The 66,168-nt window shown below is 34.9% G+C and overlaps 3 protein-coding genes and 1 long non-coding RNA gene across 4 annotated transcripts; 3 read left to right on the top strand and 1 right to left on the bottom strand.

Annotated features, from left to right (window-relative positions):
• The first annotated feature begins 9,144 nt into the window (after positions 1-9,144).
• Positions 9,145-17,156, top strand: LOC107612566 (ultraviolet-B receptor UVR8). The gene is made up of 12 exons (XM_016314248.3): positions 9,145-9,873; positions 10,402-10,588; positions 11,395-11,541; positions 12,899-12,980; positions 13,584-13,739; positions 14,200-14,379; positions 14,893-14,964; positions 15,192-15,263; positions 15,394-15,512; positions 15,656-15,741; positions 15,916-15,968; positions 16,743-17,156. Exons 1-12 carry the CDS (start codon positions 9,777-9,779, stop codon positions 16,827-16,829), a joined length of 1,338 nt encoding a protein of 445 aa, XP_016169734.1. The 5' UTR covers positions 9,145-9,776; the 3' UTR covers positions 16,830-17,156.
• A 10,485-nt stretch (positions 17,157-27,641) lies between these two features.
• On the top strand, positions 27,642-34,755 carry LOC107612950 (auxilin-related protein 2). The gene is made up of 8 exons (XM_016314747.3): positions 27,642-28,644; positions 29,541-31,218; positions 31,648-31,771; positions 31,875-31,972; positions 32,157-32,222; positions 32,522-32,611; positions 33,063-33,239; positions 34,155-34,755. Exons 1-8 carry the CDS (start codon positions 28,022-28,024, stop codon positions 34,191-34,193), a joined length of 2,895 nt encoding a protein of 964 aa, XP_016170233.1. The 5' UTR covers positions 27,642-28,021; the 3' UTR covers positions 34,194-34,755.
• Positions 34,756-35,030: 275 nt separating this feature from the next.
• Positions 35,031-38,195, top strand: LOC148550044 (uncharacterized). Its single transcript, XR_015896598.1, has 3 exons — positions 35,031-35,087; positions 37,922-37,996; positions 38,103-38,195. It is a non-coding gene; the product is annotated as an uncharacterized LOC148550044 (long non-coding RNA).
• A 1,995-nt stretch (positions 38,196-40,190) lies between these two features.
• On the bottom strand, positions 40,191-52,596 carry LOC107614176 (amino acid permease 4). Its single transcript, XM_016316408.3, has 6 exons — positions 52,370-52,596; positions 51,649-51,882; positions 49,312-49,405; positions 41,962-42,176; positions 41,731-41,864; positions 40,191-41,164 (listed from the first exon to the last, which is right to left on the bottom strand). The coding sequence occupies exons 1-6, from the start codon at positions 52,464-52,466 to the stop codon at positions 40,529-40,531; spliced, it is 1,410 nt and encodes a 469-aa protein (XP_016171894.1). The 5' UTR covers positions 52,467-52,596; the 3' UTR covers positions 40,191-40,528.
• Positions 52,597-66,168: the final 13,572 nt, after the last annotated feature.

The raw sequence follows: 66,168 nt of genomic DNA, 5'->3' as shown, positions 1-66,168 counted from the left end.
TTCTTTCGATTTGATCATAATTACCAGGGAGTTTCTACTACAAATTCGTCAAACTCCTCCCCATCAATCAATCAACCACCTCCTCCACCAGCTTCATTTCATCAACCACAATCATTTCTTGCATCTTCTTCTCCAAATTCATATATGTCATGGTATCCTGATTCTGGTGCCTCTCACCACCTCACTAATGACGCATCCAGTTTGATTTCACCCTCAGATTACATAGGACCCGATCAATTATACATAGCCAATGGTTCAGGTTTGCCTATCTCTAAATCTGGTTATTCATATATTCAGAATTCATTCAACAATCATGTTTTCATTTTAAAGAATCTATTGCATATTCTTCAAATAGCTAAAAATTTAATTAGTGTTTCAAGATTCTGTCTGAACAATAATGTCTTCTTTGAATTTCATCCATTTCATTGTGTGGTTAAATCACAGGATACCAAGCAGGTGCTCCTTCAGGGACAACTTAAACATGGGCTATATGTGTTTGATCAATTTTGTATTCCAAAACCATGTTATGACAATTCAAACTTTCATGCTTTTTTAGCCATTTGTAGGACAAATTTGGAGTTGTGACATAAACGCCTAGGCCATCCATCTCCAATTATTGTTGAATCTGTTCTTAAAAAGTGTAATCTTCCATTTTCTAATTCAGTTGATTCATCATCTTTTGTTTGTGAAGCATGTTGTAAAGGAAAAATGCATACTTTACCTTTTTCCTATTCTGAAACCACTTATACTGCACCCTTACAATTGGTTTTCTTGGATGTTTGGGGCCCTGCTCCTTCTATATCTCGTTCTGGTTTTCGTTATTACTTGAGTATTGTAAATGTCTTCACTAGATACACATGTATTTACTTATTAACTACCAAGTCTCAATTGCTTACTATTTTACAACAATACAAATCTATGATGGAAACTCAGACAGGTCAAATTCTTAAATCTATTCAAACGGATAATGCTAAAGAATTTTTATCAAATAAATTCAAAACCTTTCTCAATATTAATGGCATCATTCATAGATTGTCATGTCCTCATACTCACCAGCAACAAGGTGTTGTAGAGAAGAAGCATAGACATATTTGTGAAATGGGACTTATCCTACTTGCTGCTGCACATTTGTCAATGGAATACTGGGAGGATGCCTTCTTGACTGCTACTTTTCTTATCAATCGATTGCCCACCAGGATACTTAATATGAAATTACCCTTTGAGGTTCTTCATTTCAAGCCCCCTGATTATTCTATTTTAAAGGTTTTTGGGTGTGCTTGTTATCCAAACTTAAGACCCTTTAATAAACATAAATTAGACTATAGATCTGAACAATGCATTTTTCTTGGTTATGCTCCTTTCTCAAAAGGTTTTAAATGTTTAAAACAAGATGGTACAGTTGTTATTGCACGTAATGTTATTTTTGATGAGGATATTTTTTCTTTTCCCTCATTTTTTCATAAGAATGTTGTCTCTAATTCATCACTAACCTCTTTTTATGAGCATCAGATGTTACCTCAGATTCCTGTTTCAAATTCTCCTACATCGCAGTTACCTTGTACCCAAAGTTCAGCTCCGCCTACTTCAACTATACTTCGTACCTCTAATACAAATTTCCCTCCTTTAACAAACAATGCTTCATCAACTATTAATCAATCACCTTCTGAGATGGTTACTACAGATTCTGCACCAGTATCAATTTCTGGTTCTGAAATTGAGCCTCCAAGGTTACCTATCATAGAATCTTCATCTTCTCACAATACTCATACTATGGTAACTCGTTCCAAGTCTAGTATCTCTAAGCCTAAGGCTCTTATTGCACATTCTAATCATCTTGACTTGATTAATAATGTTCCCAGGACAGTTTCTCAAGCTATGCACTCCTCTCATTGGCTTCAAGCCATGAAGGAGGAATATACTGCTCTCATGAAAAATAAAACTTGGCATGTAGTCCATCCACCTCCCAATTCCACCATTATTGTGTCTAAATGGGTGTTTGCCATTAAGCGTGGACCTGATAAATCCATTAAAAAATATAAGACTCGCCTTGTGGCCAAAGGATGCCATCAAATTGTGGGCATCGATTATTCTCAAATCTTTAGCCCGGTTATTAGGCCAACAACGATTAGAGTCATTTTATCTTTAGCTTTATCTAAAGGTTGGTCTCTTAGGCAATTTAATTTCAACAACGCATTTCTCAATGGAGATCTAACTGAGAACGTGTACATGGCACCACCTCCTGGCCTCTTTAACTCTGATTCTGACTTAGTATATAAACTTGATAAGGCCATTTATGGTCTCAAGCAGGCTCCCAGGGCTTGGTTTTCTAAACTGTGCAATACTTTATCCATGTTTGGTTTTCGAAATACTTCATCTGATCCTTCCTTATTTGTTCATTTTACAACTTCTTCTACTCTTTTTCTTCTTGCTTATGTTGATGGCATAGTCATCACAGGTAATAATAAATCTGAAATAGAGTCTATTATCTCTCAATTGAATCAAATATTCTCTTTAAAGGACTTAGGGACACTGCATTATTTTTTAGGCATGCAATTTAATTTTTTGCCTTCAGGAGACTTACATATCTCACAAACTACCTATATTTGTGATCTTCTTAAAAAGGCATCCATGGATAAGTCAAGTTCAATGCCCACACCTATGCTTTCTTCTGAAAAACTAACATTGCAGGGTTCAAATTCTTTTCATGATCTTAGTCTTTATCGATCAATAGTAGGAGGCCTTCAATATGCAACTCTCACTCATCCTGAAATTGCATATTCAGTCAACAAAGTTAGCCAATTTATGCATTCACCCATGATTCATCATTGGAAGGCAGTCAAACGCATTTTGCGTTATATCTCAGGTAAGATTAATTATGGTATTCAATTTTCTAAATCCTCTAATCTTCGTCTTCTTGCCTTTTCAGATGCCAATTGGGCCACGGACCTTGATGATCGACGTTCAACAAGTGGCTACTGTATTTACCTTGGGTGCAATCCAATCTTTTGGAGCAGCCGAAAGAAAAAAGCTGTAAGTTGTTCATCTACTGAGGCAGAGTACCGTTGCCTGGCAGACACAGCAGCTGAGTTAGTTTGGGTTCAAAAGCTTCTACGAGAAATTTGTGTTACTTCTCCAGTTGCTCCCACTTTGTTTTGTGACAATTTAGGTGCTGTTCTTCTTGCTGCAAACCCAGTTATGCATAGCAGAAGCAAGCACTTCGAAGTTGATCTCCATTTCGTTCGTGATCATGTTCAAAGAGGATTGCTAAACATTGTTCACATACCTTCTCATGCTCAAGTCGCTGATATTTTGACGAAACCATTACCAGCTCCCTCATTTACTGTGTTCATGGACAAACTAAGGGTGCAACCAAATCCCACCCTTAGTTTGAGGGGGGGGGGGTGTAGAGAATATAGACACTAGTGAAGTTACATAGGGCATGTTATCACTATAAATATAGAACCTTTAGTGTAAACAAAAGGATCACTCTGCAACAATTTTAAATCAATATTACTCATCTCAGAAATTAATCTTTGCTCTCTCTCTCTCTCTCTCTCTCTCTCTCTTTCAATTGCTTTCAACTCTTTCACTTTTTCATAATTTTCACAAGTTGTTTGTTATTTGGAGAGAATTTTTCTAGTCTGAGACTTGGGGTAAAGAGATATAATTTGTAAGAACAGAATGTCTAAAGACCTTTACTCTTGTCAATAATTCTCAGGTTAGTTCTAGATTTGTTGGTCCTTTAGTGCTGAAAATTCGAGACATCATGACTTGAAAATGGTGTGTAAATCTCCGATTAATCTTAAGAGATGCAAATACAGTAGTAAACATCATAACAAAAACGACCATAAAAACTTATACTCATCAAATAGAATTTTTATTGTCTTAAAAAGAATTTGAGAATAATATTTAACAAGACTGTCTTACTAATTGAACTGTTCTTTGTGTTTTATTTTTTTGTTAGTTATTTTCAGTTACTAAAAAAAATCTAACTTTACATTTATTAAAGAAATTTAGTAACTTATCCTCTTTTCTAAAAAAAAAAAACAAAAAACAAAAACCTAATCGAGTATATAATGTCGGTTTTTTAAAATATAAATTCAAAATTCATATTATAATTGATTTTTTATTGTTTATTCAAATTTAACCTCTTCCGAAATTGTGCTTTGTTATGCATTAATTGAGTAGTAATACTATGTTAAATCATGCACAGCTATCTAATTCAATGTTCTCTTATCTTAATATGGGTTTATTAATTAATATAATATGACTGTAGTAGTGCAGATGTGTGCAGTGTGCCTTAATATTATTACTTATTAGTGGCATCATACTCAAGGATGCTATTACAAATTCTGTAGTTGTCCTTTCCCTTTCTCAATTAATTTGACTTCTTTATTTTATGTGTTCTTGTCCTTCCTTATAAGTAATTTTGGAATAGATTAATTAAGCTAAGCATATATAAATATATGTTGACTGGTTCAATTATTCCTGTGTTACGAAAAATCACAATCCCCGGTGGATACCAACATTTTGACATGTAACAATATCAAGATCATGTCATGAATTGTGATAAATAATATATATTTAAGTCATGTATTATCAAACATTTATATTGCTGTCTTATTGGAATCTCAACATCAGATCTCGCTCTAGAACTTTCGACGAGGTATGAATACGGATCCAAATTTTGGAGTTCATGCAGGATGGGACACTGAAAAAGATGTTACTTGTTACGTATATTAACTAAATTCTTCTGTCAATAATGGAGAAGTTCTTCAATCCATAATTAAGTAAAGAAAACGAAAACTCGTTGTTTTTTCCTTTTAATACTTAATACTATTGTTCTGATAAAGAGGAATATGAAAAAATGTAAGAAAAAAATGAGGTTAACAATGACACAAAAGGAGGAATGTTTAAGATTCAACTAATATTTTTTGAAAGAGTTAGAAAAAAACGTTTATGGTACATTTGATTTGTGTTTTTATATTATATTTTTATTTTTATATTTTTTGTTTTTAAATTTTTGTAAAAAAAGATAAAATAAGAGAACAATAAAAGATATAATTTTATTATTTTTATTACTTTTATTTCATAAAATCCTAAAAGTATAAAATGTTGAAAATAAAAATAAAAAATAAAATCATAAACTAAATGCACCGTTAATTTTTTTTTTGGTTTGAGACAAAAGTACGTGTACATGAGCTGCATATAGAGTTTTAGGGCAAAAAACATAAATAAGCCAAGAGAAGCCATAATTTACGTGAATCAGTCAAGTTAAAAAATGCTTCATCAATCAACCAAAGGACATCTCTATGTAATTCGAACCAACCTAGTTCGAATTACATTTCTACATAATTCGAACCTACTCATGTCGAATTGTACAAGAACGAAATTTACACTAATTCGAACTAGGTGAGTTCGAACTACAAGGATACATAATTCGAACTAGGTGAGTTCGAATTACATAGGTGCAAGCTTTTCCAAGTAATTCGAACCAAGTAGAGTCGAATTACCTTCATGCACGCAATGCAATGTATTTCGAACTGAGTTTGTTCGAATTAGACAAATAGTATTTCGCACTAGGCTGGTTCGAATTAGTGAGGAACAGACCTGTATATATATGGTGTAAACGTGAGTTGCTCTCATTAGAGAGGGTAAGATGGCTAGTGAGGAGAATTTTGTAGTGTTGGTTCACCACAGAGGATCGATTAAGAAGAAAATCCGTTCCGGTGTGAAGTTCACTGATAAGGATCCTCTCTGTATTATCGTGAGGCCTACGACGAGCTATGATGACCTTGTTAGCTCCGTACTGCTGAAACTTTGTCTGGAAGGTGTGAAACGGGTTAAGAAGTTTTTCTATTGCATTCCAATCACGGTGCTCCAGGAAACCGTGAAGTATGATTGTTTCACGATTGGGAGTGATGAGGACTTGCAGGTCATGTTTCATTGTCGCCGGCAGTTTCCAGAAGTGAGGACACCAGAACTGTTGGCAAAGTTGGTTGATGTGGTATCCAGTTCGGGGGGTTCGAACCGGAATACCACCACTTTAGCCACGGTAGCCGGTTCTAGCTCCAGACCTGCCGTTGCTTCTTCCTCCGTCCCTGCGTACCAGCCACCCGTCCAGCCTGTCGCCTCCCCTTCATTCGCTGTTGATCTCAACGGCAGTGTGGGCGACGAGGTCGGAACAGGAGAATTTCTGCCGACCTCTTTATAGTGTGCTGCACCGCCTGGGGTTGGAGATGGAGTGTTGGATGATCCAGAAGACGATGATGTCGAGCCGGATATGATTGCTGATGACAGTGGCAATGATATCGGAGCGAGCGAGCCTGCTCGGGTGGGAGGTGCTTCTAGCTCTGGCACACAGCAGTACCCTCCACATTTTTTCTCTTTGGACTTGGATGCCATGAGGCAGGAGGGGGTTCCTGGGCAGCCTGCTGGATTTGGCGCTAGAGATGCGGAAAGGTCTGCAGGTCTGACAGAGTTCCAGGTTGGTCAACAATTTCAGGATAAAGATGAGACCATGTTAAGTGTGAAGACTTACAGCATCCGCCGAGGGGTACAGTACAAGGTAGTGGAGTCTGACTATCGCCGGTATGTGGGCAAGTGTTCTGAGTTCGGTAATGGGTGCACATGGTTGATTCGGCTGAGTCTCCGACAGCGCAAGGGCCATTGGGAGGTCAAACGGTACAATGGTCCGCATACGTGTATCGCCACCTCCATCTCCAGCGACCACAGGAGTTTGGATTATCATGTGATATCGGCATTCATTATGCCAATGGTTAGGGCTGATGCATCCGTCAGCATCAAGGTGCTCATAAATGCCACGGCCGCACACTTTGGGTTTAGGCCGACGTATAGGAAGGTCTGGTTGGCGAAGCAGAAGGCTGTTGCCATCATCTATGGTGACTGGGATGAGTCGTACAACGAGCTCCCTAGGTGGGTGTTAGGAGTCCAGTTGACGATGCCTGAACTGAAGTAGCTGAAGTGGGCCCGCTAACTTTACCACATGTATGTTCACCACTCGGCACATGCACCGGTACAACCATGTCAGTGCTGCAGACCCCTAGCTGTAGGTACCCATCTCCTCAAGCCTAGCTACGTAGGGAAGCCATCTGATGTGAATGCGGTTGCCGGACTTGTCGGCAAACAGCTGAGTGTCCAACAACATCATGATATAGGCACGAGCAAAGCGCCGCACAGTCTCCTCATCGGCTCCCTCGGGGAACTCTCCAAAAGTCTTCTCGAACCAGGTGCAGTTTACTGCGAACTTCTGAACCTGGCTCGGAGGAGGAATCACTCCAAGCAACTCTTAGAACCACACCCAAGCTGGACGGCCACCCTAAATGTATACCTGGAAATCTGTAAGGCAACCGCTGACATAACGCCCGTCCACTGGCAACCCCAACTGGTACGCCACGTCCTGAAGTGTGATCGTGCACTCTCCGAACGACATATGGAAGGTGTGCGTCTCCGGACGTCACCGCTCAACGAAGGCACTGACAAGGGGCTCATCTAGCCGGAACCATCTATCGTTCAGCCTCGCAAGATGGTATAATCCGGCCATCTACAAGTACAGAACATACCGCTCATCGAGTCGCATGCCCTGCTGCCGCCGCATGCTCCTGATGCATCGCTGTGGTTGCGCATTATATGGACGGCATTATTAGAACCACTTAGAAAGCCAGTGACAAAAATAACTAACACCGGAAACCACTTATGAAAACCACTAACAGAATCTACATGCAAAACCAATATAACAAACCAGTAGCAAAATCACATGCTCAAATCGCTAACATAAACCACATACAAATCCACTTATGAAAAACACATACAAAAGCACTATCATAAATCGCTTACGAAACCACATAGTAAACCACTTCCAATACCACCAAAATAAACCGCCAAAATAAATCAACAACAAACCGCATACAAAAGTACTAACATAAACCACTACTAAAAACTCCTAACCTAAACCGCCAACAAAACCACATGCTTAAACCGCTAACATAAACTGCATACAAATCCACTTACAAAAACCACATGCAAAACCACTATCATAAACCGCACACAAAATCACATAATAAACCACTTTCAATACCACCAAAATAAACCGCCAACATAAACCATCAACAAAATAGCATACAAAACCACTAACAAAAACCACTAATAAAAACTACTAACATAAACCACCAACTAAACCGCATGCAGAACCTCTAAAATAAACCACTTGAAATTTCACTAGGATAAATCGCTAACTTAAACCGCCACTAAAACTGCATGCAAAACCACTAACTCAGATAAACCGCTAGCACAAATTTTTCTATCTATTAACCTCGTCGTTGATGACCTCGACTATATGAGCAACTCCATCCAACCGATATAGCCTTTCCGGATCGTCCCCCATCGGTTGAGTATTCTGTTCGAGTCTTTGTCGGCTCGAATCTGGGTCGTTTTCTCTGGGATTTGGTGGGGTATGAGAATGAAAAAGTGATTCGAATAAGGCTGATTCGAACTCCTTATATAGCCGAAATCTATGTAATTCGAACCAACCCCGTTCGAATTACTATTTGAGGGAAATTTTGAGTAATTCGAACCAACTAGGTTCGAATTATGCTCCTTGATTGTTCGAACCATGTAGATTCGAATTATATAAATCACGTGTTCCTTCATAATTCGAGTTAGACTGGTTCGGATTATGTGTTAATGTAGTTCGAATCCAACTAGTTCGAATTACATAGTAATGTGCTTTGGTTGATTCGTGAAGCGATTTTCATTTTGGCTGATTCATGTAATTTGCTTCCTCCATTGGCTTATTTGTGTTTTTTGCCCAAAGTTTTATTAGTGTTTTTGTATAAATATAAGCTCTGTGTAAACATTAATCAAATGCTAGTTCAAATTGATCCAAAATTATTGGACTTATTGCTTAAAAAGAGTTTTCCAATATTTTTAATATATTTATTAAAAAAATTAAAAACTTTTAAGTTAAAATAATTTTAAGAATGGTATTCATCAAAATCTTACAATAAAGATGCAACTTGATTTTTGTCAATTATCACAATATACAATGCAATTGCTTAGCAATAAAAAAAATATTTTGATTCCAACTTTGTTTGTGTGAGACAACACAGATCTTTCATCGTCTTTTTCATTAATTAGTAACAGAAAATGTCTAGCTAGCACGTCTCTAACTAATTTAGTTGTCGCTCGTGAAAATGGGTACGGATGTGGTATTTACTCATAATCTTAATTTAATTACGGATAGACTGCTTTGGTTTGTTTGTTCCATAATTTGCATGGTTCGGTAAATTAGCTTGGATGTAATGAAAAAAAAAAAAAAAGCAATTTGGATTGGAAGAAAAACAAGCGAGTGTAGGTGAAGAGTGACAGAGAGTGGTGACCACATGGTACATTAGAAAGAAAGGGTTCATATAGCAATTACAATTAGCATGGTGATGATGTTGATGATGAATTGATGATGAAGGAGCGAGAGAAGAGGAAAAAATGGTTGGTAGCCTTTAGTCTCACAGCTTTGATTGGGTCCCTCACACATTCAATGCTCTTCTTTTCTTTCTGAACCCATTTTCCCAATTTCACCCTAATTCTCCCAATTTTTTTTTCTCTCTCTCGTTCATTCATTCGTTGTCCTTCAAACCTCTGATTCATTCATTCACTTCTCTTGTCCCATCTTAATCAACATAGCTCCTGATATCTCACTCACTCTCTCTCACTCGCACTCTTTTTAATTCTCTTCCATTCGTTTTGTGATTTCTCAAACAATGGATATAGAAGGCTCAGGTGAACCTGCACCTGCACCTTCACCGCACCGTGTTCTTCTCATTTCCGCTGGTGCCAGCCACACCGTTGCTCTTCTCTGTAAGATCACTTCATTCCCTTCTGTTTCTTAACAATCTTTCTTTTGGGTACTGAGAAATGTATCTTTGGTGAAAAAACTTGACACCCCTTAACGTAGTAGCAACTAGCAAGGGTAATGATATGTACAAAGGAAGAGGTTGATATAATTAATGTTTTGAAATTAGTAATATTTCCTATTTAAGTAAGAGACTTATGGAGTGATTAATTAATTAAGAGGGAAAATCATTTCTTGTAAAGCACATGATTTTAGAATCATTCTTAAACATCCTTCAAAGACTGAAAGAAGTTAAAAAATAATAAAAAAGTAATCAGTTCTTTCCTAATTTAATCTCATAAAATATTGAAAAAAGTACTTGAGACCCCATTAATATGGCAAATGTTTTTTAACGCCACTCTTCTCTGCCCTTTTGTTAAATTGTCTTTTTTTTTTTTTTTTTTGGTGTGTTGGGGTTGGTTGATTGATTCTGATCTGATGTTGCTGTTGACCATTTTTTTTTTAAATATAATTTACTTTTTTTTCCCCCATAGCTGAGAATGTTGTTTGCTCTTGGGGAAGAGGAGAGGATGGGCAATTAGGACATGGTGACTCTGAGGATAGGCTTTTGCCTACACAGCTCAGTGCATTGGATGGCCAAGAAATAACCTCTATTATATGTGGAGCTGATCATACTATTGCATATTCAAAGTCTCAAGGGGAAGTGTATAGTTGGGGATGGTTTGTTCTAAATCTCTAAGCTTTTATTTATTTATTTATTTTTGTTGAAAGTTAACTCCCCCCCCCAAAAAAAATGTTTTTTTGGTATATTTGACACTCTTGTACTTGCCAATTTGAAATGGGACCGAACAAGTTTATCTGTATACTGATGTAGTGTTAAATTTGGGTTCAATTAGGTGATTTGATGGTACTTATCATTAGCCATTATAGGAGCTTCAGTTCATTACAAAAGGTGTTTCAGGAAAAAAGATATAGAGACACTGAATAGAGTCAGTAAAGATAATTTGCGTTTTTATTCATTTCTCCACTGTCTAATTCTTGAGTGGGTGGAAATGGGTAAGATTTTGTCAAAAGACTAACATTTATATGTCCTCTTCTCCAAACAAGTTTCTATCTTTCAATGTCTTATTTTTGTTCTAAGACAATTACCACGCACGAGTTTTGTTGCTTGAAAACTTTCTATATTACATCTAGACACTTAGTTCTAACTAATATGTCGGGGTTTTTGGAGAGGGGGATATCAGGATTAACTATCAGTGTTCTTTCTTGGCTATATCTCAGCTCTCATCCTTATCTATCTAGATGTTTAGGACTAGCATTTGTCATTTTCTTGGTCTTCTTATTAATGAACACTTTTTCTATTGTACGTATGAATGGCAAGTCCAGGTTTGATTTATGTGGCAGTAGATACTGGACGTCTTATGTTGGATTGTGTGTAACTAATCATGTGGATTTTCGATCGCCATGCCTTTCCTGAAACATCTTCATTCACATATAAAAAAGTGATTTAAGTTCTGTTTTTTCAGGGGTGACTTTGGAAGGTTAGGTCATGGTAATTCCAGTGACTTGTTTATTCCTCATCCGATTACAGCATTACGAGGTCACAAGATAAAGCAAATTGCTTGTGGCGATAGCCATTGTTTGGCAGTTACTATGGAAGGGGAGGTGCAGAGGTTTGTAGTTCCTAAGCATTCACTATTCTGACTTTTCTAAACTTCCTCTTACTAATTACTGTTCTTGCATCGTTAAAGATTGAGATGCTAAATTGACTTAATATTATAGAAAGTAGAAACTGATAATGTAATCTTGGAGATTTGTAAACTAAACTAATTCTTGGACCTGATATTTTAATGTCAATATTTCATCTCTTCTCTGTTTGTCAAAAGAAGAGTTGAAGTGGATCTTTGACACTGGAAGGGAAGGAGATTGTTTTGATTTAGCTCACTTGTCTTCGCTGGACATTATCTTATAATGATTTTGTTAAAAAGACTCAATACTCCATTTTTTTAATTAGTTTTACTACCTTGGCCATTGTTCTTGTGTCTAGTTTTCTTTCAACACTCTTACAACCTAAACTTCAATTTGCAATGGACACTCAATTTTAAAGGTATCAATGGATATAGAAATTGTTATTGCTTTATTATTATTAAAAAAATAAAGAGTAAATGGTCAAATTTGTCCCTGAAAGATCACTACTTCTCTAAATTGGTCCCCGAAAGATTTTTTTAATCAAATTCGTCCTTCAAAGATTTTAAGATTGTCACATTAGTTCTTCCGTTGCTAACAGCGTCAAAATTTGCGGATATGGCATGTTAAGTGGCACCACACTGACCACAGCACACACTTGGTAGTCCTAATTGGCGGCTAACATGATAAGTTTATGCAATTAGATCAAATCAACCCCAAATTGAGGGGGACTTTAAGGCATTGAAATCTCTCAATTTGGATTGATTTGATTTAGTTTCATAAATTTAGCAGCCAATTAGAACTGTCAGGTGTGTATTATGGTGTCATTTAACGTATTATATCAGTAAACTTTGTTGCCATGAGCAGCAGAAGTGATGGAAGGACTAATGTGACCAACTTAAAATCTTTCAAGGACAAATTTGCTTAAATTTTTTTTATGATCAATTTGAAGAATGGGTGATCTTTCAAGGACAAAATTGACGCTTTACTCAAAAATAAATAATGGAAGAGAAGGGGAGCCTTGGAGAAACGGTTGAATTGTTCTGTGTGACTTCAAGGTTATAGATTCAAGTCGTAGAATCAGCCACTGATGCATGTATCAGGTTAGGCTATTTGCATCATATTCTTTGAGCACGGCCCTTCTCCGGACCCTGCATAATGCTGGATGCATTGCATCGGGCTGCCTCCTTTTTTTTATTACCGTAAGGGTCAAGGGGCCCTTCATTTATTGTTTGTAAACATACTCCTTGATGGAAGTGTTACTCCTGTATGTTAGTTGTTTCATTTGAAATTCATCTGAATTTGTCCTTTGTACATTTTCTCCTCTATTTCTTCTCATTGAAGTTGGGGACGGAATCAAAATGGTCAACTTGGACTTGGCACCACAGAAGACTCTCTTGTGCCACAAAAGATTCAAACATTTCAGGTATTCTTTTAGCATTCATCAAAGTTTTCTATGATAAATAATACTCGATTGAATCTGAATACAGGATGAAAGTTACTTTTACCATTTACATTATCAATCTCAACAATTTTTAGGACAAAAATCCATTCCCCTCTCCTCTGTCCTTATTTAGTAGTGAAAGAAAGTGAGTATATTACATACCTTATTTGATCTACATTAAATGTTATATTTGAAATTCTCTCTCACCTGTGTAATATTCTCTCTTATTTTAACACTGATAAAAAAATTACAAAATTACCTAGTATGGTGTGTCCATGTAGATTTAGAAGAAAAAAGAGGTGGGTTTTGTCTAAAATAAAATGCAGAGTTTGGCAATAGCATATGATGGATTCAATAATTTAGCTTGGTAGTTGAGCTCTTTCAATTTCATTTACTTTCAATTTGCTATGAAAGAAAAGAAGATAGATTTCATTGATCAATCCTCATTGGTATTGACCTTCACATAACTGGTAAATATATTATTCCATTATTCCATTAATTGGACACTGAACATAAAATCATAGTATGTATCAAAATAATTATTACATTAATTATTCATGCACTCGTAATATTTTATTGTTGTAGGGAGTACCTATCAAAATGGTTGCTGCTGGGGCAGAACATAGTGTAGCCATTACTGAAGATGGAGAACTATATGGTTGGGGTTGGGGCCGATACGGAAATTTGGGATTGGGGGACAGAAATGATCGCCTGATCCCTGAAAAAGTTTCTGATGCTGATGTAAGTCTCAAACTGTTTTCTTCTTACCTTTACAGATTAGACAGTGATTATATCAGTTGAATTTGAAAGACATGCAACCTCTTTGTTGCCTGATTTACTAGAAAGTTTGATTTTCTTGTTACATTAAGTCTTTAACTAGCCAGTGCCCCTTGGGCATTAGTTAAGGATTTAAAAGAAGGGTTATCTTGGAGATTTAAAATATTTGAACTTTTAATGCATTGAATAAAGTATAAGCTTGAAAGTTTACTCCTTTTGGTATCTTTAACTTGCCCCCTAAGCAAAACACTTACTTTAATGGAAGCCATTTCAAGGTATTATTAACTTCTGATTTCTGTGTGTCATAACTGTCAACATCCATACACTTCATTAATATATTTTAAGTCATTGTTGTGCATGCATACTAATGATGAGATATTTTCTCTATCATGGCCTCTGTTGCCGGATGCTTGCTTGTTTAAAGTTGCAATCCGAAAAGATGATCATGGTTGCTTGCGGCTGGCGGCATACTATATGTGTTGCATCCTCTGGTGGATTATACACATACGGGTGGAGCAAATATGGCCAGCTTGGACATGGAGACAATGAGGATCATCTTGTGCCTCACAAGCTTCAATCCATGAGTGACATGACAATTTATCAGGTGGTCCTTCAATTTTATGCTGAGTTTATATCTCTATGATAAGGTCTATGCATCAGATTTTCAGCTTTTTCACCTATCCACATGCAAATTGAAGTTAAAGTTTGGATCTTTCTGATCTGGGGACCATTTAAGTTTGCATCTTTGTGAAGATTCTCATCTGTCTGCTTCTGTTGACTTTTAATTTTAACATGATGCATGCCAACAACATTAAGCAAACCAACACCGATTCGCAGGGGCGGAGCTAGATAAAATATTAGAGGGGGGTCAAAAATATTTATACAATAAACTAAGACTAAAATAAAATTTTAGAGGGGGCTAAACTGAAATTTACATATAATTTACATGTAAAAAATTAAAATTAGGGGGGGCCATCGCCCCCCTTTCCTACCACCTGGCTCCGCCCCTGCCGATTCGGGTGCTGCATCTATGACTCAATGCCAATTTAGGTCACCAAAGAGTGGCATTTTGACTATTGTTGAATTTCTCCCTGAACTTTGCTTTGACTTCTTTCAGGTTTCAGGTGGTTGGAGGCATAGCATGGCACTCACCTGTAGTGGAATACTTTACGGATGGGGATGGAATAAGGTTTGTATAATATCAACATGAAATACATGTTGACTTGTGAGCACAACAGATGATAACAATCTGATTGATAAAGAATGCACATGAACTTGTGCCGAGAACTAAATATGCATTAGTTTTCAAAGAAATGATTTAATGCAAGACTTCTATTCATTATCGATACCATTACAAGTTGTTCATTCTATGCCGCTTGTTTGGAAAACTTTTACCTATTTCTCTATCAATGGCAGTTTGGACAAGTTGGAGTTGGGGATAATGCTGATCGCTGCTCTCCTGTGCAAGTGAAGTTCCCCGAAGATCAGGTAATTTGAAAGTGCAACACAATGACTTTTTGTGTGCGTGTGGAACTTTTTGACTATATCCAACTATTCTTCAAAGGATGATCAATGTTAATTTACTCTTCGTTCTGCATGTGTTTATTTGATTTGACAGAAAGTAATTCAGATCTCATGTGGGTGGAGACACACAATTGCTGTTACTGAAAGACAAAACGTATATTCTTGGGGACGAGGCACAAATGGCCAACTTGGTCACGGGGAAACCGTAGACCGGTAATTGCATGTTTCATCCTGAATAAATTTCGTTCAGACTGTTAAGGAGACATTCACTTTTATGTTATTGATTTATCTCTTTAAGTAATGGCTGAATCTAGTTATTAGTCTTTGGTTCATCATTCAATTTTTGGTACATGCAGGAATTCTCCGAAGATTATTGAAGCATTGAGTGTTGAGGGATCTTCTGGGCAGAATATTGCATCCTCGAATACTGATCCACTATCAGGTGCTTTATTCTGTGTATCAGTGATATTCTCCTTTGTTTTCATGCTGGTGTTGATATTATGCAATTCAATAGAGTAACTTAGAATAGTCTATTTAAGTTTTGTTCTTTTTCTATTTTGTTTATACTTTCGGCATCATGGCTGATGGTTTACGTTTTCGTGTTTCCCACAAACAGGGAAACATTTTGCCTCGCTATCCGAGAGATATGCGGTTGTTCCCGATGAAAATGTAAGTATATTTGCTATGGCAATAACCACATGATTTGTTAATACTTCATTGAAGGACCAAAGGTTGACTCAAAATATGTTTGGAAATACTTTAAATTTTTCTTTATAGACTAAAGAATCTAGAAATTATTAAATGAAAATATAAAAAAAATGTTTCGTCATGTGAGAACTGTCTGTGTTCTAAGAAGTTTAGGGTCTGTTTGGTTTATGCTTTTATTTTCTGTTTGGTATAGTGTTTACTGTGTCACTTTTCTTCATGAAAATTTGAAAATAGAAAAGGTTGAAAATGAAAACAAAGCTTTTTTAAAACGAAATAGACCCTTAGGCTGCGTTTGTTTCTGAGAACAAGACAAGACAAGATACGGAGAACAAGACATAATGAACAGAGATACAAAATTTTGTGTTCTTGTATTCTGTTTGGTGATAAATTAGAACAAATTATGAAAATTTAATTTATTCTTATTTTTTTCATTCAAAAATTTGAGAAGAAAAATATAATTATAAAAAATTAAGAAGAATAATGAAAGAAAAAATGAAAAACAAGTTGTCCCTTGTTAGTGTTTTTATGTCCTTCCTGTCAGGATGGTCACAAAATACACTAATTCAGTGTCGTCCATGTCTCATCTGTCAAATACTATTTTGTATCTCTGTGTCTCTGTTTCAGTGTCCTGTCCTGTAAACAAACGCAACCTTAGGGTTGAGAATATAAGAGGTATGCATTTCATGCAAAGATTGCAAATGCTGATTAGTTTTGTTGGCTTATATGATTTGGCAGGTCTCAGGACAAACCTCTGGCTTAGTCAGGGGGGATAGGCTCGACATGAGTGTTCCGGAAAGCGATGTCAAACGGATCCGAGTTTGACATAACAAATTTGCATTATGCAACAATGATGCTTCCTCTTGGTGTCGTTTTGCCTCATCAAACCATAAGAGTCAATTAGCTTCTGCCGCCATCACAACCGAGACCACCACCGCTACGACCACTACTACTGGTAGTATAGTAACTTAGCTTTCAGCATCATGATTGTAAGATGTAAATTATTTTTTTCTGTTATGAAGAATGTTACATGTTCTTCCCCTCTTCTCTCTATATATTATCATTGTTATTATTATTTTTGACAGGGTTTTCTCTATATATTATTATCAATTAGCTAGGATGCACTTTAATGATCCTAGTTTGGAAATCTTATTTCATGGTGTTTTGTGGTGCTGAGCCTTTGCTTATTATTTTATTAACAAAAATACTCTCATTATTTTATTATATTCAATTTAATTTCAGTTAAATTTTGAATGAATTTTTAACTTTTAAACTTATAAGGAGAAGGAAGAAAACAATACTTTAGCAGAGAAACTAGCAAGTTGAGAAGATGAAGACATCCAAGTAGTTGTTGACTGAGTTTGTGACTTCTTCAAAGTTAGGTATTCTATTAAGGGAAAAAAAAATTAATGAATTTGGTTTGTGACCTGACCTAGTAAAATGGTTACAAAAATATATTATGCTTCAAGATTAATTTTTCAATAAAATTTTAAAATTAATTTGAATAAGGTTTGGTCCAAGAGACAAGACCAATATGCTCTGAGGAAATATTTAATCCATTCATCAATGTTGTTCGCCTCTTCCTTTTTGTATTGTTTATTATTTTTAATAAATTTGATTCTTAATATAAATTTAAATTACGTGCAATTACTATAATTTTAATTTTTATGTGACTTTCGCTTATTTATTTGGATATTGAATTGCTAATGATTATCTTACCTAATTATTATGCGAGAATATTCAATGCTAAACTTAGGCAACATATATACCCTTTATATTCTTTTTCTTCTTATCAACTAAAATTTTCGGTATTTTTTTTTTTTTTTTGAAAATTTCTTCTAAGAACAAAAAATATATTTAGCTTTAAGACAAGGAATTTAATTTTTTTAACCAAGAAGGGATTTACCTACTGTAATTGATCAGAGGATAAATCAAAATTATTAATTCTTAGAATTCTAAACAATAAGTATTGAGGTTTCGTTGAATATTATTTATAGAGGATTTATGAATGCCCTTTCAATAAGGGAATATAGAATGCATTTAAAGCAAGAATGTATGGAGCAAAGATTTCATTTTTACCATTCAGTTTCTTTTGATCCAATTTAATTTTTTAAATTTAATATTGTGTATAAATAGGTTGTCTCATATGTCATTTTTAGCATTATTCACTACCAAAACGAAAACGAAAACAATATCATTTTTATGAATCTAGTATAACACTCGTCAATCTAAATTAAAAGTTCGTTAATAATAGAAAAATTAAATAAAAAGTAAATTAGGTCAGATAAAATTTCAACATACCAAATTAAGTTACAAGTCAATTTTTAAAGATTAAATTGACTATTTTATTTCATATATGAGTTGAAATTTAGGTTGATTTAGAATTGATAGAAAACTAGAATTAACCCCAATTACTTTGGCAACCTATTTAAAATGAAATTATTTCCAACTTGAGGTCCATTATGAAATGGAAATAATTGGCAAATGGCAATGATGGCTCACCAAAGATTTCATGATCCACTAAATCTATTAGCCCCGATTTTCCGTGTCCTCTGCTCTGACATAACATAAAGTCAGATTGACAAAAGCAGGGTACTTCCGACCTCATATAATGAGACATTTAAGGGAAAGGAAAACTATAAACTTAAAACATGTTTAAAATATATCATTAATTTATTTTTAAAATAATGGTTGTCTACACAAATAATAATAATATTTTCTAAAAGTATGCAAAATTTTCCATAGTAATAGTCATACTTATCAAAATGGAAGTGGTAGTTGATCCGGTTAAAATATTGTGTTACTAAATTATTAGTTTAACTGTTAAATTATTAATTAAATGGATTAATCTGATTATTATTAAATAATTATATACAATTTTAATATTTTTTATAATAAAAACTTTTAATTTAATAATTAATTAATTAATTTATATTTATTATATTATTATATACCATATGTATTTATTAAAAAAATATTAGTAAATATTCTAAAAAGAAGTATGTTATAATTAATAAAAATATTAGATTTTTTTATTTGTATATATTTAATAAAATTTATATTTATATTAAAAATTATACATAATTAAAAATATAATTAATTTAAAAATAAATGTTAAGTTAAAATAAATATTAAAAATTATACATAGTCCTTTACACGGAGTTGAAACCCATTTTGGCCCCTAAAATTTTCGACCGGCTTCAATTTCGACTCCCAAATTTATAGTTACCCAATTAACACCCTCAAATATTGGATTGTGCCCCACGCTTACTCCCGTAGCTATCTCCGTTAACGGAGATCTGATGTGGCACGTTAAGTTGACAGTCCACGTGGCATCCAACTTACTATAATGGATGTGTGATGAGTGAATGATGCGCAAAAGTTGAATGAACTCAATTTGCAACCCTTTTTTCCCAATATGTTCAAGACTTTGCTGGAGAAATTGAGTTCATTCAACTTTTGCCACGTCATTCACTCATTACACATCCATTTTGGTAAGTTGGGTGCCACGTGGATACACACTTTGTCAACTTAACGTGCTACATCAGATCTCCGTTAACGGAGATAGTTACAGGGGTAAACCTGTGACACAATCTAATATTTGAGGGTATTAATTGGGTAACTATAAATTTAGGGGTCAAAATTGAAGCCGATCAAAAATTTCAGTAGCCACACTTTCTCTTCTTCTCATTCTTTACGAAAAAAATAAAATCAATATTATTAATTATTTTATATATATTATATATATTAAATATTAAAATTATATATTTATATATATTTTATATATATCCAAGTGGACATTATTCATCCCACTAAAAATCCAACTTGCACTAAAGAGAATAACGAATAAGTCCCTGCAAATTTAGGTAGTATTGCCATTCTTCTAAAAATACGTAGTGCATAACCCGAGCGGATTGAATACGATCAATTTCACCGATTTTCAAGTGGAAACGATTATAGAGTCAACCCAAACGATTTGGGGTTTGATTCACCAATTTTTTGGTTGAACTGGCTAATCTAATTTAATTTTTATAAGGTATCAAATTTTTAGAAATTAAATAATAAATTATTTGTGAATTATTATACTTAATTATGATTTTATTTTTAAAAAATTATTTACTAAAAAAATTAAATTAAAGTTATAAGACTTTAAATTTAAAATTAATTAGAAATCATATAATTTTTATAATAATTAAGTGGCATATTACTGGTTCGTATGTTTGATTAGTATGTTACATATTATTGGAAAAAAGATTGATGTTTAGTGAATTAATGATTAAAGAACTAGATGGAATGAAGAATGAAACAAATGGTCAGAGAAAGGATTCATAGGACAAGCAATTATTAATGTTGTTAAACGAATTTGCTTTATATATATATATATATATATATATATATATATATATATATATATATCCTTTTATAACAATTCTGAAACCCTTCAATTTAGATCGTGTGGTTAGATTCTCACCCCTTACAAGCTACAAGATTATCTTTTTCAAAAAATGGACGAAAAAACCTATGAAAATTTTACTGAGTATCTAGTTTTACTTTGTCTGTTTTAATATCTTAGATATTTTTCCTCGTCATTTTCGCTATATCTTGTAAAGAGGGATAGAGTTGTAATTATATATGTATGTAATATTTGTATCTTACTTGTATAAGATATTCTTATGAATGTAAAGTATGATGATATATATATATATATATATATATATATGCATGTTTGTACGTATAAAAGAAAAATATTTCCAGTTTTTTAAGGAAAGTCAATAAGGATATTCTGGTAAAGGCTCCTACTTAATATTGTATATAGAAGTCATCGTGATATCCTCGTTATCAGAGTGGCGCAGCCAGAAGCGTGACATTCTGGTGGTGAGGGTGTTACATTATGGCATCAAAACAGTCTTTTCTGTAGAGCATGAAGAATAAATTGACTATGCTTCAATTGTATACTCTGAGCATCTATCATGTTGTAGATCTTGTCTAAATGACAAGAGTTAAAGCCTTATGCACATGACTGTCTACTGATTTAACTCTGTTAGTCTACCGTGCATATTTCATGGTATTCTGTTAGCCTTGTGAGTGATAGGTTAGGCGAATTACAAGGTTTGAAAACATTAGGTATTCTTCTTCGATTGGTTTCAATTGACGAATGCACTTAGTTCATGTCACGCGATCTTATGAATCGTTTATTCTTCTATTATTCATCTTGAAATTTCTTCTTTCCCTGCCTTTTCTTGAAATGCAATTGGTTCTTTTGTTTCATGTCTTGCATTCACTTTCTTTCATAGGTTTTAGTTGCCATCGTTTGTGAACTCTGTCTTCTTTTATTCAGCTTGAACCTGTTTCAACCTAAGACACCATCTTTTTTTTTTCTGTCGAAATTCTTTGATTCGGATTTTTTAATATGCGATTTGACACTCTTCTTGACGCATCTAATCACATATGTACATTTTTGTTAAATTGCACCATATTATATGTTTCTTCCTCATGTTTTAGTAAAGTGATAAACTATGTAATATTTTATATTTTACATTAATTTTCGAAGGTAAAAATTTTTGTAAGTGGGATAGAATGTAAGGTTCCAGATTTTTAAAAATTAAATAACGAGTTATTTATGAATTATTATACTTAATTATGATTTTATTTTTAGAAAATTATTTACCAAAAAAATTAAATCAAAGTTATTAGTTATGAGACTTTGATTTTAAAATTAATTAGAACTCATGTACTTTTCATAATAATTGGGTGGCTTATTGTTGGGTCGTATGTTTGATCGGTATGTTGCATATTATTGAAAAAAAAGATTGATGTTTGGTGAATTAATGATTAAAGAATTAAATGGGGTTAAGAATGAGACAAATGGTTAGAGAAAAGATCTATAGGACGAGCAATGATCACGGCTGTTAAACAAATTTGTTATATATACATATATATACACTAGTTTTTTTACCTGTAATTACATTACGGAAATATAAATCTTTTAAAATTACGTCGGTTTTGTCCTAACATTATAAATTATGGCACAAAAGATTTATAGAATCAAACTACTTTTACAAAATATTGTAGGGGACAAAAGTCTCCGTCGACTAAGAAGACTAGGGTCTCCGTAGATAAAAAAAATTAAATAATAGGATTTTTAGTTATTATTTTCATGTGAAAGAGTTTAATTTATTACTAATAATTAATAGGAATCTGTGGAACACATATTGGAGCTCGAAGTTTAGCTTCAAAAATCCTCCGTGCCGGTTTATTTTGGCCTGCCTTAAAACAAGATAGTCACAATAAGGCTCGGACATGTGACAACTGTCAGAAGCACGCAACGCTCATACACATTCTAGCCGAGCATCTACATCACTCCGACGTCAGTTGGCCCTTCAACCACTGGGGCCTCGATATCCTCGGTCCATTCCCAATGGCACCGGGACAGGTAAAATTTCTCGTCGTTGCAATTGATTATTTTTCAAAGTTGGTTGAAGCCCAACGTTTAGCTAATATTACATCCCAGCAAATAATCTCTTTCGTATGGAAAATTATTATTTGCCGTTTGGCATTCCTAGACATATCATTACTGACAATGGTCGCCAGTTTTTCGATCAGAAATTTAAATCTTTTTTGCAGAACCTTAAAATCACACATCACTTCGCCTCCGTTGAACATCCTCAAACAAACAGATTGGCAGAAGCAGCAAATAAGGTGATATTGCACGCACTAAAGAAAATGTTAGATGACGCTAAAGGACTTTGGGCCGAGCTTATACCGAAAATCCTTTGGGGATATAATACCACACCACAATCATCAACAAAAGAGACCCCATTCCGACTTGTGTATGGCTCTGAGGCCATGATACCATTGGAGATTTCGCAAAATTCCATCAGAACTCAAGTCACTGACCACGACGAAGCTCAGCGAGCCGAGTTAGATATCATCGAGAAAATAAGGGATATTACAACACTCCGACAACGCGCAGCACAACAAGTCATAGCTCGGCGACATAATAAGTCGGTCAAAATCCACTCATTCAGAAAGGAGACTTAGTACTTCGAAGGACAGAAACTGCTCGGAAGCCATCATCACATGGAAAACTTGCCGCAAATTGGGACGGACCATACCGAATTATAGAAGTCCTCGGCAATGGAGCCTACAAACTAGAATCAGTAAATGGTACAACTCTACCTAACACCTGGAATATTTCATCCTTAAAGAAGTTTTATAGTTGAAAGTCAGGGACAGGCTTGTACTCTTTTTCCTACTGCCAAGATTTTTTTCAAAAGGGTTTTACTTAGAGAGGTTTTAACGAGGCTAGCCTACCTGCACATTTGTATCCAAAGGTTTACCAAATTAATTGTATATGATCAAAAGTTTGTTTCAATTTCTCAAATTAAATATCTACTAACTTCATTATTTATCAATCTAATCTCAATTCACAAAACAAAGCGTTTCCGATTATACAAACTCCAACTCGCCCATGGTCGGCAATCAATTCATTCAAACAAGGAATATCTTGAACAGAAATTCCTATCAGTGAATCAAACGCTTTCCCAATATCTCAAAAACAAAGAGGTGCAAACATATTCTCTAAACAAACATCAACAAACAAGTTTATCAAAAAACTAAACATTCCATCACCATAATCAAAATGTTTTACCCTTTCGGGCTGCAGTCACAAAATACATCTTGAAAAGATAAAAAAGCTCCAACAAACAGAGCATCACAAAAAACAAAATAGCCTTTCATAAAACGTTAAACATTTTCAGCTTCATCCTCGGTAACACCATCATCTTCGACCATCTTCCCATCCCGGATGATCTTACCAGGATCCATCTCAGACAGATCTACTTCAGGCGCCAGGAACTTAACCTGTAGAGATGCTCTCTCAAAACCCTCCACAAATAAGTCCAAAATTTCATCTCCCTTATTCTTTTCCATTTCTTTCAGTTGAGCAGTAACTTCAATCAGTCGGGTTTTCATACTTGCCAAATCAGCCTTCTTCTTCTTTAAATCCTCCACATCCTTAGAATAATTATATTTTGTTTCTTTTAGCTGTTTCTCAGTATCAGCCAATTTAGTCCGTAGCTCAGCCACAGTAACTTTATTCTCAGCCACAGTAACTTTATTCTCAGCCAATTCTTCCTTTAATAAAATACAATCATCTTTTTCAACTGTTACTTTCTTATGTTTTACCTCTTGACTACGACCTAAACTTGTCAGTCACAAACCAACCACCTACAAGCCACAAAATCAGCAAAATTATATATATACACATTCTACTACAAAAAATATAATAAATATTAAAATTACAAGTCCAACCTTACCTGCATATATTGCCCAATAGCAATTTCACCAACCTCGTTAGCCAGAGATACATCGGCCGAGGATTGACAAAACTCGTCCGCTACAGCCATATAAGGATAATCCTTCCCCCACACCGACAAACCTTCACTCTGCTCGGACAATTCATGAAGCTTCTTCTGGTTTATTATAAAAGCTTGAATTTCTTCTACAGGGACACCCTTATCTCTTTCACTAGAATCTTTAGACAACTCCACCACGTCTGATTTCCTTTTCTTAAGAATCACTTTCCTACGCCTCGGGCCAGGCTGGCTAACCTCGCCAGCCACAGGGCCTTTTTCACGATTTGACGAAGATACCTCCTTCTCCAAGTTTTTCTTTTTAAACCGAGTTCTTAGAGAGGCAGCCGAGACCCCAGGATATTTACCACCTACAAGACAAACAATAACGCATCAGAAATCTTTTCACAAATCAAAAAGCAAATAAATCAAACCTCCAACTCACCCATATACTCTACCACAGCTTCTTTATTCTCCTCCCATTTGAGCAACTCAAACATGGAGATCAAATCCTTACGATCAATATTTTCAACCAGAAATTCAATCAGGCACACATTCCTCGGGATAATAATCTCAAGCCCGAGTATATTCTGAGGCTCCGAACACCACCATAGAGGAAACCTCTCAGCCAAATCCTCATCCACATAAAAGGGAAAATCCTTTTCCACATTCCTAACCTTGAGATACATTTCTTTAAAGTCCTTAAACGAGGACTTATACAGCTTAAAGATACCAAATCCAGGGGTACTGTTGAGATTAACCCACCCCCTTTCACTTGAAACAATGAAAAGAACAAATCTATCGATGGAGGCTCTTCAAGAAACTCCATCAAAATCTCAAAGCAACGTAAGAACGCCCATCCATTAGGATGAAGCTGGGACGCTGCACAGTTTAACTATTTCAGTACTTGACATTCAAAGTTTGTGAATGGAAACTTCACTCTAAGTTCTTCACACAACTATGCATGTAGAAATATTCGAACCCCTGATCCCTATGATCAGAGGCGGAGCTACCTATAAAGAAATGGGGACAATCGCCCCCCTAATTTTAATTTTTTACATGTAAATTATATGTAAATTTCAGTTTAGCCCCTTTAAAATTTTATTTTAATCTTATTTTATTGTGTAAATATTTTTGGCCCCCCTCTAATATTTCATCTAGCTCCGCCCCTACCTATGATAAACCCAATTCTAAACACTACAAGGCAACAACTCAACACCAATACCAGAACTCACTCTCACAATTTTGGACATATCCACCTCTTTCACAGCGGCCTCATCAACAAACAAAGACACCCGAGACCTCACATCATCACTCATCCAGTCATACGACCAGTCGATCTTGCCTTTCTTCTCTTTTTCAAAATCCATTGTCACACATAGAAAGAAAAACCAGAAGAAGAAGAAGAAGGACAAAGCAGAATGATAACTAAGCAAAAAAGAGAGAAAATACGCACCTCTTTTACTCATCCTCTTGAGAATTAGAAACTCAAAGGTCAAGGGCAAACAGATTAAAATCACCCTTAGAACCCAAACACTAAATTAACCATACCACTAACATGTTTGAGTTCCAGCAACCGTTGCCTCAATCACATCAAACGCCACGATTGCATTGGAAATGAAAACTGCTTTTATTTTTCATACCTTTTTCTCTCTCATCAATAAAACACAGACACGACTCCCCACGTCGCATGACATACATATTTTAATGAAGTAAGTTGATATGGGGGCTCCATATCCAATCCTTTCAACCGAGTCATAACTCATCAAAAGCTCAACCTGTTTCATTAAAAAATCTTCTCAAGCTAAACTTGGTGGCTGTGATATGGCAGTTACGAATACAAGCTATAACTCGGTCTCATACGTTATAACTCGGCAAGGTGATACCCACAATCCTAACGTCCAACCAAACGGTACAATAATCGAATGCGTTACCAATCCTCACCAAACCGAGCTTAAATGCTCGGTGTGTAACCGACGAAGATCTGACCATACATAGAGCAAGGTAAAGTATCTCTTTAGACTAGACTTTTAAAACACAATACTGACTTAAGCATTGGAGTACTTTTGCAGGTACACTCCTCCCTTTTCATTGCTCGCACCTCACACCCCGTCAAGAGAAAAGCTCGAATTGGCAGAATTGATAATTCAGCATCCAAGAAGACAGCTTGATAATTGTTCGTCATGAGAGCCGACTTGTTCCCCAGACAAAAACAATAATATTAATGATGTAGTTTTATGTTTAAGTTATGTATTTTTTTATTGATATCAATTTGACTAAATTTTTTTCTGATCATATCGCATTTTGAGTTGTGTTTGAGGAATGAATTGTGGCCGAAGATGATGTGTGATTTGTAAATTGTAATATGTGACACTTGTTGAAAATTGTGATATTATTTTTCTTTCTCTTATTTTTTCAATTTTTTATTTTTATTTTTTTTACCTTTTACAAACATGCACGGATATTTGTGGGGATTAAAATATATGATGAATAATGGGTATTTGTTACCTATCATAGATACATGTGATGGAAGGTGTTTTAAAAAATGAAAATAGAGATTGAGGGTTGTCTCCACCTCTATAAAGATCTGTTGTCATCTATAAGCGGAATTAAGTTAGAGAATATATATTTTTAATTTAAATAAAAGAAAAGATAGATTCTTAATTTTTTAAGCTTTTGAGTTTTGATAAATATATTTTTGATAAAATTTAAATACAAAAAAATTCATAATTTTTATAAATAGAAGATAATTTTATTTTTATATTTATTTGTCTCACACAAATCAAATAGAATTAGCTGATATAGTTATAACGGTGATTAGATGTCTATTACGAGATCATGTTAGAAAGAGATTAAAGTTTGCATGACAAAAAAATTTCAAACAGAAAAACGATTTCATTGTGAATGTTAGCCTTAATGAAATTTAAATTGAGTTTTCTGAAGCAATCTATACCATAATTTTATTACATTCACAATGACGTCATTTTTATGTTTGGAGACTTTTTTATCCTACAAACTTTAGCTTTTTTTTTAGTATGGCAATGTAACGGACACCTAAATACTGTTTAAACAATGTCAATCAGTTTCGTTTAATTTGTGAGAGATAAATGGATAAAAAGATAAAATTATTCTCCATTTATAAAAGTCAAAGAATTTTTTGTATTTAAATTTCGTCATAAATATATTTATTCAAAACTTAAAATGTCAAAATTTTCCTAAATTAAAAAGCGCTTGCCTGGTCCTTTACACCAAAATAACATGATTCGATTCGAAAAGAATAAAGGAAAATGTTTATTCATGCCATGACCATGAAGAAGAAGAAACAAACATCACACACAAGCAAAGTCAAGAAGCAACAGACAAAGCCTAACCAAACCAAATAATAAGCAACAATCAATTAAGCCTTAATCATTATCAATTAACCACTAAGTGGCACTAACAAGAAGAAACTAACACACCAAATAAAAAAAAGGTTAAACCACTTCACAGTTGAGTCTCCACCATTTCCTTCCCTGTATCCTCGCACACCTCACCCCACCCCCCTCACCCACTTCCACCATCGCCACCACTACTCGGAGGATACTTTCGCCACCGCCACCACCATCACCACTACCAGATCCTTCTCGCTCTGAATTTGATTTCGAATTTTGAATTCTTTTCGCGATGAACGATTTCGATGGCCTCTTAGCTACCGATTTCGGGTTCAAACCCCAAGGTAAATCGGCTCCGATGGCCGCATCTAAAGGATCCTCCAATTTCGCAACCGCCAGTTCTTCACTCAACTTCGATTTAGGTTCCAAGCCACCTCGAACCTCCAATTCCTTCTCCGGCGGCACCGATTCCCTTTTCTCCGACCACAAGACTCAAGATTCCGGCGGCTTCGGCGACATATTCGGAGGCTCCGCCAGGTTCGCAGACAAATCGGACGGGCGAGGAACCTCCGACGCGGCCTTCAACCTAGACTCTATGTTCTCCAGCTCCAGGTCCGTGAATTTGCCGCCGGTTTACGACAAGCCGGTGTATGACGACGACATTTTCGACGGCGTACCTGGCCTGAAGAGCACGACGTCGTCTTCGAAGGCTGCATATGAGGACGTTTTCGCTGGTGCCAGCGGAGGGAGTGGAAGCGGTGGCAGCGCATTCGATGATCTGCTCGGAGGATTCGGAAAGGCGGAGCAAGATTCGAAGAGCTCCAGTGGGAGGAGATTGGAGAAGGAGGATAAAGGTGTGGCAGATTTTGATGAATTGTTACCTGGATTTGGAAGCAGTAAGAGTTCTAATGATGGGTATGTTTTTTTGACCTTGTTTTCATGCATCGTTCGAATATTGAAAAGCTTTTTTCTACTTGATTAGTTGATGTGCTAGTGTGCATTTTTTAACATATGAACTTGTGGATGATGGTGTAGTGACTAGTGACTAGTGAGACATGAGGTTTAGTGACCTGTGGGAGAGAAAAATGCCTATTCAAGTATTTGGAATTAACATGTGAGGCTGTGATACTATAGTAAACTGGCAAGATGAGTGAGATATGCTGAGAATTAATGTGCAATTGACTGAGCACTAGTAGTGTCTCCTTTCCAGAAAAAGTGCCAGAGCAGTTTCAGGGAGTTTTGATTCTCCTATGTTCAAATGTATTTAGATGAGTGAACAGACCCTTCCATTGGTAAGGGTTTAAAAGCTTCGGACTAGTTAGTGACATGTCATTTTAGAATAACAATGAGATGAATTTTTTCAGTGGTTTAATTTTGTGTGGCACTCTTGAAGTGTATAATTATAGGTGGAAAGTGGAAACCTTGAGTGATACTGGAAATTTTTTATACATGGGATTATGAAAGCATGGGTATTTAAGCTCAATGTTTTTGTTTTGTGCTCAAGGGCTTATCCTTTCAGTTGTAGTAACTTTTGGGATAGAATGTATTGATTTTTCTTTGCTATGCAATGCATTTTATCTAGGAATCAGACGATGATCATTTTATTTTCGTTGTTACTGACTTACTTGAAGAGTTTGACAAATGCGTTTTCTTTGTTGAGGGTCTTATGAAGATTTTTGTTGCTATATGTCTTAATTGATTACTACATAAAAAACCCTAGGGAATGAAAGTAGAAAATAGAGAGAGATGAAGCAATCCCTTATTCTTTCATATTGGTTAATGTATTCATAATCACATGGTTTGATTCACAGGTCCACTCCCGATGTTGGTTTGTCATCAGAACCTACAATCAATGCATCTAAAACAGCTCCCACTGCTACAGAAGACCCATTCAATGTTTTTGAATCAGCTTCTAGTCCAGTGGATTCTACATCAGGCCACTTTACTGACCCGTTGGAAGAAATTAGTAAACCTAGCAGTTCAAGAAGCACAAAAAATGATAGATCATCAAATTCAAATGGTGTACTTTATGATGATATTGATCCCTTTGATGGACTTGGACAATCTGTGCCAGCATTCTCATCAGAGAGAAGTAACAGGAAGGGTAGCAGTTCCCCACCCCAAAGGTCAAATGCAAGCACTGGTTGGACTAGAGACAAAGAATCAGTTGAGAAATCATATATTAGGAGCCCTGAGAGACACTCACAAAACAAGATGCATGCTGAACAGGAGAATGAGTTTCATCAAGCTCCATTTGAAGTTCCTACATACTCATCTAATTCTAATAAACCAGCACGCCACAGGTCTACGTCTCCCCCATATGATAATGGTGGTTTTAGACAGACTAATGTTCAGGCAGATATGCCTCCAACATATGAAGAAAATTTGGAATCTAGTGATGATATATGGCTAACAGTATCAGAGGTTCCCCTTTTTACTCAACCAACTGCTGCTCCGCCACCTTCAAGACCACCTCCTCCACGTCCAGTACATATCCACAAGTCAGGAACAGGTTCATCTACTTCTACTACCAATGCCAGAAAGAAGGATAGTGAATTTTTGTCATTTCCGAGTTCCGCTCGATTTTCTCAGGTTCCTAAATCTGCTCCTGCTGCAGCAAAGTTATCCTCTACATCTCCGTTTGATGAACTAGAAGATTTTGCCATGGGCAGAAGTCATGTTAATGACGAAGACCTTGGAAATGGTTTTCCTGATGAAGAAATAGAAATGAACTCTGCTGCTGCAGCTATGAAGGAGGCTATGGACAAAGCCCAAGCTAAATTTAGGCATGCAAAAGAAGTTAGGGAGAGAGAAAGTACAAAGGCTGCTAGAAGCAGAGAAACTGTGCAAATGGAAAAGGATGACAGAGCTGTACTAGAAGAGAGAGAGAGGCAGGAAAGGTTAGACCTTGAGCGACAGCAGAAGGAAAGGGAGGAGAAAGAAAAAGAAAGACAGCGACTTGAGAGGGAGAGAGAAAGAGAAATGGCAAGACAAGCTGTTGAAAGAGCTACTAGAGAAGCCCGTGAAAGGGCTGCTATTGAAGCTCGCCAAAGGGCTGAGAGGGCAGCTGTTGGGAAAGCCAATGCTGAAGCTCGAGAACGCGCAGAAAGGGCTGCAGTTCAGAGAGCACAAGCTGAAGCCCGTGAAAGGGCTGCTGCTGAGGCAAAGGGAAGGGCTGAAAAGGCTGCAGCTGAGGCAAGGGAAAGGGCTGAAAAGGCTGCAGCTGAGGCAAGGGAAAGGGCTGAAAAGGAGGCTAGGGACAAGGCTGCACGGGAAAAAGCTGCAGCTGAGGCACGTGTTAAAGCAGAACGTGCTGCAGTAGAAAGAGCTGCTGCTGAGGCTCGGGAAAGGGCTGCTGCAGAAGCTCGAGAAAGAGCTGCAGCTGCTGCAAGGATGAAGCAACAAAATAACGAAAATGATCTTGAATCATTCTTCAGCATGGGTTCACGAGCCAGCAGTGTGCCAAGGCCTCCTAGGACTAGCTCTTCAGTAAGTACCACGTTGTTAAACATTGTTTATTTAGACTAATATACAGTGGCAAATGCCTGGCTGGGTTGTGTTGTCTCTTCCCATCATGATAACTAAATCCCAAAAGTTTGAAGTCATAGTAGTGATACTTTTTTCGGATCAACATAAGAATATGATTAAGATTTAAGATGAAGAGATGAACAAATATCGAACAGATTCTCCTTACATCACAAGAATAAAATATAAAAAAGAAAAAAAGCTATACATAATGATAAAATCAAATTTGTAAATGTTGCTAGGTATATTGTTTGGGTTGAGTACTATTTAAAGTTCAAAAATTATTTTCCTGTTAAGCAAAACAAAATGTAAGTGTATTGTCATTCACATTAATGCTAGCATGAAACTATTGCAGATTTCTCTGTTTAATTTTCTGTACTTGTTTGTTTCCAGGACACTGTATTTGATGCCCAATTTCAGTCAGATGTAACTAGGAAATCAACTAGTGTATCTTCAAGCATGAAGAAAGCATCATCATCGGTTAATATTGTTGATGATCTTTCCTCCATTTTTGGAAGTAGGTTTGCACGTTCAATATATTTTCCTAGTGATGCAATGATTAATTATCTTGTTTTATGCTTACTTGGCTCTTTTTGTCCCCATTCTTTTATTGTTTAAAGCTGCTCCATCATCAGGAGAATTTCAGGAAGTTGAAGGAGAAAGTGAAGAAAGAAGAAGAGCCAGGATGGAACGCCACCAGAGGGCACAGGAGCGGGCGGTATGTATTAGTGCATTTTTGCCACTTAATTTGATTTCTTTGGTGTCTTGTTACAAATAATAGTGAAGATCGTGCTCTTTAAACTTGATTTAAAGCAGAAATTTGTGCATTCTTTAAAAAGGAAGTCTTACTATTTCTCTCTCTCCCCTAGCTTGTCAACCTATGACCGTTTGTTTTGTGCCAGGCAAAAGCATTGGCTGAGAAGAACCAACGGGATCTACAAACTCAAAGAGAGCAAGCTGAGAGACACGTGAGTTGTCTATATTTATAGATTTATAAATTGGAGAGGGGAGGAGAATATGCTCATATAGATGCATTCCCTCTGTCTATCTTTTCTTTTGGGTTGGGGGGAAGGGGCTTGTCATCACTCCTTTCTTGGCTTTTTTTTATATTATCTGATGCAGGTGTTCTTTTTCTGTTTTAATATTGTAGTGTGTTCTTATTTAAGATTTGTCTTATCAGTTTTCCATTAATTTGCATTTGGTTATGGCTTTATGCCATGTTTTATTGTTTTTCTTTTTTCATTGAACTTTACCTTTCTGAATTCAGAGGCTTGCAGAGACACTGGATTTTGAAATTAAGCGCTGGGCTGCAGGAAAGGAGGGGAACTTGCGTGCTTTGCTCTCCACCTTACAATATGTATGTACTTTGTTGATGTAGTTTGGTAATCTCTGAATTTTCTGTATTCCAGATCTATAGTGGCCATGAGTATAATGACTTGGATTATCTATTTATCTTCCATAATTTTATTTATGACTAGTGTATATTTAACATGTTCTGTAAAATCGTACATGTATCACCGAGATTTTGTGGCCATAGTTTATTTTATTTTGATAACAAGTGCATAATTAACATCTTCTGGAAAATGATACATGTATCCCAAAAATGTTGAGGCCATATTTTATATTTGTTTTTTTATTGATAACAAGTGCATAATTAACATGTTCTACCAAATCATATTTTTCGTCATGAATCTTGAACCAGTCAAATGGGGTCCTTTAGCTTAGTTTATATTGCTTTTCTGGTATTTATTTTTTGGTATAATTTTTTATATTTATGTTGACTAGATTCATTTATCAATGATGATCAGGTGCTGTGGCCTGAATGTGGTTGGCAACCAGTTTCTTTGACTGATTTAATTACAGGCGCTGCTGTTAAAAAGGCTTATAGGAAAGCTACACTGTGCATTCATCCTGATAAAGTGCAACAGAAGGGTGCCACACTTCAACAGAAATATATTGCCGAGAAGGTGTTTGATCTGCTAAAGGTATTTCAGGCTCTTCTATGCAATTTTTTTATGCTCTTTAATCAATTCTTTATAATGAAAGTAGTAGTTGAAAATGACAATCAAGTTAGATTGGAGCATGGTTATCAAATCGCAATTCACATCAGGAATCGTTGCGCAAATTGTGAAAATAATTATAAAATTGCCAACATAGAGACATCACAAGTCACATTTAAGAACGTAAACAGTCATCATCACCAAGAAACTCTATAAATATAATAAAATCTCAATTCTAGTACCAGTAACTAACAAATAACAAGAAGAGACTAAGAGATACTTGGAGACAAAGAAAGAAGGGAAAGAGACACAGTAGTGGCAGTGTTGGGGTTACTGGTGTCTTTAATTTTTTTTTGTTTTGGGGGTCGTGTCTTTGGGCTAGGAAAATTGCTGAGTTGTTTAAAAATTACAATAGAAAAAATACAATTATTAATATATGTCATGCGGAATTGGTAGGCAAGCTTGTCTCCTTTTTGATAGTCTCAAGTTCGAATCTGCTGAAGAAAAAGTACTTCTGCTGGTGGCAGAGTGGCCCATTGGATTCACAAACTTCAAAATATTCTAAATCAAATTCATAACACCTTGTCATATTAGGTGGAATCGACTAATTGTTCATACAAATTGAATGATGTCATAGCGCGTTTAAACCATTAACATGTAAATTTCTAATAGTTTGCACTTCACAACTTTTACCCTTTTTTTTATAATTTTTACGAGGTTTCTCGCTACGTCTGGTGGATAAAGGACTATCTTTTATCTGCTATTTTCAATTTTTTTTTCTTTTAAAAGAAAAAAATTGACATGAGCGTTCTGGTATATTATTTCTCTTTTCCCAAGTCCAGAATGCTGTGGTGCCTTCAATTTTTCCCCTGCCCCTGAATACTTGAAATATTTTAACAGGAAGCATGGAATAAGTTCAATTCAGAGGAGCTTTTCTAATAACATCTTTATTAGAAAAGGACCACAAACCTAGTAGTTTGCACTGCTCATCAACCTAATCTGTTGAGAAAGGACCACAAACCCTGCTTCAGCTGTGCCCTTCCCTATAGCATGTTGTTTCAATTCTGAGCTGCTGTATTGCATTGCATTGATGGAGAAACATTGCTTTCCTTGCATAGCCTCAAGAAGCCCCAATGTTTTCACAGGAAAATGATTAAGTCTTTGGTGCCATGGACATTCTTCCTCGGGGGCATGTTTTGTTTGTGTAAAATATTTTTCTTTCTTTCTTCTTTTTCTTATTAGGCATCTCTGTCAATTTAATTCATTATTTCTATCAAACTGAGCTCATGAGTCTCTCTCTCTCTCTCTCTCTCTCTCTCTCTCTCTCTCTCTCTCTCTCTCTCTCTCTCTCTCTCTCTCTCTCTCTCTCATGTTATATAGTGATCTACTGAATACATGTTATACCATCGTGTGGATTGATATCAGAATGTGGAAATGCATTACAGTCATACAGTGTATTATGATTGAGTTGAAAAATGTCAAATTGATCTTTTGCATAAAACATTACCATTCATTGAGCGTGTTCTACAGTGTTCTTTGTCGTTTGGACGTGGTTTGAACTCTGATGACTCAATTACCTTTGGATTATGGAATCGCTTATATTGTTTTATTTTCATTAGATCTGACATTGTCTTCTTCTTTCATCTTTTGGGAAACTTAAATTGAATTGTTTTTCTAATGCATTGTTTGGACGTTGAAAAGAAGGTAGGGAATGTGAAAAATGATCCTTTATCTTTTCTATTGACTCAAACAGAGGAAAAATGAGGGGCGTGTCCATTCTGCATCTCCCTTTAATCCTTGCTATGGGGAAAGGTTATTCGAACTTTATACCAGGTTTCTTTTAATTTTCTGTTTGTGTTAAATGTTTCTCTCCTAGCATTCCTTTTGTCATCTGTGGTTGTTTAGAGCATGCTGCATGCCTGTATATTATATAAGTCAGAACGAACAAGCCAATTCGGCTTGCTCTTAGTATATATTAACCGGTAGAGGTAAATACCAAATCGATACCCGAAAGATTCTGGCGCTGACAAAATGGTACCTGACTTTTGTTATTGACAAAATAGTCTCTAAAAGATTTTAAAATTTGACAAGCGTGTTTCCGAGTTTGCCGGAGCAAACATAATGTTGACATGGCCACCGTATTTTGGTGACCTGACAAACCACTTTCCAAACCCTAATTCCTCACCCTCCCTCCCCATCGGATCCCCCCTTCCCTTTCCCTCCCCATCGCATCCCCCTTCCCTCTCCCTCCCTCTCATAACATCTCATCTCATCTCATTTCTGCAATGAAAAAGAACAAAAATCTAATACCTCAAAATTTCATCCTTTCATAGCAACCACAAACCAAAGCTTTCAATTCTTTCTCTTTCTCAGAGCAGAGAAAACAGAACGAGAATCTGAGAAGAAGAAGAAGAAGAAGGAATAATGGATCTAGCACCAGAGGAACTGTAATTCCTGAACATCCCATAAATCTTGAGAGAATCAATCTCAATTCTAAAGAGATCACCGAAAACATTCTACCTTATAACCCCAACCCTAATTTTCCCTCTCTCATTCGCAGATTTAGATCCTCTAAAGTTTGAATTTCACTTTAGAAGGTAAAGTTTGATCTCTCACCATTTATTTCATAAGTGGGACCAAGAGAAAATATGAGAGAAAAACCATTCAAAGGTGAGAGATCAAACTTTATCCTCTAAAGTGAAATTCAAACTTTAGAGGATCCAAATCCCTCATTCGCAATCCTTGCACACTCACTCTTCACACACGCACTCCTCGCTCAGCTCTAGAACCCTTATCAAGACTCTTCCTAAGCTAACCATGAATGGACCCTTCTTCTCATAATCTAGTTCTACTACCTTCTCTTCCTCTTCGCCTTCTCTCTCCTCTCCACCGCCACCGCCGTCTTCACCGTCGCTTCCCTCTACACCAACAAAGCTGTCTCCTTTTCCTCCACCATCTCCGCAATTCCCAAAGTCTTCACGCGTTTGTTCATTACTTACCTCTGGGTCACGCTTTTGATGTTCATCTATAACTTTGTCTTCGTGATTTTCTTGGTTTTGCTTATTATAGCAATTGATACACAAAACTCGTTTATGTAGTTTTTCACGGGTATTGTGGGTGTGTTGGTCAATATGAATTTGGTGGGATTGTTGGCGCAGAACGTTTTCTACTATGTTTGCAAGAGTTACCATTAGGGATGGCAAAACTCCCCGAGACGCGGGGATCCTTGCAAGGACTATCCCAAATGGGGATCCGACTATGGGAAATTTTTCCCGCGGGGATAGAGATGAGGGACAAAATTCCCCCAAGGCAAGCGCGGGGACCTGAGTGGGGATCCCTGCCCCGTCCTCGTTATTCTCTGAAATTTATAAATTTACTAAGTTATCCTTAATAGTTTATTTCTTATATATGTATTTTAGTCATTTCACACACACACACACACACACACACACATTTCACACACACATAGATATAGAAACTCAAAACTTCTAATCTTTATTTACATAACTCTTCTTCAATTCAGAGATCCCTAACACTATTCATACTCCATCCAATCTCTCTGCAGCCACCCCTCGCCACTCTCCCTTCTCACCGCATCGTCACACCTCACCGTACCATCACCCTCACCGCGTCGTGCTTTCTATTTGCGGTGTTTCTTTTCGTAACTCTGTCGTTGTGTCTATTCTCCTCTCTATTGCCGCGTCTCCCACCTTATCCACTGCTTTGTCCTTTGGCTCGTCGTTGCATTCCCCACTGCGTCATTTCGAAAAAAGTCACCATCGTGTCATTTAGACTTTTTGTATAAAATCTTACTGTTTTTGTATATGATGGATACTTGCAGCTCTAATCATATGAAAATTAATAATTAGTTAGAACTATCAGATAGATAGGGAATGGGGTCCCGCGGAGAATAAGACCCTGTGGAGAATGGAGATGGGGAGCAATATTCCCCCACAGCGGGGAATGGGGACGGGGATGGAGAGCAAATCTGAAGGCAGAGATGGGGAGTAGGGAGGCATCCCCCGCCCCTGCCCTGCCCCATTGACATCCCTAGTTACCATCACCAAGGGATTGATAAGAGTGTTTTACATGATCATTTTGGTAAGAAATTTAGGAGGTTTGTAGGTGGATTTTTTCTTTTTCTTCTTTTTTTAATGTAATTGATGGAATAGTGTAATATATTTGGAAAGAAATACAAATGGTATTGGTAGATTGTAATTTGAATTGTGATATTGTGTTCTGTTGTGCGTGTCTCTATCTGTGTCTTTATATGATCTGCGATGGGAAAGGAAAGGGAAGGGGGAAGTGTGCATTGGGGGCTGCGATGGGAATGGAGGGGGAGGGGGTTGCGTTGGGTAGGGGGAGGGCTGCGATGGGGAGGGAGATGGAGGGGGAGTCTGCGTTGGGGAGGGAGGGATTAGGGTTTGAGAGGTGGTTTGCTAGGTCACCAAAATACGGTGGCCATGTCAGCATTGTGTTTGTCGGAGATTTACTTCGGCGAGCTCGAGGACACGCTTGTCAAATTTTAAAATCTTTTAGGGACTATTTTGTCAATAACAAAAATCAGATACTATTTTATCAGCGCCAGAATCTTTTGAATACCGATTTGATATTTACCTCAATCAATTGGCTTGGTCACTTCTCAGTGCATGTTTTGATTGGCATAGGAAGTTACAATCTTTGATGATGATGGGTTTTTCGGTCCGTCAGAATTTCGTAATTGATCATGAATAAGTTATAAGGTATTTATAAGACATTTATTTTATTTTTCGGCTCTTTGAATTTAAATTTCAATCTCCTTTACATTTACAAATAGGAAATTTATTAGTATTGAAGATAATTTCACAGTTGAAAGCAATGATCCTAGTAGCAATTTGGATGGGAATTGAGCCAAGCTAAGTCAAGCTCGGGTTCAGCTTACGACTCAACACATTAATAGTCTAGTCCATTTCTAGAGTTTAGGGGGTGAATGTGAATCCGATCGGATTAAATATGGCCAAAATTTCGATCTGATATGTATTAAAATCATCGGATCTAATATCTACGATTTTTAATCTTGAATTTGATTCACACATTTGTAGATTGAGTCGGATATGGTATCGAATATATCCGCAAAAAAAAAAACATTTTTTTTAAAAGCTCATTTTTACTAAACAATACAAATAAATTTTTTTTTTCACTCTTTTAAACATGTTTACTCTAAAAATATTATTAAACATATTTTCTTAAATAATAAAAATAAAATAATACAACATATATGATAATTATTAGTTGAAATAAAATCTAAAAAGAATATTTACTTATTCCTTTTTGTGGATCTGCAGATATGTAAATACCTACTTAAAATTCGTAATCCGATCTTATTAGTGTGCAGAACGGTCAGATTAGATTTGATCCGATAATATTGCGGATCGGATCAATATTTGCAATTTTCAAATTGAATTCGGATAAAACGTCGCGGATATATGGATTAAATTCGATCCATGAACATCTTTAGTAAAGTTCAGACTTGATTTACCAAAAGTTTGTGAACTAATTCAAATAACATGAATATACTATATAATTTTATATAAATAAATTATGATATTTTTATCTATCAATCATAGTTTATGTTGTCTCTCAAAATTATATATATAAAAGGATTACTATAAATTTTATATAAAAACATTATATATAGATTATAGATATGTTCTTTTCCATCATAAATAATTTAAGACTTGTCACTTATTCAACCTATAATAAAATAAACAAATAATTATAATTTTAATGACAAAAATAAAAAATAATGTACTCGTATATTTAACAAATGTGAGCGTTATAATTATGTATATGTATAAAATTATATGTTATTAATTATTAATAAATAAAAAATATAAATACATAATATGTGTATTAATTTAATATTTGACCTCAAATTCAACTTTAAACTTAAGATGGGTCATGAGTTTTTATTCACTTCTAGTCCTAATAACAATTATCATGCTGATTTGAAGCATTCATGCATAATGAGTAGTATTTCAATTATTCGTTAGGATTATGTTGTTGTCAATTTATTGAATTTCGTTATGTCCCTTATCTCATAAATTAAATTATGTGTATTCTTTAAGTTTAATTTTATTACTTGAAAATTAGAAAATGAAAAAAAAATCCACTTTTTGTATGCATCACCTAGAAATAATGAAATAAGAAGTAATAATAATTACCATAGCAATGGAACAAAATAAAAAAGATAAGATAAGATAAAATAACATTTTAAGTAGTCCATTTTGGTAATTACATGTTTAAAAGTAATTTTGATTATTACTATTTAAACATTACTAACTTGTCAAACTGTGTCAAATTTAATTCTTCCTATAATAGACTTTATTCAGTATCTTATGAAAAAGGAAAATGACTAAATCAAAATAAATAAATAATCAAAACAAAATAAGAAAGAAGAAATTGAAGTAAGAATGAAAAGTGATAAAAAAAAAGTATTAATTAATTACACTAGTGAATGAATAAACTACTGAAAAATAAAACTGGCAAGTAACTAACATAGAAGGTTGGATGAAGTAGGGGTGCACATGGGTCGGGTGAAGCCGGGTTTGATGTGACCCAGATCTGGCCCGAAATATACACCGGGTCTATTTATTAGACCCGAACTCGACCCTAGACCCGATGAAACCAATACACTTTCGGGCCACAATTATATCGGGTGAAAACCGGGTAAAAACTGGGCCGTTAACATTACATTACGTTGATACCTTCTTTTAAGCTAACATGTAAAAAAAATTCAAATTTCCAAGACTCCAACTATTAGTTAATATGGTAAAATTCACTTAGAAAAATATAATAAGAACCAACCCTTCTTCAAAATTAAAGCATAACCACAATCAATACTAATATTGTCTAATAATACCAAATATTTAAATCAATACAAATAACACAATCTTATGTATTAGTCTAAAGTCTTATGCATTCTAAACATAAAACATTAATTTATAGTCTTATAATGACTAATAACACAAAATATTAAGGTTTACAATACTTAAATTCCACATAAGAATAGTCATGATCTATCACTAATAATACAAAATATTAATTGTGTATGATGACCGGGCCACCGGGCCGACTTCGGGTGACCCGAAATAATGACCGGGTCTATTTTTGAGATCCGTACCCGACCCTAGACCCGATGAAATCACACCAAATTAGTCCCTAAAGTATTCGGGACCGGGCCGGGCCTTCGAGCCGGGCTGGGTCTGTGCACCCCTAGGATGAAGGGACTTTGGCTACAAGCTTGCGCTGAATGGTTTATATGTGTCAAGGTCAACTATGATACCAACTATGGACCCAATCATAGCTGCAACGGTTACTAAGAAACAAAACATACTTAAACTTTGCAAAAAAATCCAACTCCCACTCCATTTTGGCATCTTCTTTTGTTTGATGTACATCTCTACTGGAAAATAAACTGTTAAGGGCCAAAATCCTAGTGCCCCAATCACTCCCAATATGTCATTAAAGAATGGAATCAACATTGCTATAAAAGTTGTTACCACAACAAACAGTGATCTCCAAACTAGTCTAAATGTATTTAGGTTGTATAAGGGTAAAAATGGGATTTGAATTTTGTGTTCTTTTCCACTTACTTCCCATCTTTTAGTTGCCTGTTCTTCAACAAATGCAAAGAGGGGTTGAGAATAAACTTGGTATGCTCCCACAAGGTGAATGACTAGTGCCAAATTTGCAATGTCAATAAGCCAAAATGGCTTATCAAATGCCGTGAGCAAGTTCCCTGGTGCTGAATTTCCAAATGCACCGTAACCTATGCACCCACAAAGAACATAGAATGCTGTGGTTGTTGCAATACTCACATTTGTAGCTATCTTCATTGTTCTTACTTCAAATGGAGATTTTATAGTATCCTGTTTAGTCAGTGTATTATTATCATTATTACTATATACTAATTAATTTATGTATGAAAAAAAAAAGAGAAAGTCTTTTCTATTATTTTTTAAAATAAATTCGTTTGACCAAATTAGTATATTGAATAACAATCATACTAGATATATATAAAAAATCAGTTATTCATATAAAATATATATTAAAGTATAAAATATACTTCGAAAATAAATTAAACAATAAATATATTTATACACAAACAGATCAAACTTATCCAAAATGAGAAAAATAGTATATGATAAAGTAAGGAATTAATCACCGTTAAATTAAGATAATGGAATTGACATATGATAAGAGTTACAAATTCAACAGTAATTAACCCTTTATTTTATCACTTTATATGTCTTTTTACTTTAGACAATCTAAATTCTATACAAAAGCTGATCTTTTGTTTACATAACACTTTTTTTTTTGCATAACTAATATATTTAGAATACAGTTGTGTCTAAATACATTTTTTTCAAATGTATTAATGGAGCGGCATTTATTTTAAAACTAATGATTTGGAAATAGAAAAAAGGGTATATACCTGAATTTCAATGAGAATATTAGAATAAGAATATGCAAAGGCTATGTTGCCAAGAGCTTGAAATATTGCCCACACTTTTTTGGCCTGTGTTTCTGCTTCAGCTCCTGCTATTGTACCCTTGAAAGTACCATTTTCTGTTTTAAGATCCAAACAAACAAAATATTAGACAATAATTTTTAGATGTTTTCGGATCATAAGCAAATTTAAATAGAAAAACAAATTAAAAATAACCTGAAACATGAGCAATTCCAAGGGCTAGACTAATTAAGGAATAGGTGAAGGACATGACTGAAGCAAGTATTGAGAGCAATCCCATTTTATGAAAATTAGGAATTTGAGAAAATACAAGTTGGATTATCCCAAACCATATTATGTACCAATTGCCAGAAACATGACATGAGTTTTTTCCATGAGAAGAATGTATGCAATCTGTCTTTGCGATTGCCCTGCCAACCAAAGCCAAAAAATTTTAATCAATTTCAAACATAATTAATTGTCAATCATAGAAATTGCATAAAAAATTAGATTAATTTCAATGCATACAAGTATAAAGTATTTTACACTAATTCTCTCTCTCTTTATTTTTTTAATAAGTTATAAATAGTTATACTAAGATTTAAATAATTTTAATAACAAGACAATATATAATTGAATTTTCTTTTAACTAGTTTATATTTATTTATTTATTTATTTGACTAGTATTATTCAAGAGTTTAATTTTTAGGTGCTATTAATACAGATAAGAATACTTGATTAGATATTATTGACTAACAAATGTAAACACAAATTAGGCTAGCCAATGAGTAATAGCTCAAATGGCATAGTCTTCCCATACTCAATTAAGAGATTGAGGGTTCGAGTCTCCTATCTTTGGTAAAAAAAACAAAAAAACAAAAACAAAAAACAAAAAACAAATTAGGCTAATTATCCAAAATGTAGTAAAATATGACAAGTTAAGTTGAGTTGACCGAATTGGTCTACTATGAGAAAATTTTTTTTTTTAAATAAAGCTCAACATTCAAATTTTTTATCCAGAAAAATTTTAAATTTATTAAAAAAAGAAGCCAAATTACTTCAACTTAACACTCATTGCCATAATACATCAATATTAAATTATTAAAAGGAATCTCTTTTTATAATTATCATTCAACCTTCTTCGTTGATTTTCTTTGATACATTAACAATGATAAAATTTGAAATTAGGGTCTCAATCTATTACACAAACCCCTTATTATTAGATAATTCCTAATTTTAGTAGCTTAACATGTTTCATAGTTAACACCCTAGCTGATATGGAAACCCTAGCTGATAGCCAATAACTGAAATGGGAGGCAGAGAGGCTGTGAGAGGTGAGTACTCCAGGGGTAGTACAAGAGGAGTACAGTTAACACCAAAGGATCCTAGAATTTGGAATCGGGAGGCATATCATCGTTTGGAAAATGATTCATTCTCTGTGTTTGTGGATAATCTACCGGCTGATATCTCAAGGAGGGAGCTGTATCACTTACTTTGTTGGACGGGAAGAATTAACGACATATATCTTGGCCGGAAACGAAAGAGTGGTGTGATCTATTTATTTGCCTTTGTTCGGTACACGACAAAAGGGGGCGCTCTCAAGGCGATTGCAGAAATGAACCAGTGGAGATTACGGGGGAAGGTAATTACCGTCGGGGAAGCTAAGTATCGAAGACAGTTTCAGATGGGTGGCACAGTGCGGAAGGAAATAACAAGTCCCAATGGCGGTGAAGCAGTGGATTCTTATCAGGGGAATGGGGTGGCTGCGGCCAAAGCTATGAAGGAACAGCCAGTGCGAGACCATAAGAATGCCACAGAGGGGAATGGACCTGTGAAAAGAATTGATGTGCCGGTAGTCGAAGCAAATATGGAATGGTTGGCGAGGAGTTTAGTGGGGCACACGTTACACCCAGTGGACCTCAGATCAGTGAAGACGGTGGTGTCTAAAAATCTGCCCAACATTGTGGATGTTAGGGAGATCGGGCCGTGCAAAGTGCTGGTAATATTTGATACTGTGCAGCATGCGGAGGGAGTGTTTACATTCAAGATGGATAATTTGTTGCAAGTATTCCATAGGATCTCGCGTTGGGAGGAATCGGAACGGTGTATTACTCGACGAGCGTGGCTGGAGTGCTACGGAATTCCTTTACATGCATGGGCGCCGGAAACGTTCAAGAGAATAGGAGGGCAGTGGGGCAACGTGGTCCAGTGTGATGTAATGACGGGGGAAGGAGCATCGTTTGAAGCAGGGAGGATTCAAGTTGAGACGGGGGTATTCGATGTAATCCGAGAATGGATGCAAATTGTTGTTGGGAAGACGGTGTTTGAGATCTTTGTGAAGGAGGTAGAACCACAGGAGGGCGGTGCGGTCAGCATGGGGAGAAGCAGAAGTGTCTATGCGAAGAATGAAGTTTCTGGCACCGCTGGCACGGCCATGAAGAAGGGGGAGGGTAGTTGGGACCTGGCGGCGGAACTGGTTACTGGTAGGCCTACGGAGGCTGAGCATGGTGAGGACAGAATAGTAATCTCTGATGTGTTTTTGAATGATGTGGACGTTGCCTTTTTGAAATTCAAAAAGGATACGGTTGTACCGGATTTAGCTAGTACCAAGGACGGTGAAGTAGCGGGTTTGAAGGGATGTGAGATAGTTCATGAGGGGGAGTCGGAGAATACAGTCACGCAAGTATGGGGAGGGGTGGGAGGAGTTCATGCAAAGTGGGCTGCCCATCCGGATTGGGACCAAGCTGGGACACGGTTGGAGTATTGTAACAGTATGGGCTCGCATTCAATTGGCCCAACACCAACTAAGAACGGAGGGGGGAGGCTGACCGTAAGGGACATGAGTATTGAGAAGGAGCCTGTTGTTGGGCTGGGCCAGGATGGCCTCCTAACTGAAACGGCGTATGGTTTTCTTTCCATTGGAGGCCACGACGGGTCGGGCGGCCTGAGGATCCGGAGGGATCCACGGGAGCTGTTTGAAGCGGCGCCGATGGAAGGTTTGCGAGGGCTGGGGTGCTCACCAGCGGAGAAGGATCCTGAGGCGAGAGGGTTGCCGCTTAAACTCGGGGATCCGTCAGTGGATAAGAACCCGGAACTAGAGGAGATGGTGGGGGGCGGAGGACCGATCGATGGGGTGGGAGTTGAGCTTGATGGGGGAAGGGTTGCGCAGGAGGGGACGGGAATCAGGGCGGCAGTCCACCGGCAGGAGCAAGGGGCGCAGGATGGGATAAGTGAGGCCGGCTTGCACGATGAGGGATCCCAAGCGGGATTGAGCTGCCTAATGGGGAAGGATGGTACCTCGGGAGCACAGGGAAACGCAGTGAGGGACGTCCCGGAGGTGGCTGCCTGTGGCAATGCCCGGGGGGCAGGAGCAGGGGCTAGGCTGGGCACAGTTAGCCATTTAGAAGGCGAGGGGACACAGGAAGAGCAGCGCTAGGAGAATCAAGCAACCTGGGCATTGGCTGTGGAATCAGGAGCGGTTTTATGCGATGAGGAAGAAGATATTATGGCGATTTTGCAAGCACAAAATGAAGAAATAGCAGCTAAGAGAAAACTGGCGAAGCAAAAGGAAAAGGCGAGAAGGAGTCGACCAAAAAATAAAAATAAGGTGAGCAAATCTTTATTTAAATGATTGTGAGCTGTTGGAATATTAGGGGGTGGAGGGGGGACGGTAAATTAAGCATGCTGAAATCTTTGAAAAATAAATATAATTTGAACATGTTGGGATTGCTTGAAACAAAAAAAGAAGTGATTACTAAATATGAGGTCGCAAGGCTTTGGGGATCTAGTACTGCTGGTTGGGAGTTTGTGGAATCTGCAGGAATGGCGGGGGGTCTGCTATTAATTTGGGATGAAGGAGTGTTTCAAGTAGATCAAAGGTATAAAGGTGAGAGGTGGCTGTGTGTTGAAGGCGTTTTAACAAAGACCAACTTCCGATGTGCTTTCTGTTTGGTGTACGGGGCGCATGGGAGGGAGGCAAAGAGGGGGGTGTGGGAGGAACTGAGCTATGTGGCGGGATTGTGTCAGATTCCTTTCTGTTTTCTCGGAGACTTTAATGAAATTTTACAAGTAGAGGATCGTAAAGGAGCTACTAGCTTGATGGCGTCATCAGAGGAATTTAAGGAATGGGTGCGAGACATGCAGTTGATAGATTTGCCTCTTACTGATAGGAAGTATACATGGTTTAGGGGGCGTTCCTGTAGTCGGATTGATAGGGTGATGGTTAATGTTGAATGGACTGAGGTGTTTCCGGATATTAGGATTAAGGGTGGCCCAAGGGGATTGTCTGATCACTGCCCAGTGATCATGGAACTAACAAGAGTAACGGGGCCCCCTAGACCATTCAGAAGTTTAGACGCCTGGTTTACGCATGAGGGATTTCTGAGAATGGTGAAGGATGAGTGGCGAAGCCTCGGAGAAACGCAGTTCCCGTGCAAGCTGAGGGCTCTAGCAATACAACTGCGGCAATGGCACAAGGATAACTTCCGGGACATGGATAAGAGACTCATGAGGTTTGAGGAGGAGCTCACCAAGCTGGACAATTCAGTCAGTGATGGAGTTTATGATGGTACAACGGAGGCTAGAAGGAAGGCGCTTGTGAGCTTTTGTTCAAAATGGTATATTAGAAAGGAAATGCACTGGAAACAGATGTCTCGGTCTAAACATGCTGCAAACATGGATAGGAATACCAGATACTTTCATAACATTGCTTCGGCCAGAAGACGGAATAACAGGATTGATGCTCTGATGTTACATGGAAGACTTGTGCGGAATCAGGCGAGAATAAAAGGTGCGATTAGAGGGTTCTACAAGGATTTATATCGACAGGAATATGTTTCGAGGATTGGAATCAGAGATGGGTTAGTAAAGTGTATCCATAGGGATGAGGCTAAAGCTTTAGAAGTGATGCCGACGGATGAGGAAATTAAGGAGGCTGTGTGGGACTGCGAATCTTCCAAGGCCCCAGGGAGTGATGGGTTTAACATGAACTTCATAAAGAAATGCTGGGATGACATTGGGCCGGAATTCACTGCTGCGGTAATGGGGTTCTTTCAAAGTGCGAAATTGCCAAAGGATGTCAATGTAACGTGGGTGACACTAGCTCCAAAGTTTGAAGGTGCAAAGGAGGTGAAGGATTTTAGGCCGATTAGTATGGTGGGGTGTGTGTACAAAGTGATTTCGAAAGTGTTGGTGCACAGGATGCGATCTGTGATGTCGGGACTGGTTGGAGAGACTCAGACTGCATTTGTAAAGGGAAGAAAAATTCATGATGGTGCACTCATAGCCTGCGAGACGGTTCATTGGCTGAAGACTCGGAAAAAGTCAGCAGTCATTATCAAACTGGATTTTCAGAAGGCCTATGACAGAGTGAGATGGGATTTTGTTGACATTGTGCTACAGAAAATGGGCTTCGGCCAAAAATGGAGAAGCTGGGTGAAGGAGTGTGTTACTACGGCCACCATGGCAGTCTTGGTAAACGGGGCACCTTCCAAGCCATTCAAGATGGAGAGGGGACTAAGACAAGGGGACCCACTTTCTCCATTGCTATTCGTATTAGTTGTAGATGTGTTGCATAGGATGTTGGGGGAGGCTGTGAGGAATGGCCGCATTGCTCCACTGCTGGTAGGGGGAGATCTTATTGAACTGTCACACCTACAATTTGCAGATGACACTATTTTATTCTGCCCGCCGGAGACTGAAACAATTGTAAACTATAAGAGACTGTTACGGTGCTTTGAGTTGATGTCTGGGCTGAGCATTAACTTTGATAAATCGAATCTGATATCGGTGAACTGTGAGCAAGGATGGATTGATCAGGCATGTGGACTGCTGGGATGCCAACAAGCTTCTCTACCGGTTAGATACTTGGGAGTTTCTCTAGGTGCGAATCCACGCTTGGTGAAGACTTGGAAACCAATCATTGATAAGGTGGAACAGAAGCTGAGTTTGTGGAAAGCCAAGGTTTTGAATAAATCAGGTAAGCTGGTCCTTATCAAATCGGTGCTGAATAGTCTCCCCATCTACTACCTTAGTCTATACAAGATGCCGAAGGCGGTAGCGGACAAGCTGATTGCTTTACAACGGAACTTTATGTGGTGCAGGGAGAATGGGAACTATGGTATACCTATGGTAAAGTGGGAGATAGTTCAGGCTCCAAAAAAGGTTGGGGGATTGGGGGTTGGTGATGCAGTGCTGAGAAACACAGCGCTTCTGTTTAAGTGGTGGTGGAGGTTTTCAAAGGAGGATTGCCCGCTGTGGAAGAAGATTGTGTGTTCGTGTAATAAGTTGAACCCGGATGTCATGTTAGCAACTCAGCCTTTACCAGTAAAGGGTGGCCCCTGGAAGGACATATGTCAGCTGAATATAAAAGAACCGCGGATTCGTGATAAAGTGGTAAGTGGACTGGCAATGGAAGTAGGCAATGGTATGCAGACTCGATTTTGGGAAGATAACTGGGTTCAAGGTGGTACTCTGAAAGGAAGTCATCCGAGACTCTACTCTATTTCCAGTCAGCAAGGACTTGTCATCGGGGAGTGTGGTTTTTGGGATGGGCTTGATTGGATTTGGAATTTTCAATGGAGGAGGGCACTGTTCCAATGGGAGCTGGAGCTTGTCAATCAACTGCATGAGAGGTTAAGGCCAGTGAGGTTGTCATCAGGTAGGGAGGACAATGTGGTGTGGAAGTTTAAAAATAAAGGTATTTTCTCTACTAGTTCTGTGATCCAGGCTATACAAGCGGAGACATTATCAGCTGAGATAACGAGTTATAGCTTCACGAGTTCCATTTGGAAAGGTTTCGTTCCTCCGAGAATTGAGCTCTTTGGGTGGTTTGTGCTAGTGGGTAGAGTTAACACCAAGGAGCGGCTGACTAAACTAGGAGTCAACATTCTGGGGGATAGTATGTGTGTACTGTGTACCAAGGAATTAGAATCTGTTGAGCATTTATTCCTTAGGTGTGAGGTAACATGGCAGGTGTGGTGCAAGTGGCTGAGGTTACTAGGAAGGGAGTGGGTGATTCCCGGAACTGTTAAAGAAATGTTTGAGAGTTGGCATGGAATGCATAATAGACAACAGGGGAAGAAGATGTGGATGTCAGTGTTCTTTGCAGTGATTTGGAACATTTGGTTGGAACGGAATGCACGAATCTTCAAGAATGCAAGAGCAAGCCTGGAGGTCATACACACAAGGACGTTGATGAGCTACACGGAATGGAGTGGTGGTGATCCTGGGGGAGGATGAGAGTACTAGGGATAGTAGGGGTTGGTTTATTTGTTAGTAGCTAGTTATGTGTCTTCTTTTTTCTTTTATTTGCTCCACTTTAATGTGTTTAACTTCCTTTGTTTCAAAAAAAAAAAACATGTTTCATAGTTTGTATTAATTACATTAATTTTTAATTTGTGTCTGTACAAATAAATACTTATTGAGACAAACGCACAAATGCATAAATATTCATTTTATTTTATTTATTTAAAAAATTCTGAATACATTTATTATTGACCACATCGAAAATCAGTTTCAAAATTTTAAACATTTCAAAGATGAAAGTTAGGTTTAACTGAAACTCACATCATACTCATAGCGGCGCCAATTGTATATCCAATTGCAGTTCCATAAAGATTTGTATATTGCATTATTCCACAAAAAATGAAATTTTTTCCTCCTGCAAAACAATTATAGCATATCCAATATTATTTATGGAAATATTTAATTTTTAAGGTATTATACTTGGTATACCATAAGTTAGTTTTTTTAACTTTATAATATAAATCAATAAAAAGTTATATATATATATATATATATATATATATATATATATATATATATATAACTTGAATTAAAATATTACTCCTCTCTTATTGATTAAATCATAATACTTTATACGGAAAGTGATATACTCTACTATATGTAAAATCTATCATAAGAAAAATATTAAAATAATACATCTTCAACTTTCATGTGCCATTTAATTTTTAATGTTACGTGAATATGTGATTGCAATTAACAAAAAGAGCAAAATATTTAAGAAGTTACGGTTCGAGTCTCTTATTTTTGGTAAAAAAAAAATTAACAAAAAGAGCAAATAAACAAATATAAGCCAATGAGTTATAGCTCAAATGGCATAGTCTCCCCGTACTCAATTAAGAAGTTACGGATTCGAGTCTCATATCTTTTGGTTTAAAAAAAAAATATAAGATCATCTATATCTCCTCAACATACATCTCCAGATTGAAGAAGATTCTGCTTGTAAATCATTATACGATTTCATAAATATAACATAAAGAAATTATAAATTATACATCATATATTATGTATATTTATATATATTATTGTAAATATTTTTTAACAAAGTGTTTAGTTATAAAATAATCAATTTTTTTATATCATAATAATCAAACTTTCATAATAGTCCGTACCAAAAATCAGTTACACTATATTTTAATACTCTTATTATTTTTATTATACACACACACATATATATATATATATATATATATAATTTTTTTATTATTTATGAAATTTCATTATAAGTGTGAATCAAGTTTGACAATATTAATAATTGCTTTTATTAATTATATTATTTATAAAATGTTATTATGAATGTCATGTGTGATCATTTCTTATTTCAATATATATTTTTATACAAGTGATTGATGTTTTTTGTGTTAATGTTATATGATTGTACAAAAATATATGTATAAAATAAATATTATATACAATAATGGTTATGTTATGGAGCAAATTTTAAGTATATAAAGTATACTGATATTTTAATAATTTTAATTATTAATTTCAATTATAAAAATTATATATAATATATATTAATTAAAATTAATAATTAAGATGACTGAAATACTGATATTTTAGATATATTTATAAATTTTTTTAGTTATAAACTCAAATCCTTCATGTATATAATATACAAATTTTACAGGTTACAGATTTAATCGCATTTATTATTTTCATTTTATCTTTTTTTTTTCCTTATATTCTCTTATTAAGATTTTCTTTTCCTTTTATCACACGGATGTTTCTCTAGTAAATAACTAACTAAATCTACAAACGTGTTAAATTGAAACTGAATTTTAAATGCACGCGGTACGTTAACAAATAAAGAACACGCCTCTTTCAATTTTTTTTCCTTTTTGTTTCTTTTTTCTAATTTAGGGAAACCAAAAGAAGCAAGCACCTTCTTAAGAAAAGAAAAAAAAAAAACCAGTTTTCAAAATTTTAAATATATAAAAAAAAACCTTGAAGGAATCGTAGCTAAATTCTTAACTCCAGCAGCAATAAGCAAAATGTTATTTTCACATCAAAATCAATTATTATATATCTATGTATAAATATATATAATTTAATTTATTTTTAATGATTAATTTTAATATATACTTAATATAATTAAATTAATTTATATTAGAATTTATAATACATTATTAGATACCAAAAAATAATAAATATTTTAACATAAAATATCTGTCTGATTTAAAATTATTACACATAAAATTTTTAAAATTTTCAATTTAAATTTTTATTCATATAAAATATTTTAAGAAAAAAAAATGTCTAGAAGGTGAACTTTTTTATAAATTAACATAAACCGATAAACTAACTTCCTTTTATTTCTGATTTTAAAATTTAAAAAATTAGAATAATACATTTTTTTTATAACAAACTTATTTTTCAATTTAGTCGATATCAAATAATAAGAGACAAAATAACAGTCATATAATATCACATTATAAAATACCCGTATTAATATATCTAACATTGACTATTCTTATCTTCATACAAAGATAATAAAATTTAACATATTTAATATAATATTTATCAATATCTTAACTGTCATCTCCCTGTAAACTCATAATTTAGCTACCATGTATAATTAGTTTTGTTTGTATTACTTACCGAGAATATTGCCAATGGCTTCCATGTAAGTGTAACTCCTCTTGCCAGTAACAGGGTCTCCAACACGGTAAGAATCAGCAAGAAAATATGAAGTATACAACGTGACGAGACTGAAGAAGATCATAACAATAGGGCCAGCAATCCAACCTAATTGTGCTATCGACCATGCTAACGACAAAACTCCAGATCCAATCACTGCTGTTATTATATGAGAACTTGTCGTCCACACAGTTCCTACACCAAAAAAAAATATATATTATCATAACAAATTATTCCATTTAAATAATAATTAATAAAACCCCATTGAAAATCTCTTCATATATAATGAAGGACAACTTCAATTATTCTTAGCCTAGTGTTATCTATCTAACACAGCTGTATTTCGTTATTTTCAAGGTACATTTATTGAGCTTTATGAATAATGTGTGTTTAATATTTATTATTAAGTAAATATTGTTTTAATTTTTTATTTCCGGAAAAATCTGGAAAATTTGAGAGCCGCTGGCAAATCCCAAACTCAAATTCATTTTTTTTTTTTACAAAAAAAAAAAGAACTCGAGAAAATAAAATAGAACTGATTACAAGAAAATCATAAAAGACTTGAATTCAATTTTTTTTTATTCATCTCCGTTGATAAAACTAAAATGAGAAAGAAAAGGAAGAGATTGTGATAACATTATAATAACATACATACATGGATTGGATTAATTTGTATTGTTACCTCTTCGTTTCGGGCGGCCGTCGTCGTCGTAAAGTGAGGCATCGTGATGGTGGCTAACGGTGGTTGTTGCGGCGGCGGAAGCGTTTTCATCAATCATCTTTGGTGTGTTATTCGTTGGAGACACCAAATATGAGTTTTCAGCCTTGCAAGTTGCAACTAATAAGTTGCATTCAAAATTTCACAAATAAAAGATGCAATGCGAAAAAAGGGTTTGGTTCGTTGAATTAAATAGGAGCAATAATTATGGCGCTTTGAATAAAAAAGGTCAAGGATTGACACATGTTTCAATTTTTTTTTGGTGACTAACAACACATGTGCCAAATTTGTTGAATATATATTTATCTACTCATTTTTCTTTTAATTTTTAAATAATTTTTCAAATAAAATAATAGAGATGTGTTTAAAAAAGTATATAAATGAATTTTAATGGGATTTAAAATTGTATTAATAAATAAAAAATATTTTTTAATAAATGAACACGTGTAATTAATATTTATTCAACTAAGTTAATTAAAGGTATTATTAGATATTTCGAGAAAATAAGTTGATATTTTTAATTTATTTAAATTAGGAGAGTAATTGTTATTAAAGATGTATAATATTTTTCTTTATCATATTTATTATTCAATAACTAATTCATTAATTTTTTTTTATCAAAATATAAGACTCGAAACCGCAACCTCTTAATTGAGTATGCGGAAACTATGCCATTTGAGCTATAACTCATTGGCAATAACTAATTCATTAATTAAATTCATAGTAATTTGAATTTTAATTTCATGATAAAATATTAGAAGATAATATACTAAAAACACTAACATATCTAATTTAAAATTTAAAAAATATGAAAATAGATCCTAACCAACAATAAATAATCTTCAACCTTTTAGAATATAGTCATAACTAATTTTATATTTATTGAATTTGAATAGTCTTTAGCTACATAAAAGGATAAGAAAAATATCTTTATTCTTTGAGTTTAATACAAAATCAAATTCATATTTAATTAGGTAATTTATTAGAAGGTTATAGTAAAAAATCACACTATTATAACCAACCAGCCTCATATACTAGCAATATTTCGTGAATATCTCAAGTTGTAGTTATACGAATGACTTCGTTCAAAGTTCGTTTTAAAACTAAATTCACTATAAATTTTGTCTAATAGCTATTTTTAAATTCCAAATATAAAAAATTTTATAAGGTTTGTAAAGTGACGATTCAGATTGGACATTTTACTTAAACGCGGATTAAATTTTTCTAATACAATCTGTACATACCTAAGAGTCATTTGGGTCATTTTTTTCATTCTATTCCCTTTTTTATACAAAATATTTTAGGTAAACTGTCTTCTTTGTCTTCTATTATCTCTATAAATTGCCATTCATATACTTTTTCCACCTCATTATAAGAAAATTCATTATTTCTTCTCACTTCCTTACCTTCATTCTAAACCTTCGTCAAACTATTCACAAATTTCGATTCACTCATCTATTGTTTGAGAATGTATCCTCTCTGAATTAAACTATGTAAACTATGGAGATTAAGAATATGTAGATTTTCTTTCTACAATAAAACCAACATGGACTCAAAGATTTGCATAGGATTCTTATCCTCTGCAAACTCAATATTTATATTGGGTTCATCGAAAGAATGAAATCTATCTATTAGTCAAAGATTCATCATACCTACATCAAAACACACACAAAGTCTAACCATAGAACAAGTCTCTTTTCGCTAACGATATGTGTGGTTCTTTTTCGAATGTAGTTGTTGTCGTCTTCGAGCATCTTCCTTTTTGCATTTCTTCTTCAACAACATCGTCATTATCGTCTTCTTCGTCTTAGCTTCTTATTCTCTTATATATGTTTAGAAAATTAGAAAACATCAATTTTAATTCACATCATAAAAATTTTGATGAATAGCACAAAAATTTTGGTGCACGACACAGAAAAATACACAATACAAAAAATTTTGACGGACTACATGTCCAAAAATATTGATACTCAAATAACAAAATATATACAGCATAGAAATATTTAAAAGATCACAATTGACCCATCTAATTAACAAAATATCTGTGCTATAGATAAAATTTTTTATACTATGTGTAAATTTTTTTATGCCATATCAATAAATTTGTGTTATGTGTAAAAATATTTGTGCTATATGTAAATTTTTATGTTATGTTAATAAATTGATGTTCTTTCTAACAAAAACATTTTGTGCTGAAAAAATGCAAAAAAAAAAAAAAAAAAAAACCAGTGATACATGCGCGCATTTTTATTAGATTTGTACCAACTTAATTAAATTTAATTACAAAAATATTTATATATAGTCTTTTTTTTTTATGGGAGGGGGGATTTTCTTCTATTGTAGCAATTTAAACCTCGACTAAACATTTTTATGAGTTACCATTTATAAAACATTTTCTTTTAATGTATTGTCCATGTTTATTCTTTCACTACTCTTTCTCTCATGTTTTCCACTATTACATTTACTTTTTAAGGGACCGAACAACTAATTTCCCATCTTCTTACATTATATTTTTGTTTAATTCAAGTGTAAGGATTTTTGAAAAACTACACTTTGGAGAAATTAAACATTGTATGTTTTTAACGATTTTAATTTACTTAAAAAATGCATATATAACCTACAAATTCACAAAAGTCTACCAAATTATTTTATCATTATTGTAGGGTTATATAGTAACGCTGTCATTTTGTTCAAGTAGTATGAAACCCTAATCAAGGTTATATTCGGAATACAAAAACTCTCTTAGGAGTTAGGACCTAGAAGTTTGAAACTTCAAGTACGAGTCCCTTTTGTGAATCTTTAATACGTTGTTGTTACTCAAACCTAGGAAAAATCAATTGACATGCATGACCAATTCATATGCTTATGCTTTTCTTTGTTTTAGTTCATTAAAAAGCATTTCTTTCTTTTTGGAAATTATTGTAGCAATATTTTTATTATATGGTACCAACGAGCTATAGCTCAAATGACATAATCTTCCTATACTCATTTAAAAAATTGTGAATTTGCGTTTCACTCGTAATTTTAAAAAAAATTCTTATTATATGGCATGATTTTTGTGTCCTGCATGTATTTGGCCGGCACCTCATGTTTTATTCTACAAGTTTGATGTCTATCTTACCACTATATCCAACAACTAAATCCAAAACCTCCATGTATAAATTATAATACTATTTTTCCCTCTTTTTTATTTTGAATCTAATTGTTGCCATAGTTGTAAACTTGACGTTTTTTATTTACGACAAATATTAATCAATAAGTACATTTGAAAAGTGTAGCCTTATCTTAATATCTATAAATACATTTTTTCCATTAAAGAGAGCGCTTTTCAGGAGTAGTCTATGTTTTGGGTATGCTTACAAAGCGTCTCCTAATATAAACGTGCTATAACCTTTACGAATTTTTCCTTTTCATAAACACGCACCCTTCTCCTTCATTTAGAGATCAGAGTTTACCTTCTTCAGTTCTTGTTTGCCGTTTTCGCCCTTCATTTTAACAAACCCGTGAAACCCCTTCTTTATCCTTAATCTTGCAAAACCCTTTCCCTCTCCCTTCCCCCTTCTAATTCTCTGAAACCATTATGATGTCTCTAAAAAGTAAAAATCCTTTTCCCCTTTTAATCCTCTTGAAACCCTTGCCCTTTTATCTCTAAACCCAAACACTCATTTACGGCGTTGGCACTGGACAGACGATGGCTAATGGCAGGGAGGCATTGAGTAACGGAACCACGACCAGTAAAGAGCAACAGAATAGAGGAGGCGAGGCGAGCTGCGATGGGAATTAAGCTGTGGCCGCGAGAAAGAGATGTGATGGTGACTGATATGGGGTGGAGATGCAAAGATGTGACCAGAACCACTCACCACTCCAGCTCCACATTCTAATGTCTCAGAATCTCTCTATCCCTCTCGTAACCACTCAGTTGGTCGCGGTCAAAACTGCTCATTCTTTGTTCTCAGTGACGAAAAACAGTGAAGAACGACAAGTTGGCCTTGGTGATGACGAACCGCGATGGAGAACTGAGATGGTAGTGACGATGAACCGAGACATAAGCACTGAATAGAGATCAATGGTGTGTATGAATTTTCTGGTTTTGCAATTTTGTTGAGGATTTATTGTTCTGATATTTGGGGTTTTACAATCTTGTGTAATTTCTGCTCTTACTATGTTAGAGTTTACTTTTTTATTTTGAATTTTGCTTTATTATTTTGCATCTTGCTTTGTTAGGGTTTGTTAGTTGTTATTAGTGTTATTCTCTAATTGGAAACCAAGTACCAGCAGGTTTGGTAGTTGTTATTAGTGTTAGGGGTGTCCGCGGATCGGATCGGATCGGATATGGCCGAAAATTCGATCCGATCCACATAATTTCTATCAATCGGATATGATATCCGCACTTTTTAGTGCCGGATCCGATCCGATCCGATCCGATCCGCAATTGTGCGGATCGGATCGGATCGGATATTGGATATATCCGCATGATTAAACCTTCTCTTTTTAATCATGTTTCTATGTAAAAAATTTAATAAAAATATTTTTTTCATACTTTTAAACTTATTTATTCCTAAAATATTTTTAATCAAACTCTTTCTAAATAACAAAAATAAAATAATACAATATATGAATAATAATTATTAACTAAAACATACAAACAAGTAAATATAATACCAAACATATATATATTTATTTATTTTTTAATTATTATTGTGCGGATCTGCGGATCCGTGGATCGGATACGCGTATGTAGAGCAAATATCCGCGATCCGATCCGCAAAGGGTGCGGATCGGATCGTATCCGCAATTTTTGGATCGGATGCGGATATTTACTGCGGATCTGCGGATACGATCCGATCCATGCACACCCCTAATTAGTGTTATTCTTGCGGAAGCTGGATTACTTTCTTGGGATAAACTGATTATTATGGATTAAATTACATGCTAAATAGCATGCATTTACCATGGATATCATGAAATAATTATTGATAGATTGGTTTACCTAGTCATAACTTGACCTTCATGCTACTCTTTAATTATCTGATCATAACTTGCCGGAATGAATTTACAATATTAACCTGTTCTTTCTCATTCTCTAACTCGCTCTCACTTTTCAGTTCGAAGGTGAGTATGATTGTGATAGTGATGATGAGGTATGAGATATATAGAATTCTCCTCTTTATTCTATTCTATGACAATTTCTATTTAGAGAGTATTACAACAATGCAGTGTGCTGCGCGTGCTAATTTGAAAATTTATTCTTCTGTTAATCATTCTAGCATAATCAGATAGAGAAAAATTGGAGTCTCTTTGGAAAAACAATGTCACTGGTATTTCAATGTCTCTATCTTGCTTTTTGCAAAAGTAAAACTCTTCGTTCTAGAATTTATTTTTGATGAATTGAACAAAGCGTTATAGTAGAAGATGTCTGGGGCTGCTTTTGTAACACCCTACCACACAAAGCTTTACGCTTAAGTCGTAAAACAGAGGTGATGTGGTATTACGACCTCTAAAATAAAATAAGTACATATAATAGCAGAAGAGTTATAATATGCTAGGAGCCTTGAAGGATAGGGAAAATAAAAATCGCGAGATAAAAGCGCAACGCTCAAGGAACGAGTTAACTTGCATGCTAAGAAAACTGTAACTGTCAAACATAAGATAACAATAGTAGGAATAGAGTGCTAAAGATACAAAATAACAAGCTCCTAACTTAGCCTGCGAAGTCAAGACTGGCCGGAGAATATTTACACATATATACATACATATCCGAAACCCAAAAGTACATACACACAATCCTGCCTCTCCATAAACCTCTAAGAGGATCAAAAAGAACAAGTTATGCGGAGAGAAAGCTAAGTACATATATATACATCACTGTACAACAAAACTATACAACAACACTATCCAGTAACCCCTCCGCTTTAAGAGTCCAGACGCCTAACGAGATGGCTCCCGACCTACATCTGAAAAACAACAACATAGTATGGAATGAGAACCGGAGGTTCTCAGTATGGTAAAGGTGCCACACACATAATATATAAGGTCTTGGGAATGCCAGAGGCAATCCTAGAACGCCGACACTCAGATTGTAGAGCTTAAAGTATTAAACAGAAGCCATAAAAAGTGGTTTCCTATAAATATTTAATCCTAACTTAACTTAACCTTAAATCTAAGTCCTATACTACTATTCCTCCATACCTCCAATTCCATCATGCATTTTCACAGACAAATAAACAGATAAAGGCAAACACAAGAAGGTTACAACTATTGCAGGTAACAAATACACATTTAGCATGGCAAATACAAATAGGCACACCCAATTAGAGCACAAGCAAGTAATTCAAGTAATATGCATATGATGCATGCCTGTCCTATGGCTGATGAGGCTCATCTGTCGGTTATCCAGCCAACCCGACAAGTCTGAATTGTCCTTAGACTGTCCCCCGACGTGCATCCCCAAGAGTCTATGCATAGATTTTTCTCAAATAATCAATATTGCTCAATGGGGGTAACATTCCCGGGAATTTATATAGTGCCCGGTCACACTTACGTCGTAGGGTCAACAGAGTATCGAGTTTTCAACCTGGTACACGTGGTGGCAAGCCACGGCACTTAATCCAGGGAATCTCGTATCTCAGATTATTCAAATTCATAAGCCATATAAATAATTCAATTATAATTCCTCAACATCCACATCATTCTCAATTGCATCTCATTCATCATCATACATTAAACATATTCAATCCTTATCCTTCATTATCACACCTCCCATTCCGTCCATAAATAGTTTCAATTCAAAACATAATTCATTCTTTTCTAAGAATCAAACTTCAAACTTAAAACATACTCACTTTCTTAATAACTCAAAATCAAACTATATAACATTTAAATCTAAATCTCTTTTAAATAATCATCTAAATAAAATCTCTGATTTTTTATAAAATTTCAGCAGCATCTCCTCTAAAACTCGGACTTTGCCACCCTTTTCGGGTCCAAACCTGCTTTCTTTTCAATTCAACATACCCTTCCTCATCATCATAACAATCACCACAATAAATCTACTTCAAATCAACAATTAAACTCATACAATATTCAAATCCAACAACCAAAATTCAACTAAGAATCATAGTTCACAAATCCTAGGCTTTTAACACAAATACCTCAAATCAATAATTCACCAAATCATTAGTTAATCAACAAGCACCAAACTAACCATGTTCATCAACAATAACATTCAACATCCAAAATTAATAACTAATTATCCAATAAACTTCAACCAATTATATTCATCGACAAATTACTAAATATTAAATATACACCTGCATTCCAACTTATCCTATGGTCATCTAGCCTAAGTTTTCACAGAACATTATATATTAAATGCAAGAAACCTAAACCATACCTTAGCCGATTCCCAAGTATTATTCCAAGACAATTTTCCTAAAAGAACATAGCCCTCAAAACCTCAACTAATCCGCTTCCTCCAAGTTCCAGTATTCACAATTTCAAGCTCCAATTATTTATTCACAACCTAATACACATTTATAACACATATACATCCAATTTAATACTCAAAGCTCAAATTCAATGAAAATAAAATAGAATTATCGTATCCTCACCTTACCCAAGCTTCACATAAGCAAGAGTGAACGTTTCTCTCAAGCTAATTGAATCCTAAAACATCAAAAATCAAAGAAATTTAACAAACTCGAAAATTGGGGAAATGAAAGGCTGAAGTGAAATAGCAAGTTACCTATGAAATTGTTCCGGTAGAAATGTAGAGCTCAACGCGGTGAACGCGTGGCCGCAAACGGTGCGGCGATTGGAGCTCAAGCGGGAAAGTTACGGGAAATGGAATTCACCGTAAACGAATCTCTTTTCTTCTCTTCCCTGGGAGGAGCGTCGTTGAGGGAAATGAAGGGAAACAAGAGCCCGAGGCTCTTTTTAATTGTTGGACTAATTGGGCCCACAGCCCGGTTTGGGCCCGGTTCAACCGGTTCGGCCCGTTCGATCCAATCTTGGACCGATTTCTTCGAAATTGGTGTCAAAATTCTCGTTTCGATGAGCTCTATCCTAATTTGATATAATATTCGTGTTTCTAATATTTCTTATTAAAAATTAATTTATTGACTAATTATCTACTAATTTAACCGGGATTTACAGCTTTAAAAAATATTCGATGCGCATCATCCTACTTTTCAATTATTGATTTAATTTGATAATGTAACTTGGATGCATATTATTATTCACACTGGTACTTTGATGCTTTTGCAGGAGAATGCTAACAATTTTGCAAAGTTAAAAGGCCTGGGGCAGGGTATAGTACATGCTACTTCAAATTTTGAGTTGAGGCCTTTATGATTACCAAGTAGATTAAGGTCAAAAGTAGGCATTGTTGCATTAATACCATTACATTATAGTTCTATTGAAACTAAGATTTAATGGCCAAAATTTGGTAACGAGCATTCCCATGTTTATAATGTTGCCTTTACAGGTGATGCAGTAGCGTTGAAAAGCGTAGCCTATTCTGGTAAAAATGGAAGCTAAAAAGCGTAACCTTTAGTCCTGGACAGCATTACTTGAAAAGCGCACCCTATTCCCAAACGCCAAAAGCGTAGCACTTGGTGCAGAAAAGCGTAGCCTTTGAGAATAGACAACGGCTGAATAAGCATCCCCTACGAAAGCGTCTTCGTAGCCCGAAAAGCGTAGCCATAGCCTAAGGCATCATTTTTTTTCACTTTTGGCTACACTTTTTAAGTGTACATGAATGAGTATTTTTCTTGTAGTGTTTTGGTACTTAACCGTCAATTTAAGAATTTTATATTAGATATTCGTTAGAATGATCAATTCTTAGATTTAAACGAAATTAGTGTTATTTCTTAGAAATCAATTCAAAAGAGTATTATTTTATCTTCTTTTGAAATTAGTTTTAATTTTTGTGTAGCAATTACATTAATTGAAATAACTTTTCTAACTATGAATATCAATAAGAGACTGCTTCTAATTGTGTTGGGAAGTGAATTTTTAAATAATTATTTAGTAATATATATAGAAAGAGAGAAATTTTGATGGTAGTGTTAAGAAAAAAATTACTTAATTTTTTAAAAATATAAAGCCTAAAACGATAGAATTCTAAATTATATATTATTATTTAAATTACTATTTTAGTATTTTAATTGGTATATTAGATATTTTGAAGGCTAATCGTATTTTACAATAATAAAATATAATCATAACAATAATCATGCTATATGTACATAAAAAATAACTACTCATATAAAATACATATTAAAATACAAAATACACATTGAAAATAAGTTAAACAATAATAATGTATTTATACACAGATACATAATGGTTAATAGAGAATTTAATATTTAATTTTTTATGTACATATATTATTTTTATTATAAAAATTATTGTCATTTTATATAAATTTTGCTCCGTTATAAAAAATTTTTGGATTCGTCACTGACTCTAACTCTCTCTGTAATAACTTTCTCTCTTCTCCATTCCTTCGTCGTTGTCGCGCCTCCCAAAATTGTTCACCCCTCAAGTAATTAACTTGAACATACTTTGGCAGAGGTGAATTCATAAAGTCTTCATTCCTATCCAATTTTCTCTTATCTCCTTTGACAATGACATATAATTTTTTATATCGGTTTTATCTAGATCTGGTAAGATTAAAATTTTAGCATGAATAGTTAGATTTATTTAAAAATTTAAAAGTTCACCGATTTATAATTTAGTAAAAATATATTGAAAAAGGAAAAAAAAAAGATAAAATAATAATATTCAAAGCATTTAACTATTATTACGGTGACATGGTGAACAATTACATTTAAGAGTGATAATAATGTGCTTCAAGTAATGAGAATTCAAAAGTGTTTTTTTTTTAATGAATAATTTGGGAAAAAAAAGAAATTTGGTTATTAATATTTTAAAAATTAAATATTCATCCATTTTAAATAATAATTTAATCATAGAATGATTTTATTATGATTAAAATATTAACTCTAATTAAGCTGAAATAACTCAAGTTTTAAGTATAATTAGTTATCAGATTAAGATAACATCTAATTAATTAAAAGTTGATACATTATAGAAAATAAATTACATATTATTTTAAAGAAGATCGGGTAGAATTTACCCGTGTGTGTGTGTGTATATATATATATATATCCTAAACGTTAAATCTTCTATTGCTAATGATTCATTTGTTATTGTTCTTGTGTGGATGAATTTCCAAGGTATAGCTCGCCTCTTGCGCTGTTGTCATATGCCTTTTCTTTAATGGAGTGAGAATAACTCGGATGTCGAAGAACATAGTAGGTGGGTACCTGCAAAAGACACTCCGACGCTTATGTCAGTAAGTGTTTAAGAGGTATAAGAACTCTATGATTATAAAATGTTAAACATGAAATAGAACTTATCATGTATGTGTGTCTTAAAATATAGAAATTGGTGCCTTTTATAGACATGGAGTTGATGAATAGAGTTGATGTTATGATCGTTGGTCATTAAGTCAGAATAATGGTTATTGAGATTGTCCGTTATAAACTTAGAATTAAGGCAAATAAAGTTGAATTATGATTCGTAATGCACAATAAAAACCAAGCTATAAGGTGATGGATCACAGCCCCAAGTTTTGTCTGCCGATCATATGATTCAGGCTAAGCTTAGAAAATTAAATGAGTTATAACTCGGTAAAAAGATAGGTGAATGAATAATGATATGGTGAGCCCCCAAGCTTAGTCGGGTTATTATGTCGGTATTTATTCAAAAAATAATTGAGTGGTAAGAGTTATTCAATCAAGATAGTTGTGTGGGGATATTTTTTCGCTTAAAAACAATTTTTCATGACATGCATATAGCATTTGATTGTATGTGAACTGAAGATTCAGAAATAGATATTCATTGACAGAATTGATTGTATGATTCGAGGATATAATGGTTAATTGTCTTGGAAATTTTTCCAGCTCACAATAACTTGTTGATGAATTTTTGGCTCAAAATAATTAGTTATTGAATATTTACAATTTATAGTGAAAGTCATATGACATGAATAAGATAAATTGAGAAAATGAATATATATAAAGTCATAATATATATTGAATAATATATTGTAAAAGTAAAAGAGTTCAAAGTAAAAAAATATACCTTAAAAATTGATAATTATAAAAAAGAAGACGACATATATGAATGTCATACATGTCAAATATAAATTATTTAATTTTATTTGTTAATATTTAAACTTTATTTTACAGAATTTGCATTAACTTGTTAATTTAATGATATAATAAATTTTGTTTAGCTATGAAGTATATTTCTTGTGCAAAAGTAGTAAATTTGCATGTTTATAATTATTTTTTGTTTAATTTTTTGTATTAGACAAATAATAACATAAAATTTAATAGCATAAAGTATAGAACATATATTGAGGGTTGAATATAATTAATAAATTAGTAAATATTAGTTACACAAAATATAAATACAAAAATATGTGTGAATAACATATATAATTTTACTTGTGTAAGTAGAGAGCTTTGAAAAAGTTAGTGAAATTGATAGGCGAGTTTGTACTCAAATTGGTTGAAAGCCGAGTTTGTTCTCGGATTGGTCCATTGATCGATTATGAGATGTGAAATATTATGATACGTAAAAGTGAAGCAATTCGAATATATAAAGTACATACTTTATAAAAAGTTACGATAGATTAAAATTTGATAAGAGGTATTAAATAAAATCTTAAACAAGATTGTTGAAATTGGTTCAAAAATTTGAATGTAATTCAAGTTTTATGAACTTGAGGGGACTAGGAATTATTTTACTCGTCCCCATAGACGGCACTAATTGTTCTTATGTGGATGAACTTCCGAGTTATAGCTCGTCTCTTGCGCTGTTGTCATATGTCTTTTTTTTAATGGAGTGAGAATACGCCTTTTTTTAAATGGAGTGAGAATAACTCAGATGTCAAAGAACACAGTAGGTGGGTACCTGCAAAAGATACCAAAAGATACTCCGACGCTTAAGTTAGTAAGTGTTTAAAAGGTATAAGAATTCTATGATTATAGAATGTTAAACATGAAATAGAACTTATCATGTGTGTGTGTCTTGAGATATAGAAATTGGTGCTTTTTATAGACATGGAGTTGATGAATAGAGTTGATGTTATGACCGTTGGTCATTAAGTCAGAATAATGATTATTAAGATCGTTCGTTACAAACTTAGAATGAAGACAAATAAAGTCGAGTTTTAATTTATAATGCTCGATAAAGACCGAATTATAAAGTAACGGTTCAGTCATAATGTATTAAACTCAATAGTATAACATAACATGATATCACTACTACATATAAGTATGTTACCGACGACTAATCAGGACCGAAAAATTTATCATTGGCCAAATCAAAATCGTCAATAATATCTAGACCAAATATGATTATTTTTTCGATGTGCCAATTTTTTCCACAAGAAACTATATTTAGGCTTTGTAGTGCAGTGTATGGGAGTCCTCAATCCAAAAAAAGAAGTATGTTTTGGGATTATTTGTGTTCTATTAATTTAGGCCATAATGGACCATAGCTGACAATTAGTGATTTTAATGAGATTGTGGTACTAGATGAGAGTACGAGTGCTTATTTTTCTTCTCACAGAACTAGTCTATTAGCTACTACTCTAGATGACTATGAACTCTTTGATCTTAAAGTGACTGGTAGGAGATATACTTGGTATAGAATAGTTCAAGTTGGCAGGGACTTGGCTAAAAAATTGGATAGAGCACTAGTTAATGAGGCGTGGATGACAATATTTCCTGAGGATTATTCTAAAATTCGTAGCAGACTTCATTCTGATCATTGCCCTATTTTAGTTAGTTGTCATAGTGGCCCCAAAGTGAAATGTTCTCGTCCTTTTAGGTTCCAGGATATGTGGGCAACACACCCTTCTTATAAACATGTTATTAACAAGGCTTGGAATCAAGGGTTTGTAGGCGTTACTGAAAGGCATAAGATGGTTCAAAAGGTTTCTTTGGATTTTAACTCAAAAGTTTTTGAAAATATTTTTGTGCGAAAAAATAAGCAGATTGATCAGATTCAATGGCATTTAGGGGTTACCGATGTGTTGTCTTTGAGAATTAAAGAAGCTGAACCGATGGAATATTACAATAGGCTTTTATTACAAGAGAAACTTTTTTTGTACCAAAAATCTAGAGAGCAGTAGGTCAAATATAAGGATAAAAACTCTAAATTCTTTCATCTTCAGATTTTGGTGCGTAGAAACCATAATAGAGTACATGGATTATATGTTAGAGATGAGTCTTGGTCTACTGATCCAGATACTCTCCAGGAAGAAGCCCTCTCTTTTTACAAGAATCTCTTTGGTACAACGGAAGAGGTTGAGGCTGATTGTTTAGGGGATGTTCCGATGCCCACTCTAAGCACCGAGGCTTGTGTTAAGTTAATTGACCATGTCTCTTCTGCGGAAGTCAAGTCAGCAGTACTCAGTATGAGTTATTTTTAGGCTCTGGTCCAGATGGCTTTCAAGCTTATTTTTTTAAAGAATATTGGAAGATAGTAGACACTAAGATTTGGAATATTTTCCGGAGCGCTTTTTTGGGAGAGTACTTAAATTCTAGCATCATGAAAATTCTGATTGTGCTTATCCCTAAAATTAATAACCCTACCTTTATGAAGGATTTCAGGCCTATTAACTTATGTAATGTTTTTTATAAAATTATCACTAAAGTATTGACAAATCGACTTCGGCCCTT

The sequence above is a fragment of the Arachis ipaensis genome, chromosome B8, assembly GCF_059453495.1.
Source record: "Arachis ipaensis isolate K30076 ecotype BB chromosome B8, ASM5945349v1, whole genome shotgun sequence".
Lineage (NCBI taxonomy): Eukaryota > Viridiplantae > Streptophyta > Magnoliopsida > Fabales > Fabaceae > Arachis > Arachis ipaensis.
The sequence above is the reverse complement of the archived record's forward strand: the minus strand, read 5'-3'. Positions and strand labels throughout refer to the sequence as shown.

What these genes read in the sequence shown, in the direction of transcription:
- LOC107612566 (XM_016314248.3), top strand. Translation starts at nt 9,777, where the DNA reads ATGGATATAGAAGGCTCAGGTGAACCTGCACCTGCACCTTCACCGCAC. An exon ending in GAAGTGTATAGTTGGGGATG is followed by an intron (nt 10,589 to 11,394) that starts GTTTGTTCTAAA and finishes CTGTTTTTTCAG; the next exon opens with GGGTGACTTTGGAAGGTTAG. An exon ending in GAATACTGATCCACTATCAG is followed by an intron (nt 15,742 to 15,915) that starts GTGCTTTATTCT and finishes TCCCACAAACAG; the next exon opens with GGAAACATTTTGCCTCGCTA.
- LOC107612950 (XM_016314747.3), top strand. Translation starts at nt 28,022, where the DNA reads ATGAACGATTTCGATGGCCTCTTAGCTACCGATTTCGGGTTCAAACCC. An exon ending in AGTAAGAGTTCTAATGATGG is followed by an intron (nt 28,645 to 29,540) that starts GTATGTTTTTTT and finishes TTTGATTCACAG; the next exon opens with GTCCACTCCCGATGTTGGTT. An exon ending in TGCTCTCCACCTTACAATAT is followed by an intron (nt 32,612 to 33,062) that starts GTATGTACTTTG and finishes AATGATGATCAG; the next exon opens with GTGCTGTGGCCTGAATGTGG.
- LOC107614176 (XM_016316408.3), bottom strand. Translation starts at nt 52,466, where the DNA reads ATGATTGATGAAAACGCTTCCGCCGCCGCAACAACCACCGTTAGCCAC. An exon ending in CGGCCGCCCGAAACGAAGAG is followed by an intron (nt 51,883 to 52,369) that starts GTAACAATACAA and finishes TTTTTGGTGTAG; the next exon opens with GAACTGTGTGGACGACAAGT. An exon ending in AGCCATTGGCAATATTCTCG is followed by an intron (nt 49,406 to 51,648) that starts GTAAGTAATACA and finishes ATTGTTTTGCAG; the next exon opens with GAGGAAAAAATTTCATTTTT.